The sequence below is a fragment of the Lotus japonicus genome, chromosome 2 (assembly GCF_012489685.1).
Source record: "Lotus japonicus ecotype B-129 chromosome 2, LjGifu_v1.2".
Taxonomy (NCBI): domain Eukaryota; kingdom Viridiplantae; phylum Streptophyta; class Magnoliopsida; order Fabales; family Fabaceae; genus Lotus; species Lotus japonicus.
The window spans coordinates 67,996,558-68,047,493 of record NC_080042.1 but is presented as its reverse complement, the minus strand read 5'-3'; the positions used below and the strand labels follow the sequence as shown (position 1 = coordinate 68,047,493).

The window sequence follows — 50,936 nt, the reverse complement described above, 5'->3', positions numbered from 1 at the left end:
CAATACTTAGCCATTTTAGAATTTGAGTATTGTTGGTTTACAAATATATTTAGACTTATAGGTTGGTTGAAAAACCAATATAACGATTCTCTAATCAAGCGATTACTTGAGGAAGGGACTATATACGTTTCTCAATACAAATTCCTAAGACACTCTAATAAACGTTTGGTGATCGATACTGATGGGTTGTGAGTAAGGTAAAGATATGAATTAAGTGAACGACTAAAATGGTTAAAAGGCTTAAAACGATAAAAATAAAAGGCTGAAGTAAACGGATGAAACGTAAAGGGCGAAAAGACTTTAAATGAATTTCAATGTTGAAAGGTAAAGACGGGAAATTAAGTAAAGAAAAAAAATAAATGCGGAAAATTTATAGATTTGATTGATTGTTTGAGTTGTGTTTTGTACAAATGACATTTCTCTATTTACAAAAGCAAATTTGGTTAACCCATGATAGGTAACAACTACCTGCTACTACCTATGTCTCATGATTTATAGATCGTGGGGTGTTAGTGTTTTGCTTCTCCTAATCATCCTGAAATCTTGTTTTGAGTCGATCTTCTTTGAATCAGTTGGATCATTAGCAATAATTGTTTTCCCCAAATCAAAGGGATTGAACCTGTTGATGCTTTTGCACGTGAAGATCTTCTAGAAGTCCATTAAATCTCTCCGGTCATGTATTTGAGCTTGTGTTCCTTTCCTCAAATTTTGTCCATATACATAACTCTTTTATGTAGCTGTTTTATCTTAGCGTGCTAATGACTGACCTTAAGCCCTAGGCCAGTACTTCCAATGGCTAGTTCGCATTGACGACTAACAAGTCTCTTCCACTACCTTAGTAACCGTTACATATTTTTAGACACCAAACAAGTATTAACACAATTATACTCCATTGTCACGCAAAAAGGAGGCTACAGGGAGAAAAAAAAAACTCCAAATATTTTCAAAGTTCTCTCCATTCTACTTTACAACAGCTAAAATGCTCATATGTGATAAACTAATTACAATCTCATATAATAAAACATGTAGAGCTTTTAAAATCCAATAAATAAAATAATAACTAATTACAATCTCATATAATAAAACATGTAGAGCTTTTAAAATTCAATAAATAAAATAAGAGTAAAATACACTCACCCCCTCAAGGTTTGTAAGAATGACACTTCACCCCATTCTTTTTTAAAATCTACACTCCACCCCATTTTTTTATAAAGGCAAACTTTAGTGACGAAAACAAATTCGTCACTAATAAAAAATAATTACTAATTAGTTAAAATTTAAATAAATTTAATGCATATACACTATCATACATTAATTTATGAAAATAAATTTACTGAATTAAATTTAAAAAAATCATCCACTATGTCTGTTAAGTCCACGTCTCATCTATCTCCAAATCATATTTCTCGCCACAAACGGTCACCACCAAGCCTTTGCTCCCTTTAACACGGCGGCCACCGTCCCAGAATGTGAAACCCCATGGCACCACCATGCCTCAAAGTTTTGTTGCAACCTGAACCCCAGAACGTGAATCGCACATCCCCAAAGCCGCTTGTTCAACTACTTCTTGTGAACTTTACCCATTTAAGTTGTGAGCAAACGCTCTGTTGGTTTAAGATGTTGTTGGATTTTGTTAAAAACGGTGCTCCACCGCATCGTTGGGTTCTAATAACCTCCGATCCACTTCATGTTTCTTAATTTTGTTTCTCTATTTTCTTCACCCATTTGTGTTGCTTTTTGGGTCTACAATCCAATTTTGAAAATTTGAGGTATAAAGAGATTATTTTGATTAAAAATGAATTATTACCAAATATGAAAATACAAGCATGTTTCACTATGTTCGAGATATGGTTTGTCAACCGGTCAGGTGTGCTATTGCAGAATTTACATTGTGAATTTACAGATGAAGAATGCGATTGAGAGAATGAGAGGACTGTGATGTTTTCATTTTTTAATTTATTGGATTATATTGAAAATATTTTTTGAAATTATTGATTAACAATTTAAATAATAACTAATTATTAATGAAGAATATTTTTCGTCACTAAATTTGTCTCAATATAAAATGGGGTGGGGTGTAGATTTTAGATAAGAATGGGGTGGAGTGTAATTCTAACAAATCTTGAGGGGTTGGGTGTATTTTACTCATAAAATAAATTGAAGTCTTGCAGTATCATTATATGATATTAATAAGGAAGTTTTGATGTCACTGAATATATCTTAACTAGTATTTTATTAGGGAATTCCAACATTACATATAGGTTCCTTGTCCTGGGCATGGAGGAACCCTTATACAAAAATGGAATGAGGAGGAAACAAGAAAACCCCATAAGATTTGAGCACACAACAATAGACTCGGGTTTTGAGAAAGACATCAAAAGTTAATTAAGGGAAACAAAACCAAGTCTTGGGTCACATTCACTTAAACTACAACACCAACCACCCCATACAGTCATACACTGCTTCACTTGAGGGTAAAACTCTCAGCTAACGATCTAGCTAGGGACCCAGGGATATCTTCTTTCCCAGATGAACCTACTTGCTCAAGCAACTGCAACAACATTTATCAAATTATACATATTATTAAATATGTTCACTTCAAAATACAATTATGCAAGTGGGAAAAGCAAAACAAAATCACAACCAAGAATCTAGCATCCTTCTACTGAGATTCTGAGAATCTCATAAATTGTAACTTTTTTTTCTCAAAAGTGAGAGTTTCTTAGGAATTTCTTTAATTATAACCATGTGTGTTGTTATGCATATCAGACCTGAAAGTAAGGATCAATTTTCACCCGCAGATTTTCATTCTCCATTTTCACTTGTTCAAAAGCAGCTTTGAACCTGCATAGTTCATGGTTTGGTTAGCATGAAAACAGATAAGGAAATTTTCAATCTTGCAATAATTTAGTTTGGTAGAAGGAAACAGGGGGTTCAATTAGGATCAAGATCAAGTGTTACACTCACCCTTCCAAGTTGCCTTCTTCGAAAAAATATCTCATCTTATTGACTTCATTCAATGCCTTGAGAGCACCAATGCTGAAAAAGTGATATTGTTCATTCTTAATTAATTTTATAAAGTCAATAAAATAAGTTTTGAAGTTCAATTGGGGATGAGGATGAAAAGTACTTACTTCAACACACTTCCCCTAAGTCTTTGTATAAGCCTATTCATGTCTTCCCCTTGCTTTCCTGAAGATTCCTGGTGACTATATAAATACACACAATCTATCAATTAGAAAATTGTTTTGCATGTATATGAAAATGAAGATGAAAGAAATTCCGATAGAAACACTAAGTTTGCATCATATAAGGATAAATACACATAATTTTTCTAATCGTATTGTGTGGTTATGCACTTTTACTCACAGATTTTGCTCAATTTCAGCATACTTCCTAGTGGTATCCATGAAGTACGAAGAGAAAACCTCCTTAAGAAAGTTTGGATTTTCCTCATCTTGCAATTGCTCCAGCTGTTGAAACTGGGTGGGAATTAGAAATCCCTGAAACATTTAAGACAAATACAAATTTTTATCATTGGAACAAAAAATATAACATTTTTTTGCTCACATAATACTACATATGGGATATTAAGTGTTCAATTACCACATCATAGATGATATTGGCAACCAAATGATCTTAAGCTTAACAAAAAATAAACTATTACTATGTGAGAGCTTAATTATAAATTTAATTTTAAAACTATAAGGATATAATTAAAAAAGTTTTAAACTAGTGTATAAGGGTCCAATTAAAAATTGATAGAAAGAAACTATATGTTGTAGTTTAAAGTTTTTCATGATTTTATAAGGTATTGGTCTAGCAATATGCAAATTAGATCCCACAAGAATGATAATACAAGTTTAAACACCAGAAATAACAAATTTAAACAAAAACTACAGAAAGGAACTAAGAAAACCCAATTAAGCTGGTCAATAACAAATACAACTTGATAATGATTTTTTCTTGAAAAAATATTGCCTTTTGTTGTTTAAGAAGCATTCTAAATCTTATGGTGATTTCCTTAGGATCGAATCTATTTTTACCTTAAATTACTTGAAATTTGTTTCCATGAAAATATTTTATGTTGACATCCTCCATGGTAGATAAAATGGGAGGTTTTTTTTTTATTTTTATGAATTGAAGCTGATGTTTCTTTTGAGTTGAAGCTAATATCAAATGAGAACCAAATGAGAAATGTTACACTCAAAAAATATTACAAAATGAAAAAAAAAAACAGAAATGAGTCAGAACAAACATGTCAAAATATATGTATAAGAGAAGAAAAAACCTCATCAAAGAAAGATTGCCTCATCATTTCAATTTGTTTGCGCATGTCATCAGAACTCTGCATTATATTGTCTCTATTGCAGAAGATGTGTCTGCAAGGCTTTGACTATTGTAATGGTTGAGTCACAAAGCAAAACTTGTGTTTAGAGAAAGCAATTTAGCTATAGGAACAAACATTTATATAAAGGCATACATTAATTTTCAGCAAGAAAAAAAGAACAAAATCTAAACAAGATAGTAATAATATAATTTAGTTGGAATAAATATGTTGATTTGACCTGAATGGAACTAAAAAGATTTATTTTAGTAAAATATAAAATATTTTAAAGGTTTTTAATGTATTTGACTTTTATGGTCTACCTAAAAAGTTATGTGTTGAATAAAAAAATATATTTACCTTTTGGGAGATCATCATATAATTTTTTTGGGTGTCTACTTAAATGTGTAGTATCCTGTTATGAAAAAATAAACTTATAAAAATGATAATCTGATATTTTAGTGGAAAGCTTGAAAAAGGTAAGCATAAAAACAATTTTTTGAGATCCTGTATTAAATGACAAAGATTTTCCCAACTTTTTGTTGCAATGCCTTTTGACCATCTTTATAATTTATAATAGTTTAAATATATAGTTTGATCCCTGAATTATTGATATTGGTTTTTAATAAAATTTTCATTAAAATGAATTATTGTACTATGAGGGCTGATATGTATTGATCGCTTGTCAATTTTAAATGAAGTGGTTTTTCTAAAATATTTGAAAATGTTTTCATGGTTTATAGAGAGCCAAAATCAGAATTATTAATTTCTTTTCCCACTCAAATCATATCTTCATTTCCTTCTTCTTTCTGCTTGGTCATTCTAGAACACACAATCCAAATCCCAGAACTCACACACTAAAATATCATCCATTTAGATTTTAGCTTCCATATCTCACTGGGCTCAAATTTAACCTAAAGAAAACTATGGGGGAAAAAATCTTCCCTTTATCCTTTCTCAGAAAAACCAATTTTTCTTCCTCTTCAATATCTCCCCTTGAGATTCATTCACCAAACTTTCTTCTCCTTCTTCTTTCATATTCTCATTGCCACTCTATCAAGCACCTTTCATATTCTCATTGCCACTCTATCAAGCACATGATGAGTGCTTTACGAGTTGATTTTTTATTTATAACATAATTGAATATCGAGAGAAGCTGACATGTAAGAATGAATAGTTAAAAATTGTTCTTAGAATGCCACGTGAATAAACAAAGCATTTTAAAAACCTCTAAATTAGTATGTTTTTCTTTTTTACGGGCTCTAAATTAGTATGTTGATGTTAATAATAATGAGTCAATTTGTCTCTTTTTATTTTTTTTATTTAAAAAATAATAATCACTTAATTATTTTTTAAAATATTTGAGTTTGCTGTTGATAAAAATATAGAATAAAAAAACATAAATTTAATTTTGTCTTTAAGCTATTTCTAATTCGTATAGAAAAAACCCCAAACACCCTACAACCTAGCAAAACTAATTCGTATAGCCTCTTGCAGGAAGGAGGTTATGAACTTGCACAAAATCCAAAGGCTTATAGGCACTTGCTTTTGTCAGAAAATCCGTGCAAGCATTTCCCTCACGAAGAGTGTGTTCTATACAGACTTCCCACTGCAATCTAAGCCGATCAACAATGTTCCTAATTAACACTACACCAACATGGAAGCTCAAGGGGGATCTAACATCAATGAAGCAACACATAGGGAATCAAAATAGCACACGTAGCCAAGATTCCAAGCTATCTACAACCCATATGAAACTTGAAGAATGAAGGAGCCTCGACTAGTTCCCAAATAACCCATGATCTAGTCACAAACACTTATGATGCAACCACGATAGCCAATACGGGAGGAGGGCCACTACAACTACCATCACAATTAAGAGCCACACTAGAACCCATAGACGGTTTCCAAGAAATCCATATGGGTTGCGAAGGGACCCTGTTGCTAGCCTAGACACGATGAAACAACATCCTATGCGCCTCAATCTCAGTAACCTACATGTCGTCTTGCATCGCTTGCTGATCGAAACTCATCCTTGTTCCTAGCCTTCCAAATAACCCAAACGACAACCAGGGCCTTTCGTTGGCAGAGTATCATGCCTAACAAGCCAAGTCGGAAAAACCACCTTGAAAGGAGCACATAGGTGCCAAATCCACTCCTAATTTGCATCAGAGCCTCCTTGGACACTCGTTGCCTGCCCGGGTTTCCTCCAATCGATCCTCGATTAACCAATTATTGCCAGCCCTCGTTGTGTATTCTCCATTATCATCCCAAGGCCAACTAATGTAGTCCCTAAATTGAGAGTTAAGCTCACACGGTGTGTTCACAATCCAATTCTCCACCTCCAAAGGAAGCATAGCATAGAGCCCCTAGCCAAATCCTAACGACCACCCTCCACCACATCGTTTATTTTGAGTGAGATATGATGGAGGTCTACCACCTCCACCTGATGAAAAATCTTCACATTCCCCAACTACCCATCATACTAAAAAGAAGAGTCTTCATTCCCCTACTTGTAAACAAACCCCTCCTTAATCACCTTTCTAGTTTTGATGATGGCTTGCCACACTATGGAGTATGGAGCCATTGGTGGGAGGCAAAGATAAATACAGATTCCCCACCCCACATTTACCTTTCACCAATTTCGTTTATCCTCATTATGAACCAGTTGCCAGACATTTTTTCCAATAAGCGTAACATAATGGTCTCGAGCCTTGCATAGACCTAGACCCGAAAACTCCTTAGGGAGAGTCACTGAACCCTAATTCAAAAGATGAATCTCCCTTTTTCGTGTCCTCTTCCACACAAACTTGCGGATGGTCGCATCAATAATATCACAAATTCCTTGAGGAAGCCAAACATGTTGCTTACAATATAAAGGCATGAAGGCTAGGACGGATTAAGTCAGAGTTAGTCTCCCTACCTTATTAAGGATTTTATTCTTCAAAGAAGCAACCCTCAAACTAACCTTACCCAAAATAAAGTAAAAATCTCTCTTGGTGTCACGACCATTAAAGATAAGGAAACCAAGATACTTACCAATGTCCGAAGTGAATTACACACCAGTATAGTTGGCCACCCTATCCGTCAAGACTTGTCTCGTATTTTATTTTCCCCATTACTTTGGACTTTGCCTGATTCACACGCAACCTAGAGGCAATACATGAGCTCGTTAGAATCTCCTTCGTCATGGTAACCTGTCCCACAGAAGCCTCAGTGAAGATGAGAAGGTCATCTACAACCAGGAGATGGGAGATCAGAAGAGATTGATGACCATCCCCCCACTTTCATAGGATCCCACCTCCCCTCTTGAACAACATAGGTGATGAGGGAGCTTAACCTCTCCATCAGACACACTTCTCAGGAAATCCAAACTCCATCAATGTAGTTTCCATGAACCTCCAGTCCAATATGTAATAAGCATTCTCCAAGTCCAACTTAAAAATCAAATCCCCATCTTTGCGCTTGGATTTCATCACATATTGAACTACCTCTTGGAGAACAATAACATTATATGTAGTGTTCCTCCCATGGATAAAACTGCTCTACAACGGGCTAATCAGATCATTCAAGAAAGGCCTAATCTCATTCACCGTAATCTTCAAGATCAGCTTATGAATACAATTGAATACACTCACTGGTCTCAATTCCTTAAAGGATATGAGATTGTCCACCTTAAAAATCAACAATCATGGTCTTTGCAATAGAAGGATCAAACAACCCATGCTCAAAGGCATCAAGAACAAAGTCAAAACTGAGTTCCCAACCAAATCCCAACATCGCTTATAAAAGCAAGCCTAAAAGCCATCAGAATCTAAGACCTTAGAGCATCTTTAATGCTAGTTCTTAGTACTATTCATGTGGGCCCATACTGCCACATGTGCTTAAGCAACTCTTTGCATATTTTGCTCCAACCATGAGTTCTTAGTTCTTAGTTTTTAACATTATTCATCCGGTTCCACAATCCCATTATATTAATGTTTTTTATTTTCATATAATTTCGATTGAAATTTAAATGCTAATTCAATACTTAAATTAAATGAATGAGAGAAAAAAAATTAACTTTTTATGCTAAGAACTCAAAAAGTAAAACTTCTTATATAAGAACCTAGTTCTTATTTTTAATAACTAAGAACTTCACGACATCCTCTCCAATGATTAAGAACTGAGTTCTTAGTTCTTAACTAAAAAATAAGAACTAAGAACCTTGCATTGAAGATGCTTTTAAAGGAGCACATCTAATGTATCACCGCCGACACCTCTTCCTTTGTGATCCGTATAATCAATTATTTCCAATGGATTTTTGAACTGAAAAATAATTTCATATTTTTTTATTAAACTTACATAAATCAATTTCTGATTTTAAAAAAGTCACTTATTTTTATTATTAAACATTAATCACTTATTTTTTTTTAGTATTTATATCTAAAACAATAAAGTTCTATATATCTGCCCTAAGCGGCTGGAGGTGTCTGCGACTCTGTTCTCTCTCGATTCATCTTTCCTTCTCTTGCCGCCACCGCCTGAAGGTTTTCTTCGTCGCGCACGGCACTCTGAAGCTGCTCCTCGCCGCCGCAAAGGTTAGGGTTATGAATTTGATTGTGTTCAATCCTTTTCTGTATTTCTTTCAACTATATGCTCTCTGTGTTTAGGTTAGATTTGTCATGCATATTCTAGCAATATTTGTAGAACAGAACGATTTTCCAGGCTGATTGATTTTTCTGAATCGCCATACTGTTGATGGTTCATTTTCAATATCAATTTTGCTTTTGTATACTCATTTCTATGTTTTGGAACAGGGTAATACTATCTTGTTTTTCAATCACCATGTTTGGTTCATCAGAAGAAGCTGGTATGTTCACGGTTCATCGAACCGTCGGCAGCGTTTTGTGTTGCAAATGTGGAATTCCGATGCAACCGAACGCTGCCAACATGTGTGTCAAGTGTCTGCGCTCTGAAGTGGACATCACAGAGGGGCTCCTCAAGCGGCTCGTGCTCGTGCACTGCCCCGAGTGTGAGAGTTACTTGCAGCCGCCGAGGACTTGGATCAAGCTTCAATTGGAATCCAAGGAGCTGCTCACATTCTGTTTGAAGAAGTTGCAGAAGAATATGAGCTCCAGCAAAGTGAGGATGGTGCATGCTGAGTTTATCTGGACTGAGCCTCATTCCAAGAGGATTAAGGTTAATGTCAAGGTTCAGAAGGAGGTTTTGAATGGGGCGATTCTCGAACAGTCTTATCTGGTTGAGTATGTTCAGCAGGAACATCTGTGTGAATCTTGTTCCAAGGTGGCGGCTAACCCGGATCAGTGGGTTGCGGCTGTGCAACTCAGGCAACATGTTTCTCATAGGCGAACCTTCTTTTATTTGGAGCAGCTGATTCTGAAGCACGGTGCTGCTGCCAGTGCTATAAGGATCAAACAGATGGATGAGGGCATTGACTTCTATTTCTCTAATAGAAGCCATGGTGTCAAGTTTGTGGAATTTATAGGGAAAGTAGCTCCTATAAAGAGCCGTAGTGATAAGCAGCTTGTTTCTCATGATACAAAGAGTAATGAATACAACTACAAACATACATTTTCTGTTGAAATCAGCCCCATTTGCCGTGAGGATTTAATCTGTCTGCCTCCTAAAGTTGCTCTAAGTTTGGGAAATCTTGGCCCAATTGTGATTTGCACTAAGGTTACCAACAGCATTGCTTTGCTTGATCCATTCACCTTGAGGTACTGTTTCTTAGATGCTGATCAGTATTGGAGGTCATCCTTCAAGTCTTTACTTACTAGCAGACAGTTAGTGGAGTATATAGTCCTGGATGTGGAGGTTGTGTCATCTGAGGTTACTGTTGGTGGCACGAAATATGTTTTAGCTGATGCCCAAGTGGCTCGTGTGTCAGATTTTGGAAAGAATGACACAATATTTTCCATCAAGACTCATCTTGGCCATCTTTTAAATCCTGGTGATTATGCTCTTGGTTATGACCTATATGGGGCTAATAATAACGACATTGAATTGGACAAATACAAAGGACTTATCCTTCCTGATGCAATTTTAGTAAAGAAGAGTTATGAAGAGAAGCGCCAGAAGAAACGTGGGAAGGCTCGTTCATGGAAGCTTAAATCACTCAACATGGAGGTTGATGATAAGGTGGCTAGAGCTGACCCAGACAAGATGCACTCAGAATACGAACAATTCTTAAAGGATCTGGAAGAAAACCCCGACCTGAGGTTCAACATATCACTGTACCGAAATAAAGAGTACCAGCCATCAGAGATAGCATCAGTGACTGATGGGGAAGAGCTTCCTTCTGTTCCCCTGGAGGAGCTACTGGCTGATCTTGAGCTGGGTGAGGACGAAGATGAGGAGGACGACATGATGGAATAAACAAAAGCAGCTGATGTCCTAATATAGAATTTTATGAATCTTTGGTTTTGTTGACTTTAATGGTGTTTGTTTTAATGTTTGTGTTAATTTGTAGTCTCTGTTGATGTTTTGTTTATTAAAGAATGAAAGGATGGTTATTTTGCTGGAGATTGTTATAATACAATACAAGAAGTTATTGTTCTAAGTTTTAACAGTCTTCTATCAATCTTCCAAAAAAATCTGTGATGTTCTTGATGTGGCGTTTATTTCATTGTACTTTTAGGGTCACTGGTCCTGGTCAGGTCAAGGTGTGCAATAGAATAGAATCAAAACACTTGACATAACCAAACTACATAAATACTATTCCTCACTGGTTTATAATCACCTATATGCCCCATTACAAATTGTTTTGGTTGTTGTCTTTTAGGTATTGAAGAAGCTGGGTAGACATCAACTTTTAAATCTTTCTTAATGCAAATTCATGGCTATATCTGTTTACCTGCAACTGCAAGTTGTAGTTTTAGTTCATTTATCCTAGTCCTTGGGGTGGGTCTGAATCTGTCAGATTTATTCTTTGAATTCTTGCATATATAGTTTACTATTTCTTGTTCTGAATTTTCTGTAAAAATTTCCTTGCACTATCATGATAGTTTTTGTACTTGACGATGCATCTGTTAGGAAGGTAAGAGAAGACACAACTGGAGGTCCTGGGGTTTCTAGGCAGTGTGATGTATTCAAAACTTCAAATACCGATATCAACTAAGATGCACTTGAATTCAATCCTACCTATGTATGACTTTATAGGGTTTACCTGATAATCCTGTTATGAGTCAGTAACATCACGAAGGGTGTTGAGGCATTTAGCAAAGCCATTATTTTATGTTCATCCTCTGTGTGAGTGCAAGGTGCTGTGGACAACTAGACCTTATTAAATATTGTAGCTCAATGGAGAAACTTGTGCAGGTAATTCACATTGAGAGGAAAATTCATTAGTGTTGAGGTTCAATAGACTGACTTGACTAGTGATTACATTCATGTCTGAGCACATCATGACTAAGCCATTGGTAGCCATAGCTTACCTATGTTACCTGTTGCCACTTGCAACTCTTATTGTTATATTCAGCTTTTTCGATTTGATTTGATTTACGTGCATTGGTGGAGCAAATTCTACTGTCCTCGACTTAGGAAAATGATTTCATAAGCCTTCACGTCTTGGTTTTTTATCAAGCATGAGCAGCATCCTTTCTTTTTGAGCAATTCACAGGTAGCAAAAATGTCGAATTCACAGGAAGGTCTGTACTCCACTATTGAAGGTATTTTTTCTAATACATGGAATGTCTCACATGTCAAACAAGCGAGATTTCTCTGCTTCCAAGCTTTATTGTGAGCCCCGCCACCTGTATGTGTTTTTTTTTTTTTGATAATTAGGAGGGCCAACGGCCCACCTGTATGTGTTTTTTATTATTGAGTTTATCATGCTTTTTTGTTGTATCAAATGTCAATTTTGATCTTGCTATAGGTCTATTATTCTATTAACAATCGGATCTTACTAGTTATTATCCCCAATTTTACTGCTCAGGTGTTGATAGTAATGGTCTTCCTTCTGCATTTAATTCTTATGGGCTACCCAAGTACAACAGCAATTTTACAGTGCTGTGTGCAACAACTTGTCAGTCTAATGAGATGGGCAGATCAAAATAATGGTGAACATAATTGAACTTATGTACACATAAATGATGTTTTTGTTTGAATATTATAATTACATATATCTTGCATTGGTCTCTTGCAAGGGAATATATATGTTGTTGAGTGGTAAATATTAAATCGAGTGCTTGAGGGCAAGTTTATCTTTTGATGTTGAAGTGCTGCTGCTTACTCTCTTTTTCCTACAAACTGTTGATTTGGTTGCATCTTGGTTCACTTTGAGCTCTTGTTCAATTTTTTTCGTTTGAGAATCTTTGATTGATTTTTTCATTTGGCTGTAATATAATTTGTCTAGATAAATAGAAGGATGAAGATTCTTGAACGCATCCGAAGTTCTTCCTCAAAGAAGGGTAATGTGTCAATGTACATATATAAAATTTTAAGCATGTAAAAATGTTCTCAACTATGATAGCATGGTCAAGATTGGATTGTGTTGGCCTTTTCTGCTATATTGATTTGTTCATGTCTGAATATGCTTCGAATGTATGGAACAATATATGGTTTTTAAATAACACAATACTTGATACCAGTGGCGTTGTGTTAGGTAGAAAGTAAGAGATGAAACAAAGAATTGAGAATCTTTAGTCAGCGTTAAGATGTTTTGATTGTTTTCACTGAATTCAATTTCTAGAGGAGATTATTTCTCTTTTATTTCAAAATAAATTACAATGACAAACTGCATATCTCAATGGTTGAGGTACACAGCATGTATATAAAGGCATGCATTGATTCCTAGCAAAAAAAAAAAGTACAAAATCTAAACAAGATTAAGATAGTAATAATATAATTTAGTTGGAGTAAAATATAAAATATTTTCAACGTTTTTAATGTATTTAACTTTTATGGTCCTGCCTAAAAAGTTATATTGTTGAATCAGAAAATATATTTGCCTACGGGAGACCACCGTATAAAATCCTTTTTGGGTGTCTACTCAAATGTGTGGTGTCCTGCTATGAAAAATAAACTAATAAAAATGATAAACTGGTTCTATAGTTGAAAAATGGAGGATAAAAACAATTTTTTTGAGATCCTGAATAAAATGACTAAAGGTTTTCCCAACATTTTGTTGCAATGCCTTTAAGGGCCTTTTCTTTTTGTTACAATGATGGAACCCTGATATTATTCAGCAGAGAAATGTACAAGAAACAGATGAGTATTTGAGAGACTCATCACTCTCCCTAAACCCTCTTTACACTCCCTTATTTATAGAATAACCTTTAACTAACTAACTAATTCCAAGTACCCATCATACAGCTTTAAGGGCCTTTAAAATTTATAGGGTTAAATATGTTTTTACTCCTTAAATTTTAATGAATTATTAATATTTGTTTCTGAATAAAATTTTCAACGAAATGAATTCCTAGACTATGGAAATAACTTGGTTCTCATCCCTCCATGGCTCCACTCATTTGAGGGCTGTGACCACGTGTCAATTTTACATAATGTGGCTTTTCTCAATTTAAGAAAAACACTTACGTGGATTATAGAGGGATTTAAATCAAAATTATTAATTTTCATCTTCATTCAAACCATATCTCTATTTTTTTATAGGCAAATGTTAGTTGTTAGTAATGTTAGTGAATTAGTTATTAGTCCTCCTCAGGATTCAAACCCTTCCCCTTCACCCTTTACCCTCCCAAACCTTTATGTCCTATAACTCTTACTACTTAAGCTAACATTCAGGGACAACCATATCTCCATTTACTTCTATTTCTTCTTCCTTCATCATCATCAAGACCTCACAATCCAAATCCCATAACTCACACACTGATATATCATCCATTCAACAAAATACCCAATTTCACCAAAGTTTTTTCTTCCTTATCTTACTAGGATCAAATCTAGCCTAAATAAATCAAAAACAAATAACCTTCAATTTTCTCCTTTATCAAGAAAAAGTATTTTTTTGAACTATATACGCTTTAGATAAAAAAAAGAACATAATTTGAGAATGCAAAAACCTAATTATTTCCTTTAGCTAATTCTAGTAGATTTGAAATAGCCAATTATTTTTTATGAATTCTTAAAGTGAAAAATAATTTTATATTTGTAAACTTATATAAATTATTTTTTGCTTTTAAAAAAATCACTTAAAATGATATCAAATTTAAGGGAATTTTTTTGTTAAAAATTAAAATTACATATTATTTTAAGCAGACACGAACGAGCTCAACAAATAGGGATGGAAAAACGAGTTTGACTCATCGGATCAATCCGCCAACTCACCTAAACAGGATGAGGTGGGATGAAATGTCTGACACTTTAACCTATTTTGACCTAACCACCTAACCTATGTTTAAAATGGGTTGGGTTGGCCCATTGCGACATGTTTTTTTTTTTGTGAAAATATAATTCTCCTTGCGTTTTGCGATTTCAAAAAAAATATGTTGTGGACCCACTTGATCCAAAAAAATGATCCCAAAAGTCCTTGTATTTATCAAAAAAAAAAAGTAAGCTTTGACTGCGATTGTAATTTGTAAAGCGTAAATAGTAAATTATGAGCAAGGTAATCTATACACAAAAACCTACAGAAACATCTCGGTAAAAAGTTTTTTCCGTCTTTGATAGAAGATATTGAAAAATAAGCTTAAAAATAGTATATCAATAATTAGTTATATCATTTGACAGACTAGGAGGTGGGGATCCCTAGTGGGGGAGGAAGCCAAATGGGGCAGGTTGTGTGAAAGAACACAGTGAGACGTTGAAGAGAGTTAGAGAACGAGAGAGGGCTCAGGGGAAAGAAATGAGGAGAGGGAGGGTTGTGTGGAAGGATCTGAGAGGAGTTTCTAGTCATATTGGGAATCCGATAAAAGCTTGTTGGAAGGATTGAAACTTGAAAGTAGTGCAGGTTTCCAATGAGTGTTATGCATGGTGAAAGCATTAATGATTTGCACATGGGAAATAGAAATATTTTGAATTTCAAATTCAAAATTTCTGATGGGAGAAGATGAAAGAAAAAACTGGTGCACAAGATGAAAGAAAAAACTGGTCCACAGGAAGATAGTGGGAGAGAGAAAACGAAGGGGAGGAGATAGTAGGAGGGAAAAGAGTGAGTGCAGTTTGAATTAAAAAAAGAGAAAAAGACATGTGTATAACATAAGGAAGGAAGGGTGCTGGTGCTGCAAAATAGGATTTTCACTAAGAATTTCAATCATTGAAGGAGTCAATTGCAGAGCAGACACATCAGCAATATGCTTCTATGACCCATCCTGCTTCAATAAAGTTATAGATGATATTGTTTTGATATAATTTTGTAAGTAGGTTTAATCATTACAGTCATTTTGCCGCACCTTAGATAGACCAAAGTACAATATATAACACTATTCTACATGTATGTTTCTGCACATACTAGATGGGCAAATACTAAACAAGCACATATAAGTTTCTGCACATACCATAGGAATGAATGGATTTTTGGAGTGCTTCCAAATTGAAATTGAATGATTAAACAAGCAAAAGGAATAAAGAAAAAACAGACATGCAATAAGTTCATTTTGTCAAAAACTAAATTAAAGAGAAATTTACTTGGGGACCATGCTACATATGTTTATTTTCTACCCCAAAAGTTGCAATTCCCTTAACATATTTGCTAGTCCTATCTACTATAGCTTAGGCCTAACTTCTATTCCTTCAAGATAAAAACTTCCCTCCCAAAATAAAAACTTTGATATCATAGCCCTCATCTCCACTTCACCATCTTCTAGGCCTGAATTGAAGAACTCCCCCATCTCAATCTCCAACAAGCCATCACTTCTCACATTTGGACACTCAGAGATCAGTTTTAGCTTCATGTCCAAACAAACTGCATTCTTACGGATAGGGACCCCAAAAATGTCAATCGATAACAATGCACGGATAGGGCCTCCATTATCAGTGATCATCTTAAACACAAGAAAAGCTGCATATTGAGTGTTTGGGGACAAATCAACTGTATTTATCATCCCATAAATATCATACCAGAACCCAACTTCATGCTTGGCAACTTCAAGCTTGGCAACTTCTTCGAACCTGTTCAATATATAAGTTGGCAACATTTGTACATAATGAACATTTGTATATGACATGTGGTATGAATAGACAAACACTCACTATATAACTCAAAATTAAATGGCAATGCACCTTATTCAAAATTTAAATAATCTTATCATAAATAGACTTTATGTTTAAAATAAATGAGTTGAAAATAAAATTCATCGATCACTATAATTTTTATAAATATATTATTCATACATTAAAGATGATATTATTTAACATTGTGGTTTTTGTTTGATAAGTCTGATCATTGGTCAATAAAATAAAAATAAAATTCGCTGCAAAACAAAACTAGAATGAAATGAAGAAAAATCAATATTAAAGAGCTAACCTAGACTCTGGGAGGGTGACCCAGCCGCAGTAACGCTCATCGTCACCCATAGAAATTTGGAGAGCTCTGGCAGCAAGCATGTAACATTTCTTCCCAGTCTTCCTGTCCAATTGAAAGCTCTGCATTTCAGATAATTAAAAAACAACAAAAGGTCAATTAATACTCTGTAAAGCCCTAATTGAAGAAATGATCATATTAGATTGATGAGATTATTTACCTTTTTTCCCTGATCGATGATGATAGGGTGATCTGAGAGAGCGAGATAAATGGTTTTCTTTGGAGCGTTGGCTAAGAAAGGAGACTGGGAAATGATCGAATGAAAATCAGAAGGGAGAAAATTATTCCAAATAGAGTCAGAATCAGCGGCGGAGCAGAAGATCTTAGAAACGATGGAGTTCCTGGCGACATCCAATGGAGTAGTGCGGCCCAATATGTCAGCAATGCATTCTTTCGGCAGTTCCATATCTCACTTTCTCTTTTCCTTTCTTTCTTACCCTTCTTCGATAATTGTTGTGAATTGCCTTAATTGTGTGTCTCAATCTATCTTTTATATATAGCACTTTGGAAAGTTGTTTTAAAACCAATTGCTTAATCCATAAGCTTATACTACACACGTACCTTTTCTTCTGAATATGTGATCTTAACACCATGAACTCACATTGATGACACGTGGTGTAATTACAACACATATTATTTTCACAATTTATTATATGAAATTTTGAAAAAAAAAAGATAATTTGTAATGTAAATTAGAAAAATAAAATGTAAAACCAGACATACCCACCAATATAATAATGTCTAATAATTTATATTAATTCTCTAGGATAATGATATGTATCTTAATTAGATATTGTATAATAACCTTTTCAAAAAATTGTCTTTTAAAGATTAACAAAAATATTAGACACAAATAAAAATAAAAATAAAATACTAAATAATTTTATGAATGAATAAATACCCATTAAACTCACTTGTTGGAATAAATACCCATTTTACTCACATGAGAATCAAATAATTTTCAATAGGAGACAAAGAAAGTGTTTAAAGAGGATAAAGCAGTATCTCCTTGGTTTTTTTTTTTTTACAAACAGTATCTCCTTGTTTAACATATAAAAATACTATAGTACATAAAATTCAAAAATAAAGCATGATTAATAAAACTCAAGCTAGGTTTAAGCTGCAATTTTTACATAGTTGTAGATTATTTACATTCCTTCCTGATTACATTCTTAGGGAATTTAAGATGTTTTCTTATGACAAACTAGTATTGCAACACAGAAAAATTCATATATTCTATCCATTACTTTCATTCCCCTTTATCTTTTTATCTATTAAGTTTCTGAATCCTTATCATCAGCATCTTTCAATTCTCTCTTGGTAGGGTCTCTCGAATGAGGTGCTAGGCAATTTCTGGCTCACAAAATTCTGGTGGTCGAAATTAGAACATACATTTCATTTGGTCAATAAAGTACCCAAATGGCTCCCTATTTGGACATCTGGCAGGGACACATAACTAAAGGCCATAGCCTTTCTGATGGCGTGTCACAAGCTAGGGATGTGTGGCATCAGGACTCCCAAAATAATTTATTTTATCATGAAAATTATTTATACTTATTCACGGAAATTTCTTGCATTCATAATCCTTTTTCAGAAATGCTAAGGAGAAAGGGAAGCTAAATCTCCATAGCAGATTAGAAGAATATATTATAGGGAGAATATTATTAGAAAATTTAAATATAAGAGAAACTAATTAATCTCTATCTCCAAATTAAGAAAATATATTTGTAGGATTTTATAGGTAACTAGGAAACTATGAAATTAAATTACAATAAGTATACTGTTAAATTAAAAATATATATGTGCTATTTATAACCACCCCCGTTTGTCATCCAAGTAAACTTTAAATCACGGGTTGTAACTAATTATGTTAGTCGTATTAAAAAATTGTAGATATGATCATATGACTAATGGAGACGGAGTAGTGGTTGTTTTGCAATCTTAATCATATGAATCATTGTCATATATACTAATGACTAAACATCTAAACCTATAAAAAAGCATCTAAACCTCATTACCATCGTTTTAAAAGAACAAAATTGATATTTGAAAACTTTAATATTAACAAACACCTAAGGACACCATTTATTTGATGTAATTAGAGAAATCATGATATCACCTGATATTCTTTCCATCGTTAATCTTTACGCATATTCTGAGTGCCTAATGGTGTTTATCACTATAAGTGATATACATATAACAAAAGTTAAGAACTCTAAAAGAAAGAAAGAGAAAAGTGAGAATGTAAGAAATAAAAAAGGAAACTATAATAAATTGCAACCAAGAGATGTAAATTCTCTAAATCAACGACAAAAATAATTATATAGTATAAAAAGACTATGGCTGCTGCAATAGTATGATCAAAAACCATTCACTTTTTCTTTAGAAAAAAGAAAAAAAAAACATCATCAAAAACCATTCACTTTTCCTCTTTTAATCATTGCTATTGCTATTGCTATTTGCTTCTCCTTCATTTCATTGTTCTTCTTCATTCCAACATGGGAAAACAGAGCACCCCTTCCCCTGAAGCCACCACCAAATTCTCTGCTCTCAACTGCATCAACCTCTCCAATCCTGACATCAACCAATCCGTGAAACTGCTCAAACAGGTTGGTTTTCATAACTTGGGTCCATTCAATTCAATTCAATCATAGAAGCTTTTTTTATGTGTTTCTTTTTGTGGGGTTTTGGAAAATATAGGCTTGTTTGGATTCTGGTTTTTTCTACGTTGTCAACCATGGAATAAGCCAGGAGTTCATGGACGAGGTTTTTGAACAAAGCAAGAGATTTTTCACCCTTCCTCTCAAAGAAAAGATGAAGATTCTCAGAAATGAAAAGCACAGGGGGTACACCCCTGTTCTTGATGAGCTACTTGATCCAGAAAACCAAGTGCATGGTAAACAAAAACCCTTGTCCGTTTATTGCATGTTTATATAGATTTCATGGTTGTTTCTTGTTCAAAGTTTTTCTTCTTATTCTTAAACTTGATATATTTTTCCTTGCATGGTTAAGTAGGGGATTACAAAGAGGGGTACTATATAGGAGTTGAAGTTGCTGAAGATGACCCAGAATCGCAGAAACCTTTTTATGGGCCAAATAAATGGCCTGCACCAGGTAAACATGTCAAAAGTTTGGTCTTTTGAGGCATTTGGATAAGAAAATTAAATCTACTCTTTATTAAATATAAGTCATCTCTTTCCTTGGATTTTGAATTGTTGTTATTGTTCTTTTTTCTTTTACTCTTTTTTTGATTAATCTTTTCATAAACTTTGTTCACGTGTAGATATTCTGCCGGGGTGGAGGGAGACCATGGAAAAATTCCATAGAGAAGCATTGTAAGTTTAAGTGATGTTAATTATCTGTAATAAAAGATGCAACCTAGCTACTATCTTTTGGTAGCATGTTTGGATTAGCTTATTTTTTCTCAGAATCAATTAAGTCACTCAGAAACTACTCACATAGTTTTTCCCCAGAATTAATTCTGACTTCAAAATCAGTTGTAAATTGATTTCCAAACATGCTATGATTGTACTGCTGGTGGAATTAGCTAATTATTACTTTGTTGCCAACTTTCTGTACTTTAGAGGAAAATATGAGCCTTTTAATGTAGCTTTTATGTTTGGTCTTGAACAAACATTTCATCCCTTGAATTGAATCCTTGTCCATTGTGTTTCATCATGCTTCCTTGTTCTACCTTGCCATGGTGGGAGGGGATTGAGCCGTATTTTTCTTTATTTTCTTGTGTATGTTATTGCTCCCTTTTGTATGTAGGAAATAACAGTTCATGTTTAACAGCCTTGGTTGTTCATTTGAACTCAAATTCAGTATCATGGTTTGACAAGGGCTTCACATATTTGTCATTTTTTGATTTTTTGTTCCTGCTTGTTTTATTGAAAATTCCAGAGAAGTGGGGAAAGCAGTTGCAAAGGTAATAGCCCTCGCACTTGATTTGGATGCTAATTTTTTCCATCAGCCAGAAATGCTGGGTGAGGCCATTGCAACTCTACGTTTGTTGCACTATGAAGGTATTGAATCATTAGTCTATAGTCTTGTCATCTTGTACCTGATAGAATTACGAAAAAAATGAATTATACAGCTGTATTCATCCTTGTTCCATGAAGGTCAAATTTCGGATCCCTCGAAAGGGTTATATGGAGCCGGAGCTCATACTGACTTTGGTTTAATTACACTATTGGCAACAGATGATGTCTCAGGTCTTCAAGTAAGAATGCTACTAACTAATATTTCTTGTTGAATACTACCAGTCTACCAATACTGGCTAAATTAAGAACTTAATGTTTTCTATTGCAGATATGCAAGGATAGGGATGCTAAACCTCAGATATGGGAGGATGTCGCACCATTGAAGGGGTTAGTCCCTATGTCACTGTAGCTTTTATTGGCTAGAAAAAGATGTTGATGAAAGGTTGCATGTTATGTAGTAATGAAAATTATTCTTTCTTGACCATCCCAACCTTTCAATCCATGACCTAATGTCTAAAAAAACCCAGACACAACCTTCCTTCAAGATTAACTTTTTCTGGTTTGTTTATTCTAGTCCCATAACTAGGTTTTTCAATCATCATTAATAGAAATCTATATGATGGGGTCATGTGAAGTCATACCTTTCATTTTGAAAGCCTTGCAGTAGATCACAAAAACAAGTAAAATTATATTTATCTGCCTAAGCTAATGACAACATTGACATTGAAAGCCTTATCCCATTAAGTGAAGTCGGCTATATGGATTATTTTACGTTGGCTGCTGCATGCCTAATGCAACATTCCCCCTTTATCCGGGCTTAGGACCGGCTATGCGTCAGAATAGGCGGATTTAGTTGCTATGCTAATATATTTCTAAAATGTTAGTTCTTTTGGAATTTGGAGCTGCATTATATGAAGTATCAAACGCAATTGGCTGCAAGGACAGGAAGCATGCTTTATAAGTTTCTCCAGAGCCATTTACATTATCTAACTGATTGTTTATGTTGCAGAGCATTTATAGTGAATCTTGGTGACATGCTAGAGCGCTGGAGCAACGGTGTTTTCAAGTAAGAAATCTTTGTCACTTTTAGCTATTTCTGACCTCGATTGGTGCAGGCCTAATTCTGAACTTGGAGGCATTTATACCATAGCTTTCAATTGTTCTATTGAAAAAGAGAATGATAGATTGATTTGTATGATGCAAGTTCTTTTTCATTTACTCTGCATATTCTCAGGTCCACGCTGCACAGAGTTCTAGGAAATGGTCAAGAGAGATATTCTGTAAGCCCCAGCTTTTTTTCTTGGCTCAACTATTTCCTCTTTCCCTTTTCTATGTGCCATTCCAAATTACTAGAAATAAATTTGCCAGATAGTTGATCTTCCCTTTGGTTTATTCGTATTGTAGCGACACATGACTTTTCTCATCGTTATTCTTTCCTGAAATTTAATCCCCGCAATATTTGGACCTGATTTTGCATAATTTTATGAAATCGTGTTATTACTCATTTGCTCATCCCAATGTTGTTTCCTTTTACAGATTGCATACTTTTTGGAGCCTAGTCATGATTGTCTAGTGGAGTGCTTGCCAACCTGCAAATCAGATAGCAATCCTCCCAAGTGAGTTAAAGACTCCTGACTCCATCTAAAATTTTGACAGCTTATTGTGCGAAGAAGTTACTGTCATAATCAGATTCTATCTATCCATTGTGGTTTGTTTATTTGGTTAATGAGAATACTTAAAATCGTTGTTATGGTTGTGGTGACATTGCGATCCTTGAAATTTCATACAAATATAACTGATGTGGTTGCTGGAGAGTGAAGTCTAAACCTCTGAAATCATAATATATTGGCTGCAATTGCTATTGCAAACCATATTTTAAAGGGGAGCTCTCTCATGCTCTCTCCAATTTAGAGGTTTATGCTGCTCTACTCTTTCCTTATTGATCACGAAAACACAAATTTTAAAACTTATGACTGTCTGTCATGACATGACATTCTATTGCACTACGCAAAAAGTTATTTGTCAATAATCGGAGGGCAGCACCCAGGAGGGAGCATGAACAAGTTTTCCTAATTCAGAACACCAAAGAGTACTAAAACAGAATATTTATTATGATGTGAAGGAATCTGAATTAAGTTTTCTCAGTTGGTCATTGTATTGAAGTTGTCTAGAGGGAGACTGAAAAGTGAAGGTATGCATGCTGTAGTGTTCCTAAGGTCTCACATCACATACCTGCATTTTCTGTTTTTTCAGATTTCCTCCTATCTTATGCCGAGACTACCTGAGCCAGCGCTACAATGATACTCATGCTGATTTGAATGTTTACAAGAAACAGCAAGCCTAAGCCTGGAGAACTGCATGTTGTGTTAGGGATACATTCAACACCTTATTATATAGATTTTGTTTAAGTAGCCGATTAGATATATGTTTTTTTTTTTTTGGGAGGGGAGTTTGTTTAGGGAAGGAGGTTTAGCTATTCAGTTCAACTTTAATATATTCACACTAAGTTTCTCTTCTATCTCATTTCCACTAATTTTTTTCTGTCTATCCCTCTTCTGTTTCTATGAGCCATTATTCATCATATCTCCCACTTCTGTGCCTTTCATCAGATTCAGTTTTGTTTTGTACTTGTTATTTGATCTAGAAAGTAAATATGAAGTAATGTATTACTTTTCATTCAACGTTAAATTTGGGAGTGATAAGTCTTTTCCTATTAAGTGGGTCGACTATGCAATGTTATGGAGCTCTATCTTGTAATAAATTTATAGATAGATTGTTTACCTTTAAATCTCTTATAATGATTTGATACAATGATTGTTTTGTTAATGGCAATGATAATAGGATGAAAATGAGTTGGATCCCATGCTTTATGCACATTCAATTTAAAAAAAGATGCGAAATTATGTAATGTACCTTAATTCATATTTTATTTTTGTCCAAATATTTCTTTACATCAATGCTCTATGCCTTCAGAAAATAAAAATGAATCGTTCTGTAGCAAATCAGAGATTTGAACTAGGTCTTAATCTTTATGGGGGTCTAATTTGTATACTATTGAACCAACTCATTATTGGTACCATAAACTATCATTTGAACTTTGAAGACTATATGATTCTTATACTTGAAATCAATTGAAGCATAATCCTTTTTTTCAGATCACAAAACGTATTTATTGGGTAACTATGTTAGCGTCTAAGCAAGACCAAGACTAAGACGAAACTGCACAATAGTGTAATTTAAATATTCTAGTTAATTCATGTTGATTTTCATACATGCTCATGGGATCGTTAAGTGCCATGTCTTGACCGTGTAGAAATTTTCAGCAGCACACTTCACAAAAAAAAGGAGACCATTCAGAATCAGAATGACTTGCGCATCAGTCAAGTTGATTTTGCCATCCATTCTATTATGGTGAGCTTTACTTTCTTCAAGTTGAGACTTTGACAACGACTTCTCATGTCAACACTAGCATCCCAAGTCCCAACAATGGATGATTATTCAATTCAATTACATTCCAAAATCATCACCACTTTGACTGGATGTAAAATGAAAATAAAATAACATATAGAGAGAATTAAAAGCAAGTCGGTTGTGTATTATTTAGAGGGAGACAAAAAGAAAAAGAACATGCCAAAATGTTATTAAAGATGATCTCATCATTAATATTATTCTTATAATTTAGTTTTTTATTGAGCTTAATAGCGTAGTGTGATTTATATCGTGCTACTGATGTGAAGATTGTGTTGGTGAACGATATATAAGTTCCTTTATAAGTGATATAAGGTCTTGAGGCATGCCATAATATGTGGTAGTGACCCGAGTCGAATCCACCCAAACTTTTATTCATAAAAAAATATTGCTGACCTCAGGATAAAAGTTTAGTGTATATTGTATTTGGTTAAATAAAAAAATTACTAAAAAGAAAAAGAATATTTAAATATAGATAAGTCTACTCTTGAAGATTTAATTAAATAATATTTAGCTAATAATCCATTAATCTCTTGATCAATCCATTAATACAGATATTATGAAATTGGATGACCCCGTGGGATGAAATATTTAATTACAAATAGCATTATTAAAGAATTACTCTTACACAAAAACAATATTAATTATAAAAAGACTGTTAGCCACTTTATAATTTTCCCAAAATTATTGTTTTAGAAAACTAATGTATTTGTTTATAATTTTTTTTATCTATACCCTTGTTTGATAAATTTTCTCACTTACCATCTTTCATATTAATCAATCACAATTTTTCTCTATCAACTATATTTTCTCTATCAAAGGTAGAATTTAATAGTTGCACATGTTACTAGTAAAATTAAATAGAAATGTTTTAGTAACATTGTACTATCAATAATTATCATCTTACTCTTTGTACCACAATTTTGCGAAATGGAGCAATATTGTTTCTCTATTTCTTGAGGTATGAAAGGACCTTGATTCACATTTAGTGACCTTACAACAATTGAAGTGCACAAGCACAATGAATGCAATTGGTCCGTGTAAAGAATGCCTTTTGGCAAAGCGCCGCTCAAAAAGCAATTATAAGGATAGCAAAACGTCAAAATAAAAGTCATCAATATCAACAGTGTCCGTGACCCTGCCAAGATGTGGTCAATCACATGAATCCTATTACACAACAGCCAGACAGGAAAGGAACCACAGATGAGATTTTTATCAACAAAAAAATATTTACATGATAGGTTATGTTATGATACAATTTGTAGATATGATCAGTGATTATGCTACATTAGTCATTAGCACATAACTACAGCCAAAAAGTGGTTAAAACGTACTTCATGAACCAAAAATCTCACGCAATACAGATGGAGCACAGGTCAAAGTCCTTTGATTTTGTTTTATGGTATAAAGACTCATGAGAGCTGAACCAGCTACCTTCCATGCAAAGCCACATTTGCCAACTGACTTACATAGAATGGCAAAGTTGTAAGTAACATGGTACACAGCCAAAGCCTCTTTATAAATATCACTAATATTCTTCGGACTATCCTCCATCGTAGCAGCACCATACAATTTCTACGACAGAGATTCAAATCAGCACCTCCGTTTGGAACTTCAATGAAATAAACATATGAAAGCAAAGCCTGGGGAAAGAACGGACAACTGAAAATCATTTACCTGCTTATACATCTTAATGACTTCATCCGCTTCATCATTGGCCTTAAGAGGGTCCTTTAAGGCATTAGTCATATCCTCTCTATAATTTCTATATAGTTCTTCCCACTTTTGCATACAGTCCATAGGTATTTCAGCATCAAAACATGGGAGTTTTCTAATGTCTGTTGGCATGTGGACAAGAAAAAGATAAAAATACATGAAGGAGGTGAAGGTAAGTGATAATCATGGGAGTAATGGAGAAATCTGGTAGCATGTTATGGATTATGGAATGAAAAAAATAAATAAATAACAGACTGAATTTTAAGTCGTCACCTTTCCCAGGCATGTCATCGTTGGTTTGCCATCTGCCAACCTCATCATATATTAAACCTAAGATAGAGGTTGACGTGAATGATCTGCCCCTTTCCATATAGTGGGGGTACATTTCAACAGTCAGATCATTTGGAATTCGGAGCTGTTGTCAAAGGATTACAAGAAGGTTCCAATTAGAAACTTAATAGAAACTATTTCTTTAAAACCAATATTTGTGAAAAGTCAAAAACCTAAAATTAAATTCATGTGGCCTAACAAAATGCTTTTTCAATTCCAAAATTAACATTTAATTGACAGCAAACCAAAGAGCAATAATGATGAATGAAAAATGTAAATGTGCAAGAACTGTTCACAAATTACAGGTCGGCAGAGGGAAAGTTCAATATTAAGTTTGACCGTCACCAAAGATCCACACCCTGGCCATAGAAAATTAACCCTAGATAAAATTATTTTTATGACAATTGACAAGCCCAAGTTTAAAAGATTGTTTCAACTTTTCAAGCACATTCTTTGTCAATAGCTGACATTATCTACATCTCATGCTGCTGATGGCTGTTTAATTTCTCGACATATGATTTGAGAACCTCCTAAGGTAAAATATAGTGCATGACCACACAAAGACACTTTTTCCTCCAAGAGCGCAGGACCAACCCTCATGTATAGAAAGTAGCAACAACTTCGGCATAAAAGCATTAAAACATATAGCTGCACATAGATTTCTTTTACTAGAAATTAGAAAACATAATGTCTGGTAATAGGAGGCCATAACCCAACTGCTAGAGACAGAGTATATAGCAACCAAAGAAATATACAAAACTAACCTTTCCTCCACCTTGCTTAGGAGCATCTATTGCCTGGTAGTATATATCAATCAATTTAAGTATATTTTCCTTCACATGTTGCTTCTCATTTTCTTTAGTGCAGTCATCTCTTAATGTTAAAAGACGATCCATTAGTGCCATCCAGCTATCAGCTGCCGCACCTATAGTGTTACTGGAAGGAGAAAAATTTCATGCATGGATAAAAAAAACTAAAACTGAAAAAAGAATACCAGGGGATTGTTTGATTCCCTTCTCAGTTTTCTGCATTTAAACACTATTTTTCAGAAACAATTTTTAAAACTTGGTTTATAGAAGAAAAGAAAAGAAAAATTGTTTGATCAATATATTTTTCAAAGCTTAATACTTGAAAACTAAAACTAAAAACAGAAAACATCTCTGAGATGTTTTGAGATTTCAGTTTTAAAAATAAGACTAGTCTTTAAGAAAACTTCATAGCAAATTATACTTAGTAAAAACATTTCAGTGAAATGGCACTTCAAAGGGCAAATATCTGCCCTGCAGTCTACTACAATAACTACGCAACAAAATCCATAAAGTAGGTACGTGTCATGACTTAAAATGGTCAAGACTCAGCATCTAGATACTAGGATCTATGAAGCACGGACACGGACACCTGGACACGACACGACACCGGTACCGCGACACGGCTAAAGTCCAAAAAGCAAGACACGGGGACACGGCTATATATATATATATATTTTTTTTTTATGAAACTCTTGTCATAAAGCTTAGGAAATTGCTTTGATGTTTTCTTTGTAAAAAGACAAATTGTTTACAAAAAGAACTAATCTATCTACTGGTTTTCATTCCTTTATTGATCATCATCATTGAAAATGCCTTTGACTCTGGTTCTTCAAGTGATAAATTAACAATTTCGTTCATGGTTCACTCTTAAAAATTATATGTTTTTTTAAAATACAAGTGTCCTAGAGGTGTCCAGCCAAGAAGAGGTGTCGGCTCGGGTGTCTGAGCCGTAAAAAAAAAATTTTTTAATCAGACACGACGAGGAAGTGTCTGACACGTGTCGTATAGGTGTCGTACGGGTGTCGGTGTCCGACACCGGGACACGTCATATGTAAGAGGTGTCCGTGCTTCATAGACTAGAATGCATTATGAAGGTTCACAGGCTACAATCGATTCAATGGGATATCTAACATAAACGACACATACAGGCCTAAGCGCACACAGAAACATACCTTGGTTGGAACCGAGTTTCCAGGAATAGTCTGAAAAGTTCTTCCTCAAGTTCCTCAGCTGAAAGTCCACTAGGCTTTTTAATAGTAGAATCCAATCGGATAGAGTTGCAAGGCGCAGGACTTTCTATCCAAGGATCACTCTTTCTGAAATGTTGCAACAGCTGAAACATTTCAAAAAAATAAATGGTTACTACAAAAGGAAACATTAAATTAATATCATCTTCCTCGAAAAACACATACAAGCACCGATGACAAATATAAGATTGATGTCAACTTTTGACTTGAGGAGGGGAGAATGGGGAAAAAGATACATTCTCAGTCACTCAAAATTATTAGTTCTGGGTCTACTCTGTCTGACTTCAAGGTTTCCAAAGCCAGCCCATCCTATGGTCCCAAATTAAGCACCAACTCAACAATTTTCAAATCCCTTCCCCTAAAACTAATCCCAAACCAGTCTCCCATCTCATGCAAGCAACACACTCTCACACACTCCATATGACTGGTTTATTTTCAAAATACTCAATATCTTTCTCTACTTATTAAAAAGTGTGTTGACTTTTTAAAAAACAAACCAATAAGATGAAGGGTGCAAGAGTGTGTTGCTGCTAGCATTTCTCATCTGATGTTTAAAAATTGTCAAACAGGATTTAGGAATTTGCAGCTTAAAGAAAATTATACACACTTGAATTGTCATGCTTTTTTGTTATCTGTCTGTCAAATGTCAATATTTTCAAATGCTCTCTCAACATAATAATACTTCATTAAGATCAACATATTATGGCTAATATGAAGGTTGCTGATCACAAGCAAATGACTTGATTTCCTACAGAACTCAAAAGCAGAAAATATTCATTCTTAAAATGGAAATGTGTACCTTCTCATTTCATCAAACTTTAAAAATAAATACCGAAATCAAGGTCAAAAGACTAATTCAAACTTAATAATTGCCCTGCCCCACTTCCCATAGCCACTTACTTTGAAATCTATAATCACATAAAAATGCAGGTCTATACTTTTTCAATTGAAATCCAATTTCTATGGCAGGTTGAACTCCAATTTCAATGGCGGGTCTTCCAGATTAAACAGTTGGGATTTTTATCACCATATTCTATATATTACACATTTTAGAAAAAAACAACTGGGGATACAAGATAAGATTGTTCACTAAGAAGTTAGTATAACTAGTACTTAGATTGAAATGGAAAAAATATATAAGTAATATCAAAATTATAGTTTTTTCTAAAACATATCTTTTATTGAAACATTTAAAAGTGAGAAAAAACCTTCTCATAAGGTATTTACAAAGAGTCACACAAAATATCAAAATTATTGTTATATTGTATACAACAGCACTGTGCATAAAATATACTGTTTTCAGGATTGTAAAACATTACTTGAACTAACCTAATTGGGCAACAGCACCAGTATCCTGTAATTTACTATTTATTTACCAAAATGAAGTAGAAGGCCAGAGGTCCCAGATGTTCCTCACAAATTTACTAAGAGAAAAAAAGAAAGTGGAAAGTGTAACAAATTGCTATTTAGTAAAAAATAAACACAAAAATAATTCTTACAATAATAAATCTTCCTTCACACCCCAAACTCACCCACACCTAGAGAGAGAAAGGAATGGAAGATAGAGAAATGAGAGGTATGATGAGTGGTATCACAGGTAAAGAAGAGCAATAGAAAGGAAAACATAGGTGAAAATGGGATGGAAAAGAAAATGGGGTATGAATACAATATGATCAAATCTGGTAAGTACATGAAGACTTTTGAACTAATATTGAAATTGAAACCTGAGGATGTTTTGAAACCCAGTACAAGTCACCATCAAAATCACCCCCAGCTATCTCATCTGCTATCGAGCGAGGTCCAACACATGGGAAAAAAATTGCATATTTGCTATGGCCAACATAAGATTCTAATTCCTCCACATATCTGGCATGCATTATGTGAATGTCCCCAAAATGTAACCCTGGATTTCGATAAACGAGCACATCCCCAGTAATCTGGCCATTTTCACTACGAGAGAGATAGAGATAGAAAGAGAGATCAGCACAGACATGATAATTTGAATTTCAAATATCATTTTCATAATAAAATCCTCTACCGCACATGGTTGAATATGGTCAAAGCATTTTATTTTATACTGCTTATTGGTATATTGCACGTCATTGAGATGAGTGACTATGCCTAACCTTTTTCCCTAGGCTAAAAGTAAACTCACACATTTGGCATTGGCATCACAATAACACAATAAGGTAGATATGACAATGCAAAAGATCAATTTCCAACTGCAAAGAGTTTTATGACTTATCATCATATATAGTAGAATAAATAGCATATAACTAAAATGATAGGAACCGGCAACGAAGAAAAACAAATCCTGTTTATTGATGAAAAATATACTGAACACCTGGAGGCTAATCTCTGAGTTTATCTTACAATAATCTCAAGGCCTCTCTCCATCTCCCTGCTCTTTACAATATTTCCTCCCTCACACTCTAATTAACTCCACTTGGCCTTTACTAACTACTCTATAAACTAACACGGGTTACCCATCAATACTCATTCTGAATATTCACCTCCTGAAGGTGAAGGTTTGAGAAGAGACCTATCTACACTGCTATTCCTGTCAACAAGCTGTTATCAATTTCCAATTTCTGCAAGGCATGCATAGCCATCTCCAGAAGTGCAGAAGGAGAACATCACATAGAAATGGAGGCAAAGTTATTATTTTGGGCTTGAAACACCTAGAGAAATAAGGGCATGACCCATTAGGCCAATTTGGGCCAATGTCAGAAATTCAGTGTCTCTCTTCTCCCTTCTATGTATGCTACCCGAGATCTAAAACTATGTTCTCAGCTTGCCTCTCTTCTCCCTTCGAGAGATATAAGCTCTTCCCAAATTTCCCTTACAATGATCCCAGAGATGAAGTCCCTACCCATCTCCGTGCTATTTATAATATTTTCTCTTGCACTCTCTAACTCCCTCCCTCTAACTAACTAACTACATATTTTACTAACCAACCAACTATTCTACCAAGTAACCAAAGAAGGGCTTACCAATAATATTATGTCTTAGATGAAACAATAAGAAAACTAGTTAAACATACCAAGAATCATACTAGCACCAAATCATAATTGCTGAAGACTGAAAGAATTTTGATGCTTTTGTTGTTAAGTATATACAAATATTTATCACTTATAAAAAGTATAGTTAAAAATTAACAGACCATTTCGACCATAGATCTAACAACAATGCACCCCATTTTAAGGGTGAATTTGAACGAAAACAAAACGGCAGCAGGAACAAAAATGGTAGATACTTGTCATCACATATTCTGCTTTCATATGCTTTTAAGATAAAACACATTGATCATGAAGATTTGTCTTTTATGAAAGATTAATTGATCAGGATCGCGGAAATTAAGAGATTAGTGCTTACTGGATTATACAAACTTCATTCGCTTTCAGACGCCCAGTGGGGTCTACAGTCCCCATTAAATAGAAACAATCAGGTAAATAAAGCCTCCCTCCTCTAAGCCTCTTTTTTTCCTCTATTGCAAGTTTTGACAGATGATTCTGTAAAAATGGCTCATCAAGAGGAATCCCACACAAAATCATTCCAGCAGCTATGTAGTCGTCCATCTCACCATGGTTGACAGTAGCTGCAAGTGCATCAGCAATTGAAAAACACTGCTAAGAGAGATTCTCAAACATTTTGTGGTAGAAATTTTAGAATCATATTCAAATAAGCAGCATGTATGATGTCTGAAGAAAACTACCTCTGAGTGCAGTACGCTTATTGGAATAGACATGGTCTGCATCTTCCAAATTACTCTGAAGTACTTCCATGAAGAACTGATTTGGCACTCCTCCATAGCTTAGAAGTGCAATCAGATACTTAGATAAGTATGTTCTATTTGGCTTCTGGCTGAAACATGTAGGCTTCAGATCAGTTTGCTTTTCAAACAATACAAAAAACATTTTGCCACTCATGAATACAAAAGGTTATTCTAGCTCCGAACAGCTTCAAACATTAGGCAAGTTGGTAAGGCAACGTAGAATCAGCATATCATTATAAATGATAATGTAAACTAATAGAAGACAAGAGCCATAAATTTTCCTGCAGATAAAATTAATTTAGATGCCTCCTGCACCATTTTATCCTTAAGAGGTTCTTGCTTTAAATGGGTAGATCATTTTCATGGTACACTAGAACAAGGGGCACGTGCAATTGGTCCCTGTATATGAAACCTGAAAATAAATGTCAAATCAATTGTTCGCACCCGTTGCTCCAGGGCAAAGCTAATGCGATCCATCCTGATAATGTATACCATTTTGTGGAAGGCAGACTTGTAACCTGGTCAGCAAGATCATGTGATTGGACACATCCTATCAACTCAAGCTTTTAAAGTAAATCAATGAACATATACAGCTCATTACATATACTACATTACGGGTGTTACGTAAATATAAACAACCTACCTAAGGTAGGTCTCCCCTCTTCAATCTTCAACAATAGGTATAAATATAATTCACCATCTCAACAAGTGCATTATTCAACAAGTGTAATCACAACATCCCAATAAGCCCAACTAACATCCTAGCAGTAAGAGCAAATGAGAAAAGCCCAGTCCAAACGTAAAAGTGAAATACCTTGTATTTACTACCTCCATCGAATTTATACTTTGAATATTTTGAAGGCTCATATCTGTCTCAACTTTAATCATTGAAGGCCGAACATGTATTGTCCTTGAAGGAAGCTTCAAGATCAAAAAATACAATATCAAAGTCACAAGCAGCATAACTGAATAAGAAAATTATTAAAACAAACTACTCTAGAAAAGCTAAAAAAATTAACAAAATGACCAATTTTCTGAATTATTTACTCCTGAAATGGATAAATGTTGTAGCCATTATTGTGACAGCAAGGTACCTCTCAAACTTGAAGAAAAATTCTACTAGACAACAAGGTACCTCTCATGTAATACCCTCTATGACAAACAAAATTACAGTGCCAAGAATATTAAATTAAGATATTGCCTATCACATCCAGTATGTCATACAAAAACTCAAAGTTCCAGTTAACATTGAGAACCACTTTAAACCTGTCGAAATCATTGGGGTGAAAATACTGAAAAGCCATTAAGTATCGGCTTTCAGATCAGGTCAACATGAATGCAAATTTTTCCTAAAGGAAGAGACGGGCTTACTTCTATGTTTGACACATTGAAAGTGTGAAAAAATGTTGACATATCATGAACAGTAATACAAACACATGCTATGCCTTCCATATTGTACTTTATAAATAATATACTTAAGACTATTTTTTTCCCCACCAAAAGAGTCAGTAAAAAAGTACCTTTCTGTTAACCAAAAGAGTACCCTTAATTGCACGGCCCATGTGAAAGATACGGCATTGAATCAGCAAAGGCTTGATTGGTAGGAGAAAAAACGATAGGTTATATTAGCACAATATCTATGCATGTTACTTATACACACACATATAAAGTAAGTCATTGAAATATGAAACTGACAGAAGAAAGACAAAGCATCTACCGGCTGATGTGGGCTCAGTGCTGCTTCTCCCACAGCCTTACTCATATCCACAAGTTCAACTAGATTGGAAATTTCCTAAGTTTGAAAGCAGTCATCAAGCACAGAATCAATGAAAAAGGGGACTAGATCATCAAACTCATTGAAATATATCAGCTCAGAACAGTTGAAAAGTTGAAATTTAAGTTGTTGACAGAAATGTAACAACACCAAAGGCAGAAGCAGAATAAGAGAAAGTTGATGCAACAAAACAAATAGCTTGTATAAAGAACTAGTTTGTTAAAAAACTTACTAAATTGCAACAATTATTGTAATAAAAAAAATTTCTTGCATTCTTTTTTTCTCACATTGATTTATTCCATTGGACGACATTTTAATCTAAGAGAAGAATTGATTGCGTGTGCAATCACACAATAACAAATAGTAGTAAACCAAAATCTTTCTAGCCTTAGACCTGAACAATTATTCATGCACACATGTGGTCATCAAAATAAAACAATAATTTTCCATCAATATTCCATTTCTGACATCAAAATCATTAGGAAAAAGCAAAAGGAACGCTAGAATTTACAAAAAAACAGGGGGGAATTCCTGCATCATCCCTCCAAAAAATTAGTACTATAGGTGAATCAAGAAATTTATTTTATTTTTAAAAAAGTAAGGGAAACCAGGTGAATAGTTTCTGCCAGGATGAAGCTGAATAGTCGCAATGATGATAAGAATACATTTATAATCAGAAACAAAGTCGATTAATAATAATAGGTGGATTCATAAAAAGCAATTTTTAACACATAACCAGAGATTCATAAACAAACAAAGTTTATCGAAAAGAAAACTATAGTGGAATAACAAATTGAAAAGAAAAGAGACCTTAGATTTATTCTTTAAGTTCATTCCTTTTAACACATCATTAGGGCAGAGAATTGCCAAATCTTCTGAGATGAACCCAGTTCCATCTGTGAGAATACACGGTTTCTCATTATGATACACAGCATTGTCATTTTCATCCTAAATCCACATTGAAAAAGAAGAAGTTAAAATACAAAAAAAAAATATGTGCTGCAAGAATGACTGTAAATTATAAAACCTTTTTAAGGTAACTTGAAATTTGACTTTACCAGGCAAGGAATATCTTGTATTTTTTGGACATTCACAGTCGTCAAGTCAATGTCAAGTTTTAAGGTCTTTGATAGAAGGAGAGAGAACCTGAATACCTTTGAGGTTAGTACATTTGATCAAATTTATTTTGAGAGAGAGAGAGAGAGAGGAACTCTGAAAGATAGTATAAGCACAAGTATTATACCTAGCCATAAACTTGTCAATACTGGGTAACAAGTGAGCATGCATGAACAAAGATCTAGCTTCAAACATTGTTTTTTTTGACAAAATATAAAATGTCCTCTCGTCTGCAGAACAATGTGATTCCATCCTAACAAAATAACATTTTACAGAGGAGGCTGTTGGGTCTTTCTTCTTCTCTTCCTTTCCACTATCTTTAAAAACTGTTCAATCCGTAGAAAATTTAAAAAACACATTCAGTCATTAGAGGTTTCTAAAACAAACTAAGAGACAGCATCAGACACATGACAATGTGATGATTTAAGAATGCTTTCTACAGCCAGAGAGCTTGAAGCTCGACTAGCATTAACCTCAGTCTCCAAAGGGACAGCAGTGCGATGTCCTCCACTAGCTCAACGAATAGTACATAAATAAGCTTTTCACAAGGTTTAAGATCTTAAGTCCACATCATCTGATGCAACCATAAGTATGACGGCTACTGCAATTCTATCTATCCACAATTGGGGACCACATCAGCTGCATTAGTCCACAATGCCACAGCTCGACTACAACCATGACTACAACCAAAATTTAAAAGCTTGCCTCTGTGCATAGGGATAGGCAATAGACAAATGATAAACATACAATAAGAACAAAATTAATCCAGGAACTAGGAAGTGCAAAGATCAACATCCCCAAATCCACATTCTCTTTCTTTAAATTTATTAATTGCGGCCTGTCAGGACCATATAAACATGTAGTTTTTATAATAATCATGAACCTTTAAAGCACCAAAGTGGGACTTTGAGGTAGAGAAGGGAAGCTGGACATATTCATTATGTCACAAAAAGTAACTAAAAAATGTACTATAATCCTACATAACAACCTATACTCACAGCTTTAGAATCCATAGAACACTATTATCAAATTTGAGAAAACAATAGCCTATATGAAGTACATGTTAGAATTGTTGCTTCCATATCAAAGTAACTCAGCATCTGATTATAAGGCTGAGAAACAGGCAGCATGTAGAATGATTTACAAAACAAGGGAGGCAAACAGATACAAAAGAAGATCATAGGATTATAAACTTGAAGCCCAGATCATATGTTGCACATCACATCTTAATTGGATCAAAAGAAAATACAATGGTTTAAAGATCATACAAATGCCCAAAAGGAGGGGAGGGGGGACAAAGCAAAACAAGCAGGAAACATGATTACCAAAAAAGCGATACAGACGTAGACCAACACGTATCCCTTCCTTCCCAAACTTTCCATAGAGAGCAACAGCATCCTGGGCATTGGTCTTCAAATTCCTTCCATTCTTATCCTCCGCAAATTTAACAACCAAAACATTGTCGTCACCAAGAGTTTTGTGCAGGTGGGTTTGCGTGTTGTTTTGTAAAATAGGGCCCTGAATTATAATTCAAACATAGAGGCTATACAAATAAATCACATTTGGCAAACCAAACCAAAAAAAAGCTAAAATAACAACATATACCAATCTAAACACAACTAACTCAGTACCAAAATTCTAATTCATTAATACTGGCCAAATAGGAAACTTCATAGCATCAATGATCAAACCCATTGGGCAGTGAGATAACCACATCACAGAAGTTAAAACTTGAACAGCACACAAATCCAAAGGAAGAGAGAGACACACGAACCTTAAACCTTAAGCTCCCGTCCGGAGAAACAAAGCACTGATATACATGCGGCCGGCCAGAATCCCAGTCAAGATACTGCAAATTAATACTAGTAGTAAGTAAGCAAGAAGTCATTCAAATCGCGAGATAACCAACACCACACAGCATTGCATAAGGACAGATTCGGGTAAAACCAAAATTCACTTTCAAAATCACTAGTAATAGGAAATACATTAACAAGTCAAAACCTCAACAAGTGAGCTATAGACTACTACTATAAAGCCAAAATCTACAACTACCATAACTGCTTAACAATTAACATTCAAGGGTAACAATAGCGACGATGATGATGATGATGAGGATGAGGAGGAGGAGTTATATATACCAATTGGCGATCTTGACGGTCGAGGAGGTGGTTACTTCCAATGTCTCCCCATATTACTTCTTCAAACCTTCCCATTGGTAAGTCCTTGAGGCTTCTGATATAGTCACCGGTGACAACATTTTCAAGGCTCTCCCTGTTCAAGCAAATCACCGATTATCAACTGAAAATTCGAGAAACAAGCAAAAATGGAGAAGAAGAAGAAGAAGAAGGAGGAGGAGGAAGATGTTACCGTCCGATATAACTCAGTAGCAGGAAGGCCTTTCTGAACTCCAATTCTCCCAAGGCGGAGAGAGCGTCGTTCATCGTCGTCATCATCGCCGTCGGAGGAGGAGGAGGAGGCAGCGGAGGAACGGAGTTTTGAGAGGGAGAAAGATAAACGGAGTGAGGATTGTGGTTTTTGAGCATGTGCACGATGAAACCGGAGAATGTGTGTTTAATTTTGGATTTGGAGATGGTGAGGAGGAGTTGAAGTGCTCCTTCCTCTCCGATGGCGGCAAGTCCACGTCTCACGGCGGAGTCCGGTGGCGATTGCCTCTGCTTCTCGCAGATCTCGTTGATCATGTTCTCCACCGACGCCGGAAGAAGAACAGGTTGCTCCGCCATAACTGACTGCAACGACGACGGCAACAGTAACCGCCTAACAAACGAAAAGAAAGCAAAGTAAATAGAGTGTGAAGCGTTGCGAGGAGAATGAAGAAGAGAGTGAGAGTGAAGTGAGAGCATAATGAAGGAAAATGCAGAAAATATATAAATAAAGTGATTCCCGCTCCTCCACTGCAGTGACAAGACGTTGCTTTTCGTACTCTGCTAAAGGTCCAATTGACTTCAATCTTACTGAGCACGCTTTAGACATTATTATATTGGTGGATATGTTTGGTTTTTCATTTTATTTTTCTAATTTTAATTACAAATTATCTATCTTTTTTCAAAATTTCAGATAATAGATTGTGAAAATAATTTATGTTGTGATTACACCACGTGTCATCCGCGTGAGTTTATGGTGATAAGATCATATGTTAAGAAGAAAAGGAACACGTGTAGTATAAGCTTATGGGTTAAGCAATTGGTTTTAGAATAACTTTCCAAAGTGCTATATATAAAAGATAGATTAGGACGCACGATTAGGGCTATTCACAACAATTATCAAAGAGGGGTAAGAAAGAAAGAAAAAAAGAGAGTGAGATATGGAGTTACCGCAAGAATGCGTTGCTGAGATACTGCGCCGCACTACTCCATTGGATGTCGCCAGGAACTCCGTCGTTTCCAAGATCTTCTGCTCCGCCGCTGAATCTGACACTATTTGGAATCATTTTCTCCCTTCTGATTATCATTCAATCATTTGTCAATCTCCTTCATTGGCCAACGCTCCTTCAAAGAAAGCTCTCTATCTCGCTCTCTCAGACAACCCTGTCATCATCGATCAGGGGAAAAAGGTAAATACTCTCATCAATCTAATATGATCATTTCTCATATTAGGGATTCTTAGAGTATTAATTAAACTTTGGACTTTTTCTAATTGTCTGAAATGTAGAGCATTCAATTGGACAGGAAGACTGGGAAGAAATGTTACATGCTTGCTGCCAAAGCTCTCCGAATTTCTAAGGGTGACGATGAACGTTACTGCGGCTGGGTCACCCTCCCAGAGTCTAGGTTAGCTCTTCATTATTGATTTATCTTCATTTTATTCTAGTTTACTTGCAACAAATTTTCTTTTTTATTTTATTAGCCAATTATCAGACTTATCAAACAAAAAACAGGATGTTAAATAATCTCATCTTTAATGTATGAATAATATATTTATAAAAATTATAGTGATCGATGAATTTTATTTTCAACTCATTTATTTTAAACATAAAGTCTATTTATAATAAGATTATTTAAATTTTGAGTAAGGAATATTGTCATTTAATTACGAGTTATATTAGTGTTTGTCTATTCATACAACATGTCATTCTTGTGCAAATGTTCCTTATGTACAAATGTTGTCAACCTATATATTAAACAGGTTCGAAGAAGTTGTCAAGCTTGAAGTTGCCAAGCATAATGTTGCGTTCTGGTATGATATTTGTGGGAAGATAAATACTATTGATTTGTCTCCAAACACTCAATATGCAGTTTTTCTTGTATTTAAAATGATCACTGATCATGGAGGCCCTATACATGTGATATTATCAATTAACAATTTTGGAGGCCCTATTTGGAAGAAGGTGGTTTGTTTGTACAAGAAGTTAAAACCGAAGTGTATGACCAAAGTAATTGAGGGTCCAGATGTGAGAAGTGATGGCTTGTTGGAGATTGAGATGGGGGAGTTCTTCAATTCAGGCCTAGAAGATGGTGAAGTGGAGATGGGGGTTATGATATCAAAGTTTTATTTTTGGGAGGGCAGTTTTTATCTTGAAGGAATAGAAGTTAGGCCTAAGATATAGTAGATAGGATTGAAAACATGTTAAGGGTATTGCAACTTTTGGGGTAGAAAATAAACATATGTAGCAGGGTCCCCAAATAAATTTCTCTTTAATTTTCTAGTTTTTTACAAAACGAACTTATTGCGTGTCTATTTATTCCTTGTTGAATTATTCAATTTCAATTTGGAAACAATCCAAAAATCCATTGATTCCTATGGTATGTGCTTGTTTAGTATTTGCCCATCTAGTATGTGCAGAAACATACATGGTAAAAGAGTGTTATATCTACAGTGTGGAAAAATGGCTGTAATGATTAAAATCTATTGACAAAGTTACATCAAAGCAATATCTATCTATAACTTTATTGAAGCATGATGGATTATAAGAGCTTATTGCTTATGTGTCTGCTCATCATGCAATTGGCTCCTTCATTGGTTTAAATTCTTAGTGGAAATCCTATTTGGCAGCACCAGCATCATTTCTTCCTTCCCTTATACACATGTCTTTTTCTCCTTTTTTTTAATTCAAACTGCGCTCACTCTTCTCTCTCCCCTCCTTCACTTTCTCTCTCCCACTATCTTCCTCTGCACTAGTTTGTTCTTTCATCCCCTCCCTTCAAAAACTTTGAATTTTCAATTCAAAAAATTTCTATTTTCCATGTGTAGTTCATTAATGCTTCTACCGTGCATAGCATTCATTGGGAACCTGCACTACTTTCAAGTTTTAATCCATCCAACAAGCTATTATCGGATTCCTATTATGAGTAGAAACTCCTCACGGATCCCAAATAAATTTCTCTTTAATTTCCTAATTTTTGACAAAATGAGCTTATTTCGTGTTTGTTTTTTGCTTGTTGAATTATTCAATTTCAATTTGGAAACAATCCAAAAATCCATTCATTTATATGGTATGTGCAGAAACTTGTATGTGCTTGTTTAGTATTTGCCCATCTAGTATGTGCAGAAACATACATGGTAAAAGAGCGTTATATATTATACTTTGGTCTATCTAAAGTGCAGAATAATGACCGTAATGATTAGAATCTTATTTGGCAGCGCCAACATCCTTTCATCCTTCCCTTATACACATATCTTTTTCTCCTTTTTTTAATTCAAATTGCACTCACTCTACTATCTCCTCCCCTTCGTTTTCTCTCTCCCACTATCTTCCTCTGCACTAGTTTGTTCTTTTTTTATAAGCTAGTTTGTTCTTTCATCTTCTCCCTTCAACAACTTTGAATTTGAAATTCAAAATTGTTCTATTTCCCATGTGCAGAGCATTAATGTTTCTACAATGCATAACGGATTTGGATCCTCTCATGTGTGTTTTCTACATGACTATGTCATGTGTACAATCATGACCATTGATTAATTTTCATTTAATTAAACGGTGGTGGTAATTCCCTAAATATGAAATCATCATTCCCCTGTTTCAAAAAAAAACCACCCACCTCACTCTCCTACCCCAGATCTCACCACTGACCCATGGCTTCCATAGCACTCACCACCGCCACCTTCCTCCATAGCTCCGCCACACCCCGACCCTCAAACTGAAACCCCAACCTTCAATTTCTTCTTCCACCTCAACCTTCCCACTCTCCTCCCTGTCTTCTACGAGTGAGAGACCTACAACTGTAACCTTCTCTACCTCTATGAATTCAACCTGCGGTAACGACGACGACGAAAACGTTGGAGTGCGACCATTGCCGGCATCATCACACAGCCACTGACAGTCGGAGCCGTTGCAATTTTGGGCTTAGGAGTCTATTCTCACCAAAACTCCTCACTTTCGCCTTGCCTTTTCCGGCTCCGGCTGCGGTGACCCAATTCCCTGTCTTATTTTCCTTGCCTTCTTCTCCGTCTAAGGGTTCATCAAAATCAGCCTCGGCAACCTCGTCACGTACAAGATTGTGATCCAAATTGGATTTTGATACCCTCAATGAACCACGAACCAGAAACGATGCTTGCCGGCAGCGGAGGTCGAAGGGGTATGTGGCCATGAAAAGGGGGTTGCTCACGGAAGGAAGGCTTTCCGGTGATGGAGGCGGAGGCTAATCAGAGGTCGCCCGTGGTCAAGGTGCTTTTTTGGAGGGTGAGGCTGGGTATTCACGTCTGTCACGATAACAACAATAGAAAATGGGAAAATTATTTGAAAATATAACCACCATCAGATCTAATAAAGAGTAAGGAATGGTCCAGATCTGTTCACATGACCATGTCATGTGAGTATCCCACATGAGGGGATCCAAATCCCATGCATAACATTCATTGGGAACCTGCACTACTTTCAAGTTTCAATCCTTCCAACAAGCTATTACCGGATTCCCATTATGAGTAAAAACTCCTCACAGATCCTTCCACACAACCCTCCATCTCATCTTCTCTTTTCCTCAAGCCCTTTCTCGCTCTCTAACTCTCTTCAACGTCTCACTGTGTTCTTTCACACAACCTTATAAGTTTAGTTATAGTTAACTACACTCATCTTCTTCAAGGTTTGATACAATGAAACTTCACCCAATAATTATCCAAAATCTACACTTCATCCATTTTAAAGATACTATTTAGTGACATGAAAATATTCGTCACTAATAATTTGGTTTATTTTGTCATGGATGAGTCCCCCAATTACCTATAGCCTCCTCACCATCGTGGCCTACAAATAAAATTACTTCAGGTTCTCTCCTATGAATTCTACACTTAAGAACATTGTTAGAACAGCAACACGAATACAGATCAGAGTAGAGAGAAACACACAAGCTTTGTTCACGCAGTTCGGCCAAATTGCCTACCTCTGCGACTATAGAGCAGCTATAGTTCCGTTTATTGATTCGAACCTGAATACAATCACTCAGCAATTGCAATTTCTCTCAATTGCACTAGTGCCTCTTGTGTCTCTTATGTTTTTAGGGTTACATTGTTATCCTATTTATAGTGGATTCTATTGATCTATATTTTACAATAAAATCCTAATAAATCCTATAACAATCCCTTAAAACCTTTTACAATCCCCATTAAATCAAATCCTAATAAACTAAATATTTTAGCCCAAAATATAATGAGCCAAATCTCAATAATCTCCACCTTGGCGAATTCCGGACTCCCCCTATGAAGATCTGCTGCTTAACATTGGAGAACATGCAACAAGTTCAAGCAATGCTTAAACTTGTCACTGGTGACTGGCTTGGTTAACATGTCTGCTGCATTCTCTGATGTGTGAACCTTCTGAAGTAATATCTGTCTAGACGCCAACAACTCCTTGATCTTGTGGAACCTCACATCAATATGCTTGGTTCTAGCATGATACACCTGATTTTTCGCCAAATAGATAGCACTCTGACTATCACAATGCAACTGAACTCCACCTCGCTCAACACCCAACTCTTTCACTAACCCTGTAAGCCACAATGCTTCCTTGGCAGCTTCAGCTACTGCCATGTATTCTGCCTCAGTTGTAGACATAGCTACTATGGATTGAACTGATGACTTCCAACATATAGGTCCCCCTGCAAGAGTAACAACATATCCTGTTGTAGACCTTCTATCATCTAGATCACCTGCATAGTCAGAGTCCACATATCCCACAACTGATCGAACAACACCTTGCTCCCTGCTGAACATGATACTGCGATCCGCTGTACCCTTCAAGTACCTTATGATCCACTTGACTGCTTCCCAATGCTGCTTCCCTGGCTTGGACATGAACTTGCACACTTGACTAACTGCTTGTGCCAAATCCGGTCTAGTGCAAACCATAGCATACATCAACAACCAACTGCACTGGCATAAGGAATCTTAGACATACCTTCAATCTCTGAGTCTGTCTTCGAACATTGTCCCAAAGAAAGCTTAAAATGATTCGCCAATGGAGTACTCACAGGATTTTCCTTGCTCATGTCAAATCTGCTCAAAACACCTTCAACATAGCTCTTCTGAGACAACCATAATTTCTTAGTGCCTCTGTCCCTGTGAATTTCCATCCCAAGAATCTTCTTTGCAGCACCCAGATCCTTCATGTCAAACTCCTTACCCAACTTGGTCTTCAACTCATTTACATTATGTAAATGGTTGGCAGCAATCAACATATCATCAACATAAAGTAACAGGAAAATAAAAGAGCCATCATCAAGGCTCCTCACATAAACACAACAATCATAGTCACACCTTCTATAGCCAATCCGGAGCATGTATGAATCAAAGCGCTTGTACTACTGCCTTGGAGACTGCTTCAAGCCATACAAAGACCTCTTTAATTTGCAAACAAGTCTGCCATCTCCAGTTTCACTGAATCCCTCTGGCTGCTCCATGTAGATTTGCTCCTCTAGATTACCATGGAGGAAAGTTGTTTTCACATCCATTTGCTCTAAGTGCATATCCCTGCTGGCTACCAAAGCTAATACTGCCCTGATAGAAGTGTGTCTAACCACCGGACTGAAAAATCTCATCATAATCAATCCCCTTCTGCTGTGAATACCCTTTTGCAACTAGGCGAGCCTTGAACTTTTCCCCTTCTTTTTCCGTTACTGCTGGCTTTTTCTTGTACACCCACTTGCAACCAATAGCTCTCTTTCCATGTGGCAACTGAACAAGATCCCATGCCTCATTCTTTTTCAAGGACTCCATCTCCTCCACCATTGCACCAATCCACTTATCTTTCTTCTGGCTAGCCATAGCCTCATGATAAGTAGAGGGGTCTCCTGAGCTGGTAAGAAGGGCATATGCTGCTAAGTCTTTAAACCCATATCTCACTGGAGGTGTAATACGACGGGGCTCCCTATCACGCACAAGTGTATAGTCTTGTACTCCACCTGAATCTGAGCCTGGTTCACTCTGTTGTTGGGCTACAATCTGCCTACCACTCACTAGTGTCTTCTCAATGTCCACCGTAATCTTGTCTTGACTGGAATTTTCTACCTCAGTATCTGGCACAACTGTCACATCTGACTGTTTCAACATTGACTGCTCATCAAATACAGCATCTCTGCTGACAACCACCTTCTTCTTGACTGGATCCCACAACTTGTACCCCTTCACACCTTTATTATAGTCAATAAAGGTGCACTGTTTTGACTTTTGGTCAAGTTTAGACCGATCCTCACTGGAAATATGCACATATGCTGGACACCCAAAAATCCTCAAATTACTGAGATCAATGGGGTTACCTGTCCACACCTATTCTGCAACTTTTCCATCCAAAGAAGCTCGTGGTGACCTGTTGACTAGATAGCACGCCATATTGATTGCTGCTGCCCAGAAACCTTTTGAAAGACCAGCATTCAACCGAAGGCACCTTGCCTTCTCTGTCAGAGTCTTGTTCATCCTTTCTGCAACACCATTCTGCTGTGGTGTCTTCCTCACAGAAAAGTGTCTCTGAATTCCATTCTCCTCACAGAAACGCATGAAGTTCTTGTCAGTGTATTCAGTTCCATTATCAGACCGCAAATACTTTATTTTTCTCCCTGTCTGATTCTCAACCTCTGCCTTCCACAATTTGAACTTGGCAAAGACTTCAGATTTATATTTCAGAAAATAAACCCAGACCTTACGAGAAAAATCATCAGTAAATGTAAAAAGTACCTGAAACCTCCAACGGAGGGCTCTTTTGTAGGCCCCCAGACATCAGAATGGACATAGTCTAAGATTCCCTTGGTCTTGTGCAGCCCGGTCTTGAAACGAACTCTACACTGTTTCCCAAGAACACAATACTTGCACAATCCAATTGTGCAACTGCGAACACCCTTCAGCAGATTCCTCTTATGTAGTTGCATCATCCCACGTTCACTGAGATGACCCAAGCGCATGTGCCACATTTTGGTTTCATCATCATCAGTTTCAACAGATGCCACATCACCCATAACTGTGCCCCCCAACAACTTATAAATGTTGCCTGCAGTCCTCTTTGCTCTCATCACTGTCATTGCACCCTTGCTAACCCTTAAGATGTCTCTATTTTCCTCAGACTTGAATGAATATCCATTCTCATGAAGAGTTCCTAGAGAAATCATGTTCTTCGTAACCTCTGGAACATAACGCACCTGACTCAACGTGCGCACGCGACCATCATCCAAAGCAATTTTAACTTGTCTCATTCCCTTGATGATACAAGGTTTATCATCACCTAAATAGACATAACCAAAATCACCTAATTTAAATGAGTTGAACCACTCCCGGTGCGGCGTCATATGATAGGAGCATCCAGAATCAAGAACCCATGCATCAGTGCACTTTACAGATGAAACACAAAGCAAATCCTCCTCACTGCAAGAACCATCAGACTGAACTACATTTGCTGAACTGTTGCTGTTGCTTGACTTGCCTGGCCTGTTTGGACAGTCCCTCTTCCAATGCCCAATTTGCTTGCAACTATAACATTCTGCTGTTTTTCTGTCCTTGGACTTGGATCTCTTCTTCTTTCCAGAATCCACTGCTTTACCCTTGCCTCTTGCGCGACCTTGACCTCCCTTCACAAACAGACATTCACCTGAACTTCCTCCACCTTCTTCAACACTCTGGCGACGTTGTACATGTTGCAAAAGTGTAGAAGAAATAGAATCCAACGTGATTGAGTCCTTCCCGTAGGTGAGAGTGGTCACCAAGTGATCATAAGAGCCTGGTAAAGAGCGCAACAAAATAATAGCCTTATCCTCATCGTCTACCTTCACACAAAGGCGTGTCAGATCGGCGAGGATGTTGTTGAAAGCGTAGACATGAGCCTGCAAATCGCCTCCTTCCTGCATCTTCAGGCTGTAGAGACGCTGCTTCGCAAACAACTTGTTCATGAGTGTCTTGGACATGTACAGACTTTCCAATTTATCCCAGACATCCTTCGGAGTTGTGAGATCCAGGATATGATTCATCAAGTCATCAGAAACGCAAAGTCTTATCAAACTTGCAGCCTTCTCCTTCATCTCGTTCCAATCAACAGTTTCGATGTCCGTCGGTTTCTCATCGCGCAACGCCTTCTGTAAACTTTGTTGAGCCAACAGATCCTTAACCCTCCTATGCCATAGTCCGAAATTGCCGGTTCCATAGAACCGCGTCACTTCAAACTTCGCACCTCCAGGGTTAGTCGTCATCTGATACCAATTGTTAGAACAGCAACACGAATATAGATCAGAGTAGAGAGAAACACACAAAAGCTTTATTCACGCAGTTCGGCCAAATTGCCTACCTCTGCGACTATAGAGCAGCTATAGTTCCGTTTATTGATTCGAACCTGAATACAATCACTCAGCAATTGCAATTTCTCTCAATTGCACTAGTGTCTCTTGTGTCTCTTATGTTTTTAGGGTTACATTGTTATCCTATTTATAGTGGATTCTATTGATCTCTATTTTAAAATAAAATCCTAATAAATCCTATAACAATCCCTTAAAACCTTTTACAATCCCCATTAAATCAAATCCTAATAAACTAAAGATTTTAGCCCAAAATATAATGAGCCAAATCTCAACAAACATAATGTTTAAAATTGAACAAAAATTGATCAAAAATTATTTTATCTTACATGAATTTCATTTCTGTCAATTCAAAATTGAGTAGGGGAACATAATATATCAAAGGAGCTTGAGATTTCCTCTTCTCCAGGTTCCACGGAGGAAGTTTTGGGCACCTTAGACAATCAATTGGTAGTCTTTGATCCTCCAAACCCAAGGGTCCTCTGGCTGTTATGACGCGGGCGCGATCAGATTTGGCCTTGGGTATTCGTCTTGGTTTGTGTTATGATTGCTCTAACGAAGATGCCCTTCTCGACATAGTAGCTAATATTAGATCTCGTAGGCTGAGTCAGTATTTATTGGGTGGTTTTTGTTGGCTTGTATTCGGTTTTTATGTTTTCTTTGGTTTATTTTGGTATCTTTTTGGGGTTTTCTAGTTTTTGATATTCGGGGGTTGGTTATAGTTGATTGATGGTTAGTTTTTTGGTGCACTAATCATCATTTCCTCTTGTATTCTTTGAGATACAATCTCTCTTTCGATCATATATATAAATATATATCATTTTGCTTTCAAAAAAAATAAAAATTCGCCACACTAGCCATCTAAATTCAAATTCCCATATCACCATCAATGAAGGAGCCAAAACCTGCATAGCTTAAACCCTTGGTGGAAAATTCACACCAAACCTAGATGGCTCTCAGGTTCTTGCTGCAAGCGCATGTGGCACTTCAGAGTTCTTGCCACAAGCACCCTAACCCAGATGGCGCTCAACTTCAGGTACCTGGGGCTGACGGAATCGCGACCTAGCGCCAAGGATGCGACGGTTGATGCCGAGGTTCTTGTAGAAAGAGAGGTTGATTCCAAGGATGGTAGTGCAGAGGCTGAGGAAATCATCGAGGAGCTCAAGCTCAGCGAAGGAGAAGAGTGTGATGGTTTTTCCTGTGCGGCTTTGGACCTTCATTGGATTGTTTGAGTTTGGATTGATAGATTAGTGTCTCAATGTGTGTTTTTCTGGGTTAAGGGATGAGAAGAAAGAAATGTCTAACTTGAGAACAATTCTTGTAACAAATTATTAGTGACAAATATTTTTCTGTCACTTAACTTTGCCTCTTAAATGGGGTGGAGTGTAGATTTTAGATAAGAATTTGGGGGAAAGTGTCATTCTATCAAATCTCAAGGGTCGTAAGTGTAGTTTACCCTTTAATTATTTTTATTCTTTTGTTGTGTTTCTATTTATTTCAGATAATAGTTTTATATGACAACATCATAGTTGATATGGTGATAAGTGCCATTTAAACGTTTATTTGTATCTTATTGTAGGCACTTCTTTTACCTATATGCTTGAATTATTCATTATTTTAACCCTGAAAGTAAATAGTTTAGTAAAATATTTAGTTCTAGCCTAGAAATAGTGCAAATGTTATTTATTTCATGTGTTTAACTTTGACTTTTGATACATGGAAGAAATTTATGAAAAATCTAAGTTTAAAGTGAATTTTTTCATTTTTAGAGAAGCAGAGTGTTGAGCGCCCATAAAGGGGCAATGAGCGCCCAAGGCTGCTGGAAAACCCTGTGCTGAAGAAAAGTGTGGCGTTGGGTGGGATTCAGGGGCCCTGAGCGCCCGTGGCCACCTCAAACACCTATAAAAGGCTATAAATCAGATTTTGAGGTATCTCTCCATATCTCTTCGAATTTCCTCCCATTTTAGCACAAAAACAAAGTAAGGGAGGTTGGGTCATAGTAGTTAATCCCGGATAACGGTGCATAGCGGCCGGCCCCAAAAGTGGGATAGCGGATAGCGGGATTACCGCTATTTTGATTTTTTTAAATATAAATAACAATTTAATTCAATATACATATAAATACTAAAACATGACAAATATTACTTAAAATTCATAACATTCATAATACCTAATAGTCATAAGGTTTAAAAACTAAAGAAGTTCAAGCCTCCAAGATTTAAAACATGAAACAACAACATTGAAATTTAAAATAAGAGTTACTAGACTCCTAGCTACATAAGAAATCATCAATCATCATCTTCTTCTAGCTCGGGATCCTCATCATTGTCACTTTCACTTGTGTCCGTATGGTCGATTTCCTCCTCCACCTCCTCTTCCTATTCATTTTCCTCTTCACTTTCCAAATCAACTTCTTCTATCACCACTCCCTTGCCTCTTCTTTGTCCCCTCCCTCGGCCTCTAGTGGTTGAAGTTGAAGGCCTAGACCTAGTAGTAGAAGATGTAGTGGCAGCATCAATTCCCCTTTTTGATGTCCTCCTAGTATATGTCAATGGCTCATCAACACCTTCTGCATTGGCAACATCTCCCCAAGTTAAGTCATCATCTTCAAAAATCAAATCATTTTCAGCATGTTCTTCTCCATCTCCACCCATTTCTCCCAAAAACCACTCATTACTATCATCAATGCCATCTAGGACTGTAAGGCCCAAGTTTTTAAGCTTATGCTAAGTGAATAAATTTCTTATTCACGATTAGGGTTGATGTAATGTGAAGGGAAACCTGAACAAAAGTTCATTAAATGAAATATATTTATGAAGGAGAAAGTTCAGGAAAAGTTCAAGGATTGCATTATGATCGATAAAAGTTATAGCACGATCGTTATACGCTTAACCTAGGTCAGAAACCCTAGTATATAGCTAATTTTCACTTTTAGGCACGATGGAAGTTAATTCCAAAAATCTTTAGAGAAATGTTAGAACTTCTCTTCTTCCATATATCACAATCGTTTCGAGGCGAAACTCTAGGATCTACGAACGTCCGATTCCAATCATCGGAAGTTTGCCGAAACCGAAACCCTGGTATTTCAAAACCCTAGAATTTCTCGACAATGAAGACTTTATCTATTCAGAGCTTCAAATGAATATTCTACACGCGTACACCCATTTATCTTGACGATTTCCATCTTTCTTCAGAAGGAAGTTTTCCATTCCGACATCCGATGCAAAAAGCAACTTATCGGGTAAAATAGTTTTATACCGACTATGCTTTAGTTGCCAAAAAATACAAGGAGACATCTTTTTAGTTTTGGAATTCCTTCGCCAAAACATATCTTAGAATTCACGGAGAATGACGCCGGAAAAATCAGATTCGCGAAACTTTCATTTTCCCGCGTTTTGCCAACCTCTATATATAGCCAAGAAAGGAAGAAAAAATAAAAAAAACTACCCATTTCCCCACCCAAACCCGCGGCCACAAAGAAGAAGAAGGAGGAGAAGATTTTCTTCATCGCTTGCTTGATCGTCGATCAATCAGTTGCTGCTTCAAGGCTTCGAGGTATAGTCGTTAATCCTTACCTCCGATCGCTTTTTCCATAGCTTTTCTGTAGATTTTTCTGAGCTGATAGTTTTGAGGTTTTTGCAAAACTATCCTGAATATTTCATTTCTGATTCTAAACCTCTTCCTTATGTGCCCAAGATCACTTCTGCCGGGTTAGATTTTCCGTTATGTCGCCGGAATTCCGCCGGAATCAATTTTAGCCTAAAATACCCATTTTTGGAGTTTTTGAAGTAAAGCTTCAACCTTTAGGCTGAAAACTATCGCCTTAGCTTAGTGCTAGTAGGATTAGTTGTCATAAACGTCATTGGTGACGTCCCTGTCAAATTTTATTTTTGGGATTTCAGTTTTGAAAATTTAAAGTTAAAAATCATGACCAAAATACCCCTGCGACAGTTTTTGATCCGATAATTTTTCCGAGTTCAGAATACCCTTAGTTACGGCTAATGAAAGCGTAGGAACCAAGTTTGATCGAAGAAAAATCGAGTCCCCTAATTACCTAAAGTGGTCGAACCTATTAAGGGGGGGAGGAGGAAATTTCCTTTTCCGAAAACTTGTCCTTTCGCGCTAGTTTATCATACCTCGGAGTATGTACTACTTCGGGTAACCTTAGTGAACATCGATAGCTTAGTTTCCGA

At 35.9% G+C, this 50,936-nt stretch overlaps 6 protein-coding genes across 7 annotated transcripts; 3 read left to right on the top strand and 3 right to left on the bottom strand.

The window, feature by feature from the left end:
* Positions 1-2,464: 2,464 nt before the first annotated feature.
* Positions 2,465-4,101, bottom strand: LOC130736915 (histidine-containing phosphotransfer protein 4-like). The gene is made up of 6 exons (XM_057588687.1): positions 4,057-4,101; positions 3,370-3,503; positions 3,135-3,209; positions 2,968-3,039; positions 2,772-2,844; positions 2,465-2,551 (listed from the first exon to the last, which is right to left on the bottom strand). Exons 1-6 carry the CDS (start codon positions 4,099-4,101, stop codon positions 2,465-2,467), a joined length of 486 nt encoding a protein of 161 aa, XP_057444670.1.
* Positions 4,102-8,769: 4,668 nt separating this feature from the next.
* Positions 8,770-10,889, top strand: LOC130739023 (uncharacterized). The gene is made up of 2 exons (XM_057591237.1): positions 8,770-8,907; positions 9,127-10,889. The coding sequence occupies exon 2, from the start codon at positions 9,155-9,157 to the stop codon at positions 10,703-10,705; it is 1,551 nt and encodes a 516-aa protein (XP_057447220.1). The 5' UTR covers positions 8,770-8,907; positions 9,127-9,154; the 3' UTR covers positions 10,706-10,889.
* A 5,029-nt stretch (positions 10,890-15,918) lies between these two features.
* LOC130735586 (putative F-box protein PP2-B12) lies at positions 15,919-17,258 on the bottom strand. Its single transcript, XM_057587522.1, has 3 exons — positions 16,969-17,258; positions 16,752-16,870; positions 15,919-16,396 (listed from the first exon to the last, which is right to left on the bottom strand). The coding sequence occupies exons 1-3, from the start codon at positions 17,212-17,214 to the stop codon at positions 15,991-15,993; spliced, it is 771 nt and encodes a 256-aa protein (XP_057443505.1). The 5' UTR covers positions 17,215-17,258; the 3' UTR covers positions 15,919-15,990.
* A 1,930-nt stretch (positions 17,259-19,188) lies between these two features.
* On the top strand, positions 19,189-23,525 carry LOC130739022 (2-oxoglutarate-Fe(II) type oxidoreductase hxnY-like). Of its 2 annotated transcripts, none has more exons than XM_057591236.1 (11): positions 19,189-19,417; positions 19,509-19,704; positions 19,824-19,922; positions 20,092-20,143; positions 20,712-20,833; positions 20,930-21,030; positions 21,120-21,178; positions 21,801-21,857; positions 22,026-22,071; positions 22,328-22,407; positions 23,045-23,525. In XM_057591236.1, the coding sequence occupies exons 1-11, from the start codon at positions 19,307-19,309 to the stop codon at positions 23,133-23,135; spliced, it is 1,014 nt and encodes a 337-aa protein (XP_057447219.1). In that variant the 5' UTR covers positions 19,189-19,306; the 3' UTR covers positions 23,136-23,525. The 2 variants fall into 2 exon arrangements, with proteins under 2 accessions (XP_057447219.1, XP_057447218.1); XM_057591235.1 differs by having other exon boundaries at positions 19,198-19,417; positions 19,821-19,922.
* Positions 23,526-25,190: 1,665 nt separating this feature from the next.
* LOC130739021 (probable RNA-dependent RNA polymerase 5) lies at positions 25,191-37,972 on the bottom strand. The gene is made up of 18 exons (XM_057591232.1): positions 37,394-37,972; positions 37,165-37,297; positions 36,801-36,875; positions 36,352-36,544; positions 35,154-35,352; positions 34,969-35,056; positions 34,721-34,858; positions 33,854-33,928; positions 33,657-33,728; positions 32,951-33,057; positions 32,077-32,225; positions 31,737-31,959; positions 30,086-30,311; positions 28,287-28,447; positions 27,070-27,241; positions 26,249-26,390; positions 25,937-26,097; positions 25,191-25,834 (listed from the first exon to the last, which is right to left on the bottom strand). Exons 1-18 carry the CDS (start codon positions 37,885-37,887, stop codon positions 25,595-25,597), a joined length of 3,048 nt encoding a protein of 1,015 aa, XP_057447215.1. The 5' UTR covers positions 37,888-37,972; the 3' UTR covers positions 25,191-25,594.
* Positions 37,973-38,337: 365 nt separating this feature from the next.
* On the top strand, positions 38,338-39,598 carry LOC130735585 (F-box protein PP2-B11-like). Its single transcript, XM_057587521.1, has 3 exons — positions 38,338-38,597; positions 38,696-38,814; positions 39,170-39,598. Exons 1-3 carry the CDS (start codon positions 38,349-38,351, stop codon positions 39,588-39,590), a joined length of 789 nt encoding a protein of 262 aa, XP_057443504.1. The 5' UTR covers positions 38,338-38,348; the 3' UTR covers positions 39,591-39,598.
* Positions 39,599-50,936: the final 11,338 nt, after the last annotated feature.

Bases quoted from the DNA above. Each gene is read 5' to 3' on its own strand.
- LOC130739022 (XM_057591235.1), top strand. From the start codon at position 19,307: ATGGGAAAACAGAGCACCCCTTCCCCTGAAGCCACCACCAAATTCTCT. The intron at 20,144-20,711 runs GTAAGTTTAAGT...TGAAAATTCCAG, and splicing joins AAATTCCATAGAGAAGCATT to AGAAGTGGGGAAAGCAGTTG. The intron at 21,858-22,025 runs GTAAGAAATCTT...GCATATTCTCAG, and splicing joins TGGAGCAACGGTGTTTTCAA to GTCCACGCTGCACAGAGTTC.
- LOC130735586 (XM_057587522.1), bottom strand. From the start codon at position 17,214: ATGGAACTGCCGAAAGAATGCATTGCTGACATATTGGGCCGCACTACT. The intron at 16,871-16,968 runs GTAAATAATCTC...TCTGAAATGCAG, and splicing joins TCATCGATCAGGGAAAAAAG to AGCTTTCAATTGGACAGGAA. The intron at 16,397-16,751 runs GTTAGCTCTTTA...TATATTGAACAG, and splicing joins GTCACCCTCCCAGAGTCTAG to GTTCGAAGAAGTTGCCAAGC.
- LOC130739023 (XM_057591237.1), top strand. From the start codon at position 9,155: ATGTTTGGTTCATCAGAAGAAGCTGGTATGTTCACGGTTCATCGAACC.
- LOC130736915 (XM_057588687.1), bottom strand. From the start codon at position 4,101: ATGGAGGATGTCAACATAAAATATTTTCATGGAAACAAATTTCAA. The intron at 3,504-4,056 runs GTAATTTAAGGT...TAAATGTTTCAG, and splicing joins TTCATGGAAACAAATTTCAA to GGATTTCTAATTCCCACCCA. The intron at 2,845-2,967 runs GTGAGTGTAACA...TGAACTATGCAG, and splicing joins GAAGAAGGCAACTTGGAAGG to GTTCAAAGCTGCTTTTGAAC.
- LOC130739021 (XM_057591232.1), bottom strand. From the start codon at position 37,887: ATGCTCTCACTTCACTCTCACTCTCTTCTTCATTCTCCTCGCAACGCT. The intron at 33,929-34,720 runs GTCTCTTTTCTT...TTTCAAACTTAG, and splicing joins ACTTAAAGAATAAATCTAAG to GAAATTTCCAATCTAGTTGA. The intron at 26,098-26,248 runs GTGACGACTTAA...ACATGCCAACAG, and splicing joins CGATGACATGCCTGGGAAAG to ACATTAGAAAACTCCCATGT.
- LOC130735585 (XM_057587521.1), top strand. From the start codon at position 38,349: ATGGAGTTACCGCAAGAATGCGTTGCTGAGATACTGCGCCGCACTACT. The intron at 38,598-38,695 runs GTAAATACTCTC...TCTGAAATGTAG, and splicing joins TCATCGATCAGGGGAAAAAG to AGCATTCAATTGGACAGGAA. The intron at 38,815-39,169 runs GTTAGCTCTTCA...TATATTAAACAG, and splicing joins GTCACCCTCCCAGAGTCTAG to GTTCGAAGAAGTTGTCAAGC.